At 39.7% G+C, this 72,089-nt stretch overlaps 2 protein-coding genes across 2 annotated transcripts; both read right to left on the minus strand.

Annotated features, from left to right (window-relative positions):
* Nucleotides 1-515: 515 nt before the first annotated feature.
* LOC134610799 (molybdopterin synthase catalytic subunit-like) lies at nt 516-7,169 on the minus strand. Its single transcript, XM_063454031.1, has 4 exons — nt 7,049-7,169; nt 5,880-6,033; nt 3,008-3,131; nt 516-914 (listed from the first exon to the last, which is right to left on the minus strand). The coding sequence occupies exons 1-4, from the start codon at nt 7,167-7,169 to the stop codon at nt 831-833; spliced, it is 483 nt and encodes a 160-aa protein (XP_063310101.1). The 3' UTR covers nt 516-830.
* A 1,778-nt stretch (nt 7,170-8,947) lies between these two features.
* Nucleotides 8,948-11,786, minus strand: LOC134610800 (molybdopterin synthase sulfur carrier subunit-like). The gene is made up of 3 exons (XM_063454032.1): nt 11,698-11,786; nt 9,539-9,660; nt 8,948-9,090 (listed from the first exon to the last, which is right to left on the minus strand). Exons 1-3 carry the CDS (start codon nt 11,707-11,709, stop codon nt 8,964-8,966), a joined length of 261 nt encoding a protein of 86 aa, XP_063310102.1. The 5' UTR covers nt 11,710-11,786; the 3' UTR covers nt 8,948-8,963.
* Between the last annotated feature and the right edge of the window lie 60,303 nt (nt 11,787-72,089).

Below are 72,089 nucleotides of genomic sequence, written 5' to 3' on the forward strand. Positions count from 1 at the left end.
GAGCCAAAAAAGTATTGATGGAAGCCCTGCAGATGTAATAGTATTGTACAAATAAATATATATTCAGGAATGTTTATTCAGAAGGAAAACACAACAAATAAGAGGTCATCCGTTGAGACTCGAAGAAAGACAATTTTGCCAATAACAGTATCAACCCTGCAAAGAATCAAATATGCAACCCTAAAGTTTGTCAAATTCTAGAAATAAAACATACAAAGGTGTATAAGTTACAACAAAGTTATCTACTTGTTAACCAGCCTGGAGTAGCAGGACACTATGACCTTGAGCATATTTTGTTGAAGTACACCAACAAGCCTGGAGTAGCAGGACACTATGACCTTGAGCATATTTTGTTGAAGTACACCAACAATTAAATGTTATCACTATTATAGCAGTTCCTGATCCAATGTGCAAATAAATGAATTCCAGAACCAGTGCTGAAATGCTGGGCCCTTCTAGAATAGATCCATTGAAGCAGAGTGTGATACTTACTGGATGGCAAATGTGCAACATAATTTTTTAATGCATACAGTTCTTTATTGTCTATGAGCAGTACAGATTTAATTTATTAACATGTACACAGACATTATTCAGTAATTGACTCACAGAAAACTTTACATTCTAAAAATATATTTATGCAATGCATGTGCATATTTCTGCAAATGTAAAAGTTCACCCTGACCTTTACAAAAGTTTAAAATAAAGACTGCTAAGTTTTCTGGGAAAAGAGGATGCAGGATGCGGGTAAAGATAGTCTCATGGCTATCTCCTGAGGAAAGCTTCCATGGTTCGGAAATGAGTGAAGGGGGAGAATGATTTGCTAACACACATCAATTAGATTGAAACCCATCTTGCTTTCGCCAAAAACATTCCTTATTTTCTTTCCATGTGTAGCTTTCTTCTTCATAAACCTCCTATACAAAGCAATTGCAAAAAACAAAACAAAAACATATAAAGTATATTGTGGTATGGTTACAAAAGTGGCGAATTATTCATTTTCCTTGAGCTTTTTTAATAAAAACACATTTTCAATATAATTTTTTGGCACACGCAAAAATATTTTAAAAAAGGATGATGATTAAATGTCTGATTAGTTTAACAAAAAAGTTTTACTCAGCCAGTGCAACAGAAGCCCTCTTGTGTGTAAATATTACAGCCACTAGTAGAGGATTTTACCCAGTAATGTATTGCAGTTTCTTTAAAAATTACAATGTTTTACATTGCACAGTTAAAATGACAGTGCTGGGTGACTTTAGTGTTCCTTTATAGTGATTCGAAGATCGTGGTATCAAGATATTAAGTTGTAAAATTGGCATAATAAAGAACATAAAAAAGACACACTTTTCAACTGTTTAATCTGTTAAATTGTAGCAATTAACTTCTTTTGAAGCCTTAGTGTGCAAATGGACTTTGACTGCTGCCAGAAAAAAATAAAAAAAAATATTATATATGTTTATTGCTCTTTTGATGTTGTTCCTGGCACAAAGAAGGGATGTTGAATTTAGTCCTATGATTTTTAAATGTTGACACAACCAACATGACCACTTTTGATTTTTTGACGTGGTCATTGTGGTAGGAGTCTGGATGTGCAGGGTTTGAATGTAAACACAGCACATCCAGAGATATTTGTAATTGTGTGCTGAGGGGCTAGTTACACCCCTGGTACATGTGACTTAGGAGTCCAGAGCTCTGTTCCAGACAGCCTAATGTCAATTCTGTGAATATTTTGCCTCTGTCATCAGAGTGGATTACACACGGTCAATGGACATTCTCTGCAGAGCCTGCAAGGGGAAACTTGCATCTCCCTCCTCTCCCTCCTTAATTGCAGCCCTCCCACTTACCTATACAATCTGGTAATTTTTTTGATTTGTCTCTTGCCCTCTCTCCTCTTCTTCCTTCCCACTTCCCCTCCCATCATTGGCTCAGAGTGCATGAATGCGCTCTGAGCCATTTAAATGGTCCAAATAAAGGCTTACCTATGATTGAAACTCCATGAGGCTGTTGTGACATCACAAGAGGGTGTGCCGAGCAGCGCTGGGAGCTTTGCCCGGTGCTGAATTAAGGCACGTAAAACCTATTTTATAAATTTGTTTAGCCCTTAGGGCAGACCTAAAGAATATGCAAAATCAGGCATTATAAAAAAGAAAAAGAAAAACAGAAGGGTGTAAGAACAATTTAATTTCAACTGTGAAAATGTTCATTACAACATTTTAAATCTAACCTGTAACAAATATGAAAATACTAATTGTATATCTATAAGAGGAGCAGAACATAGTCTACTGGTCGCGTTAACATATTAAGTCTTTGTTTCCAGGTGCCTAAAAGGGACACTAAGCAACAAAACAACGTTTGCTCAAGTGGTTTTGGTATTTAGAACAAGCCCCTGCACTCTTACTACTCAATTTGCTGCCATTTAGGAGTTAAATCACTTTAATAGGAAAGCCTAACAGACTTCCTGTAAAGTCTGAAAAAGTTTTACATTTCCTTTATTGCGCAGTGTGTTCATATTTAGTATGTCTTATCTCTTGCTCTGTTAATTGACTGGTAGAACCTACAGGAGCATTGTGTGTATTACAAAAGTTCTGGAGATAAAAACTTCTTAAGTAAACACACTGTACTGTATGATTGGAGTGAAACAAACTATTTTTTTTTCATGTTGACTGTGTGAGTCACAGCAAGCGAAGGTGTGGCTAGTACTGCATAAACAGAAACAAAAATTATTTAACTCCTAAATTGCAGATAATTGACCAGTGAAATTCCAAATGCATGACCTATACACCAAAACTGATTCAATAAGTTAAGTTGTTTTAGTGCATAAAATGCCCCTTTAAATCACTACAGGTTACTCAGCAAATATCTAACATGCCCATAATGTAATTGATGCCTTATTAGATGACTGAACTAAATATTCAGTGCTTTATTATAAAATAATGAATTGTTAGAACTTCACAGGAACCAAATTGAAAAATCTAGGCCATATTCGACTTTGGGGCAGAAAAAACATTACCTTTTTCCATATGGGTACAGTTGCTTTTAATGTGTTTATGCAGTATTTCACAGCATCCAGAGAGTCATTTCTGTGTGGTGAGGAAATAGCTATAATTACACTTGCCTCTGCGATTGGAACCAAGCTGCATACAAATGAAAATATGATATATTTGAGTAACAACCTTATAATTTTAATAATCTGGGTATTCTAATTGTTTGAAACATTTAAAAATATTTTATGTCTTTAGTACAAAATACAATACATTAAAAAGGATAAATAAATAAATAAATAACTATAACAACCCCAAAACATCAATAGTATCTCAATTTTATGTGCAGATGTTACAAAGTATTTTAAACTGATGGACCCTAGTTCAGTAAGTTTAGCAGGGCATATGTATGCTCTTATTCATATGGTAGGCAATGCGATCTTTTTATTTGAAGCATAAAGGATATATCACTTAAGATACATGTAAAGAGAATTAATGAAACACCAAGAGTTATGTGTGTTCACACTGGACTGTAGTGCATTAAAAGACAATTTGCAAAATCTAGATATTAAAATTGCAGATTTGTAAATATTATCCAAAATCACTATAGCAGCAACTTAAAAAATGTAGCCTAAACTGAAAATTATTACTACTTGTGTTGTTCATGTATGTGAAATACACACTTTTTACTACAGAGATGACAAACGTTTGGAGACGAACCACCAAAGGTAAGAAATTACGTAGCAACACAAACATGAACGTATTAAAGTAACATATAAAGTAGTTACTGTATATACTCGAGGATAAGCCGAGGCCCTAATTTTACCCCAAAAAACTGGGAAAACTTATTGACTTGAGTATAATACTAGGGTGGGAAATGCAGCAGCTACTGGTAAATTCCTAAAAAAAATTATATCAATTTAATATTTATTTACAGTGTGTGTATATAATGAATGCAGTGTGTGTATGAGTGCAGTGTGTGTGTATGAGTGCAGTGTCTGTGTGTATGAGTGCAGTGTGTGTGATGCAGTGTGAGTGTGTTTGATGCAGTGTGTGTTTGTGTATGTGTTGCAGAGCCTTGGTGGGGGTGGGCATTTTTATTATTATTACTTTTTAATTATTATTTTAATAATTTTTTTTGTTATATTATTTTTTAAATATTATTATTTTATTATTATTTATATTTTTTTTCGTCCCCCCTGCCTGCTTGATACATGGCAGGGAGGGGGGCTCTCATTCCCTGGTGGTCCAGTGGATGGGCTGTGTAGGAGGGGGGCTGACAGGAAGCGTTTACTTACCTTTCCTGCAGCTCCTGTCAGCTCACTTCTCCTCCTCCAAGTCCCAGTGTAAGTCTCACGGCCGCGCAGAGCAACGCTCTGACCCCCCAAAACATCAATAGTATCTCAATTTTATGCGCAGATGTTACAAAGTATTTTAAACTGATGGACCCTGGTTCAGTAAGTTTAGCAGGGCATATGTATGCTCTTATTCATATGGTAGGTAATGAGATCTTTTTATTTGAAGCATAAAGGATATATCACTTAAGATACATGTAAAGAGAATTAATGAAACACCAAGAGTTATGTGTGTTCACACTGTACTGTAGTGCATTAAAAGACAATTTGCAAAATCTAGATATTAAAATTGCAGATTTGTAAATATTATCCAAAATCACTATAGCAGCAACTTAAAAAATGTAGCCTAAGCTGAAAATTATTACTACTTGTGTTGTTCATGTATGTGAAATACACACTTTTTACTACAGAGATGACAAACGTTTGGAGACGAACCACCAAAGGTAAGAAATTACGTAGCAACACAAACATGAATGCATTAAAGTAACATATAAAGTAGTTACTGTATATACTCGAGTATAAGCCAACCCGAATATAAGCAGAGGCCCCTAATTTTACCCCCAAAAACTGGGAAAACTTATTGACTTGAGAATAATACTAGGGTGGGAAATTCAGCAGCTACTGGTAAATTCCTAAAAAAAATTATATTAATTGAATATTTATTTACAGTGTCTGTATATAATGAATGCAGTGTGTGTATGAGTGCAGTGTGAGTGTGTGAGTGCAGTGTGAGTGTGTGAGATGCAGTGTGAGTGTGTGTGATGCAGTGTGAGTGTGTGTGATGCAGTGTGTGTTTGTGTATGTGTTGCAGAGCCTTGGTGGGGGGTGGGCATTTTTATTATTATTACTTTTTAATTATTATTTTAATAATTTTTTTTGTTATATTATTTTTTATTTTATTATTTTTTAAATATTATTATTATTTCTATATTTTTTCGTCCCCCCTCCCTGCTTGATACATGGCAGGGAGGGGGGCTCTCTTTCCCTGGTGGTCCAGTGGATGGGCTGTGAAGGAGGGGGACTGACAGGAAGCGTTTACTTGCCTTTCTTGCAGCTCCTGTAGGCTCCCTTCTCCTCCTCCAAGTCCCAGTGTAAGTCTTGCGGCCGCGCGGAGCAACGCTCTGACCCCGCGGCTCTCGCAAGACTTACACTGGGAGCTGACAGGGGAGCTGACCGGACCAGCGCAGAGGAGAAGGGAGCTGACAGGAGCTGCAGGAGAGGTAAGTAAATGCATTCTGCCAGCCCCCAACAGACCCTTTTCTGTATTATGGCAATGTAAATTGCCATAATACCGACATTGACTCGAGTATAAGTCAAGTTGGGGTTTTTCAGCAGAAAAATGTGCCGAAAAACTCGACTTATACGGTAATAAAATAAAGCTTCAACTTCATCAAGTGTTTCTTCCCTCACTGCCATTATGGGTCATCACTTTTGAACCCAAGCCCATGGATAGTGGTGAACATTGGGGCCCACATATATAACCTTTTATTGCAACCAAAAACTGATAACGTGAAGTGAACAGCCTTGCATGAAGACTAACACCTACCCAAGTCTATGGTACACTGCTATGTGCTTTACAGATACCCATTTTTGTCTGATGTCAGCCAGTATCTTTTTAAGTTCCATTTCTGCCATTGGTGTGTAAGCTTCATATTCGAGACGTGCTACTTTCTTTCCTTCAAAGATATTTCTTGTAGTCCCTGATAAATATATAATTGGAAATAAATATTCAGGGCAATTTTTCATTCAAATTGGTCTGTTTCTATTATAGATATGTCTTTGTAACATACAATGAGTAGTGTTGTATTTGAGATTACTATTGTTCTATCCTGGACCTGGAGTGTCCCTCATTCTAATCCAACTACTTTGCACCCTTCAAATTTGCGATAATGTCCTAATCTCTACCAAAGAATCAATATATCAGCAAAAATGGAAAACCACCTACGTTCAATTTCCTGGAGACTTTTTTTGATTCCTGTCAACCAGAGAATGTTTGTGACCTCTGGTCAGATGATCACAAGGAAAATAGTTTAATAATGTAAGACATGTCTTGAAAATGTGCCATACATATTGACAGGGTGATCGAGAATCCCCAATTAAAATTAAAATACATTTGTACTTAATACAGATTTATATTGTGGTTTCTCCAAGCTCTAAATCTATTTCCATACTAGCATGGGGGGGGCGGGGGGGTGGGGGGAAGGGGTCGACACTATAAGGAGACTATAAGGAGCTATAGTACAAGGAAAGCAAATTTACTTTCTTGGTACTATAATTTCCTTTAAGCCCAGAGGTTTCTGTGCTCGATGTTTGTAAATCAATATGAAATACATGTGTTATCAAAAGACAGATTTTCTAATATGACATTACTTTTTTCTGTTCTAGTTTCCTCAGTCCGACATTATGTCAAATTATGAGATGGGAGATATAATTTGATTATTCAGATCTGAGCAATGCACAGGACTTTACATTACTTGGCACTTTTATTTTTTATTATTCATCCCCCTTAGTTTTGCATGTACAATACACAGTATAAATAAATGTGATACTCTAGAATGCGGCTACTCTTTAAGTAAGCTACAAAACCCCTAGTTGTATACATATATTGAATTTAAATTCCCATTAATCAATAATTGTACACACTGAAACGTATTCATGAAAACAAAGTTGTTTGTGCTGCAAAAAGTGTGGTACAAAACGAATACTTTAACATACCTATAAAAATGGACACAGCGCCACAGTCTGGAGAAACCACTAACTGAGAAACCTCATCGGTTGAAAGCTTATCAGGTGTTACTTTTATGAAATCACAAGGATCATTATCACTTTCATCCATTGCAAACTAAATATAAAAAGAGAAACATTTTTGCATAATCTCGTTTTACTTTAAAATAATTAAGACAATTATTAAAAAAAAAAAGTGTCCTATATTATATTATTGTTTTAATATAACACATAGGGGTTGGTCAGGGGTGCCCAAAAGGAAGATCTCTAAATGTTTTAAAACTACAACTTCCATGATGCTCTGTCATTCTAAAAATAATAATAGGAGTGAAGTTCTGCAACATCTGGGGAGCTTTTAGGCACCCCTGGGGTTGGTTCACACACACAAATTTAAACATAGAAACATCGAATGCGACGGCAGATAAGAACCATTCGGCCCACCTAGTCTGCCCAAAATTGTAAGTTCTGTTACTTTGCTGCACTGATTGTTTTTTATGTAACTCAGAAAGGAAATCGCAACATCGATAAGTTAGCCTTGTTACACCTCCCTGGCTGTCAGCCAGCCAGTCCTCTTACTCCCTGGTAGTTAAAGAGACATTCCACTGCCCAAATATAAATAAACAAAAATGACTATGTAGTAGATACATCAGCAATTAAAACATGCATGCATTAAATAAATAATTTTTTCATTGAAGTTATATCTAAAAACATCTTGCAAAAGCTGTAATTCTTTTGTCTGCAGCCTTTTCAAACTGTCCCATTTTACCCCAGCACATACCTTCTGTAACTGTCCAATCACAGACTTCACAATTCAGCTCAAAGAGAAGTCTTTGCAAGACACCTGTTATGGACACCTGTCTGCCTCTTGAGTTTAGTTCCACTGAGCTAGACAACCAGGACCAGGACTGGTTGTCAGTTTGATGGCCAGGGGGATTTAACAAGTTTAATTTCTAAAAGTGCCAATTTCTATTGAATCTGCACTTTTTTTTTTTTTTAAATGGAAGAAAAATAAAAAAAAATAAAAACATTCTTTATATACTGAAGAGTTTAAACCCAATAGTTTCCACCATACTACAAAAAATAATAAAAAAATAAAAAAAAAAACAGTTATATATCCTTAGAACAGCAATAATTTTTTTTTTTTTAGGATTTTTGGAAGTTAGAGCCAAATTAAAATATCTGAACAGTCTGGAGATAAATAGGACAGTCCCTAATCCATGGTCTTGTCCTACCATCTGGAGTTCACTCTCTGGTGTTCTGCATCTGAAGACACAAGAGAATGAGTCCCCATATGGCACAGTGTGAGCACATCATCAGGTTTGCTTGCTCCCATTACGACATGAATATATAACTTTTGCAAAATCAAGCATGAGTATCTCACAGTTTGTTTTTGGAACCATTTTTTCAATTACTTTCAAAGTTTGAGATATAGACTAGACTAAATAGACAGACTTATTGCTCAGTTGTCTAGCCCTGCTCCGCCATCTTTGAGATAGATAGATAGATAGATAGATAGATAGATAGATAGATAGATAGATAGATAGATAGATAGATAGATAGACAGACAGATATAGTTGGGGTTTATTTGGTTTGTTTGTTTTGTTTGAAAAAAAATCAAAAAAATTCTAATCTTGTTCTCAGCTAGATCTCAGGAGTAAAATTCTGATTATGACACTGGTAGATTGGTGGCAAAGAGGGTGAACTTAGAGTGTCAGGGAAACCTGCTCTGTACACATAACTTCCTTCCACCATAATCACTACAAAAATAATTCAAGAGGTCATTATTTCTCTTTGGGATTCCAATTTTGAATAACTTCCATTAGTGATGAAGATTTTGTTAATTGATCATGAAAATACAATACACTGTACAATATATAATATTAAACATACCTCAGGATTTTATGTTTTAACCACCACTGATCGGTGGAATAACAGCAATCTCGTCACCAGGGTGTAAAGTTAAATGTTCATCGCCAATAGCCACATACTCCTGCCGGACTGCAAATACCACTTGGTCCTTTATGGTACAAAGTCTAGGATGCAAAAAACTTTTAGCAATTACAAAAGGGGAACAAAAATCTACTAAACTGTACAGAAACATAAAAAAAAAAAAACCACACACACACACTTTACAATTGTATGCAAAAAAAAATATTGCAAATGATGAAGGGGAACTGACACATATACAGTTCATGGAGATCGGAGGCAGGCCGCTGGCTCATGGAGAAAAAGCTGTGTTTACATTGAAAAGTGTGCAGGGACAGTCTATAGACACCAGAACAATTACATTAAGCTGTAGTGGTTCTGGTGACCATAGAATCCCTTTAAGAATTGTATATTTGATGTTGAAAAACCTGGCCCATAACTTTTTTAGCTGGCTCCTAGATTCCAAGCAAGTTTCCAAAGGACCACCCCACCAAATTATACTTACAGGTTCACAGACTCATTTTTTTATTTATGCATATTAAAATACCAGCTTACCTTGGGTGAAAGTGTACAATTTCTTCCCACAGAAGCAGAGATGTAATTTCTGATGGAACGTGAATGGTTTCTGAACGGACACCTGTAAGTTCGGAACTCTTGGCAAAATACAACACAACCACCTTTGGTAAACAAGAAAAAAAAGATATAAATACATGCCATTTGTAAAGGACTGCAATACTGAAATTTATACTCAACTTAATCTGTGAATTCACGTAATACACTCTTTAATTAGTGAAACAAAAAAAAAAATTAGTGACTCAGTTCCAGAGTGCTCATAATTAAATGCAATATCTGGGCCAATAAGATGCTTAGTTGACTTTCAGTTGTGCTGAGACACAAAGGCTGCATTTGCTGTAAGTGTTGAAGGAAGTCTATAGAGTTCAAAATACAAAATGTGTATTTCTGACCCTCTAGTGTTAAAAACACAATTTAGCTGGCTGCCTCCCCCTCCTCCCTTACCCCCCCTTAAAAAAGGCTTTAGACTCACTTTTATTCCAGTGCAGTCCAGGTTTTAGGCACTGGCCCCGCCCCCCAATCTGCCTCCTTGGCTAAGATAATCAGAATTGACAATCTCAGCCAATTCAGTGCTTTCCCTTAGAAATTTTATAGTGTATCTATGCTAAGAGCTAAATGGACCGTCTGTTATAAATCATGCATTCCTTGTAAAAAAAAAAAAAAAAAATTCATCACGGTCATCAATGCAGTAGCAAGCAGAATCACTTTTTGATTTATATGACTATATGAATTAATGTAACCTGCATGAAATGCACTTTCATTTTTTACTTTTTATTATGATCTTTAATTGTAATTGTTTTGAAAGGAATGCAGATAACGTGTCAATGCAAAGGTTAATGGGATACTGTAGTGCCAGGAATACAAAGCTGTATTCCTGGCACTACCGATCCTTCTGCCTCCCCCCTCCCTCCTTCCCCTGCGCCCCCTCCTACCTAGTAAAAAAAGGGTTAAAAACCCTTTACTTACCTTATCTCAGCGCTGGGTCAAAGCTCCGCCCCCTCCTCCATCCTGCGACGAGCAGGGTTTAATGCGCATGCACGGCAAATGCAGAGCGTGAGTACGTCCAGCGTCAGGTAACGGACCAAAAGGATTCCGGAAGCACCCCCAGTGGCTGTCTAGTAGACAGCCACTGAGGGCAGACTTAGAGCTACAATTTAAACATTTCAGTTTCTCTGGTACTGCAATGTTTTACATTGCAGCACCCAGACCACTTCAATGAGCTGAAGTGGTCTGGGTGCCAACATTGTCCCTTTAAGGAATTGCACAAGGCTTCTCAATGTTTTTATTAACATGTGCTCAGTGTCTCTTAAATTATAAAATAATGATAACATCCATTGTGCTAATATGACATTTAGAGATCAAACAGAAGATATTGTAAAACTTCTCAAATTTCCTAACAGCCAGGGCTAAATCTAGGAACATGCAACTTTTCCATTAATATGCGACAAACAACTAGCTATATTCTCATGATTAGCTAGAATTGTACACAAATCCTTTCGATCTGCAAAGAACTAATCACATTCCTGATAATCTACGCATGAAAAAGAATCGATCTCCATCACGTAATTTCCCGACGCATTGTTTCAATCAGACGCAAGCAGGAATTTGAGTATTTATTTCTGCAAAGATCTGTGCACAAATCTACAATAAGCTAATAATTTACACCTCAGGTATAGAAATCCCCAGAAAGCGTGTTCCAGGAATTGCTGTGTCCAATGACACATATCACTCCTGCATGCTCTGGGGCAAGTAGAATTTATATGCTGCCGAAGAGAAAGCAGTTAATTGATCATGAATTCCAAAGAAACTACCACGATTAGACAAAGGAGTTCCATCCTGGTATACTAGAATGCTACATTATTATTATTACTAATAAAGCACCAATTATTATGGTTTAATTATATTATTTGCTATAATTCAGAGTTTCGTAAATAAATGTCAGTATTTTGTTATTAAACCTATAGAGATGTGCAGGGAACAATATGTAAGTATATATGTTGCAGAAGTATGTATCTGCATGGTTTGCAACATTGTCACATTAGAAAAGACATGGATTGCTACAGTTTGCTTAGCATGCATGCATTAACAGAAGGACAATGTAAACGTCCAGCAGTGAACGTGAATATATAGAAATGTCCTACCTCACAAGTCATGGAGACACAAAATAAGGGATTCTGTTGCAAATGCAGAAGCTGGTGACATAACTACCATCTGAGACATTCAGGAAGCAATTCAAAATCAGACTGTAAAATCCCTTCTGATTGGTGACTCACAAGTTTCTCCTGTGAAATGTTAACTTAGATCTGATTGCTCAGTAAGAATCCCTCCCTCTTAGCTTTATCTTTCTGTTGACTTCAAATAACAATGTTATGGCTAACTGGAGAAGATACTAAGCAGAAAAGTAAAAGAATTTGAATGCTTATCTTTAGTTTGTGCGAAATAAAAAAACTCTACTGAGTTATATATTTAAACTTATAGAAGTTGTATGCAATAGAAGCTGTCTCCTACACATTAACCGTTTAAGGACAGAGGCAATTTTACATGTTCTGACCAAAACAAAACCTCTTTGCTATATTTATTTACTACTGGTATTTATAAAGCGCCAACATATTCTGCAGCGCCGTACAATTAGGGTAGAACGTACAATATACACAGACAGATATAACAGGTAGAGAGGGCCCTGCCCGTAAGCTGAGATCTAGCCATTGAAGCTCTTTTATACAAAGTGATTAGTTGGCCTGTGAGCTTGCAATCTGTTCAACCATAGCTTACCTTTTTCATATTAGGTGCACTAACACTTATTATATATTGTTTTGTGCAGGAAAAACAGGGCTTTTATTTCACATCAAATATTTATATATACAAACACAATTTAATAAGAATATAATCGAAAAAAGTGTGATCAATTAAGAAATGTTCTTTTTCAAGTTCCGCATGGCATTTTAATTTGTGAATGTCATAATACTGATAGATTTTAATGCAATACGCATATTTGTATGATGTGATGTCCAATAAGTACAACAATGCTCTCCATGTACAGGTTTCATGTTTTTTTTTTCTTTTTTTAAGATACATAATCAATAAAAGAGCTTGCCCATTTCAGTTTTTTAAATTCTTTTATTAATTCTTTATTTATAGTTTATTTTCATTTAACGTAAGTGAAATAAAGTGATACACCAAGCCAGATACATTTGATGATTTAAGCACGATATATGTAGATAATATCACATGAGTATGCAACAGCTTTTTGACATCCTTGTTAATTCAACATGAGTTTTAACATAAATTAGAACAGTAAAATAAGAACAGAATAACCAATTTTACGTAATCACTAAACAGTACATAGTGTTGGTGTCATATAGCCAAGAATACATTTCAGTTTTTACACATTAAAATTTGCCAGATTGGTTATTTTGCCTTTGAGACCATATGGCAGCACGGGAATGAGAATTACCCCCATCGTGGCATAACATTTGTAAAAGTTGACCACACATGGTATTAAATACTCCCTCAATATATAATTTAAAAAAATCACATAATTATGTAAAACCCATACCAGCATTCCCAACCCAACACTGTCAGTCACTTATGAACTATTTAGTGTATTTCTGAAACTACAATATAACAGTAATGGGGCCCCCAGACTGCCCAGAGCCCCCTTTACAGGCAGAACTTCAGAACTCAGTCACAATAATGACCGTTGCGACCCTGGTAGTTCCGCCACTGATCGTTACAATTTAAGTAGTGACCCTTACAGTGGCTCTTTAAAAGAGAAATACAGTCCTTTTATTGTAGACTGAATATTTTAGGAGCATTGTAGTCCATTTAAATAGGTAGCTTCAAAAAAATATACATGCTGCAGTGCAAATGTTTCTACATTACAGAGGACATGTCTGTATAGTTTTCAAGTTCAAACAACCTCTAGCACTCAAGTTGCCTGAACTCCAACTCACCACATGATCAGACGGAATCTCATATCCTACGGTAACAAAAATGTTGAACTGTAGTCATATATTAGTCCAGTTTTAGGACAGGTTTGAAACATTTCAAAACACATACATAAATTAATAAGTGTATAAACTAAAGGGATAATGTAAGCATTATATTTACTTGAGATTATTATAGGGATTGTGGTTCAATAATCTAATTGTGAGTATATCTTTTATAATTCCATCACACTTTTTTTCATTAATATTAATCTTAATCTACACAGTTTTAGAAAATATGAGGGCATTTTTGGGGACAGATTCCTAACACCAAAAACAGTAAAATTACGTGGGGTGATGGTGCCTGGAGTGTCCCTTTAAAAGAAGCTGGACTCCCCACACCACCTCTGAACCAGGAGTGGCATAGCCACACTGCTCCAATTGTTTCTTAATGTCAATAAATCACTTATATCCTTTCCATCTCAGCTCCCAATGTATTAGGAAGAGTGATAGTTTTAAAATATATATTTTTTTTAAAGTTCAACCTAAACAATGATGTAATTTTGCTTCATGATTGTTTAAATATAATTTACCACATTCCTGTGCAGGTCCTCTGAAAAGGCAGTGTTTACATTAAAATGCCTGCATGGACAGGCTGTAGACACCGGAAAAACTACATTAAACTGTAGCTGTTCTGGTGAATATAGAGTCACTTTAAGGTACTGCTGTACCTAGCCACTGCCTGTGTCACTTACACCAGCTTTGATTCACGGATTTAGAATTAAGTTACAGGGGGCGTGGGCTGGAACTGGATGAAGATGGCCACTAGTGATAAACCGAACCTGCCTGCCAGCTTCTGTGTGAGGTTCACATTGGATACTGTGCCTACTTGCCCAGTGCCACCACTCATATCTGTTTTTACAATAGGTTAAGCTTTACATTTAAAATAAATAATTTTTTTTTCACTGTAATAGAAGAGCAGTTGCCTGCCTGCCAGCTTCTGTGTCAGGTTGGATGCCTTGCCCATTTGCACAGTCAGTGCCACCACTCATATCTGTTTTAACAATAGGTTAAGCTTTACATTTAAAATAAATATTTTTTTTTCACTGTAATAGAAGAGCAGTTGCCTGCCTGCCAGCTTCTGTGTCAGGTTGGATGCCTTGCCCATTTGCACAGTCAGTGCCACCACTCATATCTGTTTTTACAATAGGTTAAGCTTTACATTTAAAAGAAATAATGTTTTTTCACTGTAATAGAAGAGCAGTTAGTTGTCTGCAAGCGTCTGGGTGTCAGGCCTACTTCAGCGTGTGCTCTGTAGACCTGTTCCAGCGTGCTTTGACAGTTGCCAATCATATTTGGTGTCTCTATAGTGTGCATTTACAAAGAAAAAAGGTTTCTAGTGTAAGCTAATGGAAGCCAGTCAGTGTCCTTCAAGCGGCTCTGTCAGTCCTTCCTTCAGCGTGTGCTCTCCAGAACTGTTCCAGTGCACATTGCCAATCATATCTGGTGTCTCTATAGCGTGCTTTTAAAACCAAAATTTTTTTTTCACTGTTATAGATTGAATAGCAGTTACTTGTCTTCAAGCGGGTGTGTCAGGCCTACAGTGTGTGCTCTGCAGAACTGTTCAAGTGCACATTGCCAATCATATCTGGTGTCTCTATAGCGTGCTTTTACAAAGAAAAAAGGTTTCTAGTGTAAGCTAATAGCAGCCAGTCAGTGTCCTTCAAGCGGTTCTGTCAGTCCTTCCTTCAGCGTGTGCTCTGCAGAACTGTTCCAGTGCACATTGCCAATCATATCTGGTGTCTCTATAGCGTGCTTTTAAAACCAAATTTTTTTTTTCACTGTTATAGATTGAATAGCAGTTACTTGTCTTCAAGCGGGTGTCTCAGGCCTACAGTGTGTGCTCTGCAGAACTGTTCAAGTGCACATTGCCAATCATATCTGGTGTCTCTATAGCGTGCTTTTACAAAGAAAAAAGGTTTCTAGTGTAAGCTAATAGCAGCCAGTCAGTGTCCTTCAAGCGGCTCTGTCAGTGTGTATCATGGACTCTGTGGACAGGGAACAGTCCCTATTCTGCTCTGTGTCAGTGTGTATCAGGGGCTCTGAGGACAGGTGTCAATCCATATCTGCCAAGTGACCCTATGCAGGGGGAACAGTGTCTATTCTGCTCTGTGTCAGTGTGTATCATGGTCTCTGAGGACAGGTGTCAATCCATATCTGCCAAGTGACCCTATGTAGGGGGAACAGTCCCTATTCTGCTCTGTGTCAGTGTGTATCAGGGGTTTTGAGGACAGGTGTCAATCCATATCTGCCAAGTGACCCTATGTAGGGGCAACAGTCCCTATTCTGCTCTGTGTCAGTGTGTATCAGGGATTTTGAGGACAGGTGTCAATCCATATCTGCCAAGTGACTGTTAGGATCGGGACAGGGATCCAATACGCAGAGTACAAACAGTAGCCAGATACGTATACCGGACCTTAGAATGGCCGGACTAACGTAAGTAGTACAGTATAGAATGGTCAAAGACAAGCCGAGGTCGAGGGTAACAGAAGACAGGTAAGCGAGAGACAAGCCGAATCAAGGGTAACAGAGATAAGCAGAGTAAGGTAAACAAGCCGGGTCAAAACCAAAAGGGATAATAGAATACACAAGCACTGAGTGACTAGAACAAGCTAGAACCACGACAGGGCAATGAGCTAATGAAAGAAGCTCTGTTAAATACCCTGTTCAGAGCAGTAACCACGCCTCCGAGGCGTCCTGATTGGTCCTGCAGCAATTGAGTGACAGGTCGTTCCGGAGAAGTGTCCTGATGACAACTTCCTGCCTAGATGCTGTAAAAGGCAGTCACTCCCTCGCGGCCGGCCTTGCATGACCGGATAGACCGTGGAGAAGGGAGCCATCAGGCCGTCTGGATTGAGGAACAGCTAAGTCTCTACCTCTTTCAGAGGTAGAGACCACAGGTACCCTGACAGTACCCCCCCCTCTCAGATACGCCCACCGGGCGGAATACACCAGGGCGAGAAGGGAATCGAGAGTGAAACGCCCTGCGGAGACAGGGAGCATGCACCTCCTCCTGAGGTACCCAACTTCTCTCCTCAGGACCATAACCCTTCCAATCTACCAGATATTGCAGTTTCCCCCGGGAGATTCGAGAATCAACAATGGAATTGACCTCATACTCCTCCTGACCCTCCACCTGAACTGAGCGGGGAGGGGCGATCGTGGAGGAGAACCTGTTACATATTAATGGTTTTAGCAAAGAAACATGAAATGAATTAGGAATGCGTAAGGCATTAGGCAACGCTAAACGATACGCAACTGGGTTAATTTGAGACAGTACCCTGTACGGTCCAATATATCGAGGAGCAAATTTCATGGACGGCACTTTTAACCGAATGTTTCTAGTACTTAACCATACTCTATCGCCTGGAACAAACACCGGTGCTGCCCTTCTACGTTTGTCAGCGTGTTTTTTAACCAGCGTAGAATTGTGCAGAAGGATTTGTCGAGTTCGATCCCACAACTCTCTTAAATTGGCAACATGAACATCCACCGACGGTATCCCTTGAGAAGAAGACTCCGAAGGAAGGATGGAAGGATGAAAGCCATAATTCAAGAAAAAAGGGCTAGAATGCGTAGAATCACAAATGAGATTGTTATGTGCAAACTCCGCCCAAGGAATCAAACCGACCCAATCGTCCTGGTGTTCTGAAACGAAACAACGTAAATATTGTTCAACTTTTTGGTTAGTGCGTTCAGCCGCTCCATTGGACTGAGGATGATAGGCAGAGGAGAAATTCAATTTTATGCCTAGTTGGAAGCAGAATGATCTCCAAAAACGGGAAACAAATTGGGAGCCTCTGTCAGAGACAATTTGGGAAGGTATCCCATGCAAACGGAAAATCTCCCTGGCGAATATTTCCGCTAACTCGGGCGAAGATGGGAGTTTAGGTAAGGGAATGAAGTGAGCCATTTTAGTAAATCTGTCTACCACAGTGAGGATGACAGTCTGCTTTTTAGAGATAGGCAAATCAACAGTGAAGTCCATTGCCAGGCAGGACCAAGGCTTTTCAGGAACCTCTAAAGGGTGCAGAAATCCGCATGGAAGCGAATGGGGTAGCTTGGTCTTGGTACAAACTTCACATGCCCCGATGAATTCTTTAATATCCTTGCGTAAGTCAGGCCACCAAAAATCTTTAGAGACCAGCGCATAAGTCTTGCGGATGCCAGGATGCCCAGCCACCTTGCTGTTATGGAGACAGCGTAGCACCTCCAGTTGGAGAGCGGCAGGAACGAAGTGTCGATCCCCAGGGGTCTGTTTGGGTGCCAAATGCTGAAACTTCATGATCTCAGAAAGCAATGGAGAGTGAATCCTGAGATTCGTGTTCGCGATGATATTCCCCTTAGGAACTATGGAGGACAGAAGTGGTTCAGTTATAGTGGATGGTTCATATTGACGAGACAAAGCATCGGCTTTAGAGTTCTTAGAACCAGGTCTATACGTAAGTACATAATTAAAGTGAGTGAGGAACAAGGCCCAGCGAGCCTGCCTGGCGGACAAGCGCTTAGCCTCCCCAATATAAGACAAGTTCTTATGATCCGTTAGAATAGTAACAGGGTGTAGTGTCCCTTCCAGTAAATGTCTCCACTCCTTTAAAGCCTTAATGACCGCTAACAGTTCCCTCTCCCCGATGTCATATCTGCTCTCAGGCCCGGAAATTTTTTTAGAGAAGAAACCACAAGGGTGTAACGGTTTATCCACCCCTAACCTTTGAGACAGAACAGCCCCAGCTCCTGTCTCAGAAGCATCGACCTCGAGCAAGAAAGGCAGAGTCGTATCAGGATGAACTAGAATGGGAGCTGAGGCAAAAAGTTCCTTGAGAGTCTTAAAAGCACCAAGAGCTTCCTCAGACCAGAACTTAGTATCAGCCCCTTGTTTGGTCATATTGGTAATAGGCACAATGATAGAGGAGTAACCCTTAATGAAGCGCCTATAGTAGTTGGAAAAACCAATAAACCTTTGGATAGCCTTGAGTCCTTTGGGCAAAGGCCAGTCTAAAATAGATTGGAGTTTACCAGGATCCATTTTAAAACCATCCCCAGAAATCACGTACCCAAGAAAGTCTACCTGAGACTGATCAAAACTGCACTTCTCCAATTTGCAGTATAGACCATGTTGCAGAAGTTTGTGTAACACCTTTCTGACCTGTCTATGGTGAGTCTCAATCTCCTTAGAGTGTATTAGTATGTCGTCCAGGTAAACAATAACACAATCATGCTGAAACTCCCTAAGTACCTCATTAATCAAATTCTGAAATACTGCAGGAGCATTGCATAGCCCAAATGGCATAACAGTGTATTCGTAATGGCCATACCGGGTATTGAATGCCGTCATCCACTCGTGACCTTGCTGGATTCTCACCAAATTGTAAGCCCCTCTGAGATCTAACTTGGTGAAGATTTTGGAGCCCTTAAGACGATCAAATAACTCGGTAATCAGTGGGATAGGATAGGCATTTCTGACAGTTATTTTATTCAAGCCTCGGTAATCGATACAAGGTCTCAGCGTGCCATCCTTCTTCTTAATGAAAAAGAACCCCGCCCCGGCCGGAGAAGAAGACCTCCTGATGAATCCCTTTTCTAAATTCTCCTGAATATACTCTTCTAGAACCGAGTTTTCCTGAACAGACAAAGGATATACATGGCCCCTCGGAGGCATAGTCCCGGGTAGAAGCTTAATTTTACAGTCAAATGACCTGTGTGGCCGCAAAGAATCGGCATTCTTCTTGTCAAACACTGCCCTTAAGTTTAGGTAAAGGTCTGGTATTTGTCTTTCTGTGGACTGAGTAGGATTCTCCTGTATGTTAATATTAGCTAATGGAGAAACCTTGCACAAACACCGATCCTGGCAGCCCTGGCCCCACGAGAGTATCTCCCCTAACTCCCAATCGATAATAGGGTTATGTTCTTTCAACCATGGATACCCCAGAACTATGGGAACGGAAGGAGACGAAATGAGCAGAAGAGATAACTTCTCCACGTGTAGGATACCAACATTTAAATCAATGGGTATGGTCTCACGGAAGATAACAGGGTCTAGTAGTGGTCTACCATCTATGGCCTCAACGGCCAAGGGTGTCTCCCTTAGCTGGGATGGGAAATTGTTTTTACTAGCAAAGGCTTGGTCGATAAAATTCTCAGCAGCACCGGAATCTATCAAAGCCATAGCCCTTACTACTTCCCTCCCGCAAGTTAAGGAAACTGGTAGCAGAAGCCTGTGATCTTTATAATTAGGAGTAGAGGACAATATAGAAACACCCAAGGCCTGTCCTCTAGAGAGACTTAGGTGCAAGCGTTTCCCGGGCGGTTAGAACAGTTCGAGAGTAAATGACCCTTAGCTCCACAATACATACACAAACCCTCTCTTCTCCTGTACTGTCTTTCCTCCTCAGAGAGGCGGGTATACCCTATCTGCATAGGTTCAGGAAGCAAATATACCGTGGAGTCAGGACTTGGAAAAGCGGGGGCTAACCTAAAAGAAGGTCTCCGGTTCCTCTCTCGAGTGTTCTGTCTCTCTCTTAAACGTTCATCTATACGAGAGATGAACGAAATGAAATCCTCTAAATTCTCGGGGAGTTCTCTGGTAGCAACCTCATCAAGGATTACTTCAGATAAGCCATTCAAAAATACATCCATATACGCCTGCTCATTCCACTTGACCTCTGACGCCAGAGACCTGAACTCTAGTGCATAATCCACCAGTGTTCGGTTTTCCTGTTTCAGACGCAACAGTAATCTGGCTGCATTAACCTTTCTACCTGGAGGGTCAAATGTTCTTCTAAAAGCAGCTACAAAGGCGTTATAGTTATAAACTAATGGGTTATCGTTCTCCCATAATGGGTTGGCCCATCTCAGAGCTTTCTCAATAAGTAGGGTGATAATAAATCCTACCTTTGCCCTATCTGTAGGATACGAGCGAGGTTGCAATTCAAAGTGGATACTAATTTGGTTTAAGAAACCACGACACTTCTCAGGAGCCCCACCATAGCGTACTGGGGGAGTAATGCGAGAAGAAGCACCCACTGTGGCTACCTCTAGACCTGAACCGACAGGAGAAACAGGGGTATTACGTATCTCCTCTGGTGGGTTATTGGCACGAGATAATAGAGCCTGTAGCGCAAGCGCCATCTGATCCATTCTGTGATCCATGGCTTCAAACCTAGGATCAAGAGAAGCCAGCTGACTGTTTGTACTTGCAGGATCCATTGGCCCTGTCGTAATGTCAGGATCGGGACAGGGATCCAACACGCAGAGTACAAACAGTAGCCAGATACGTATACCGGACCTTAGAATGGCCGGACTAACGTAAGTAGTACAGTATAGAATGGTCAAAGACAAGCCGAGGTCGAGGGTAACAGAAGACAGGTAAGCGAGAGACAAGCCGAATCAAGGGTAACAGAGATAAGCAGAGTAAGGTAAACAAGCCGGGTCAAAACCAAAAGGGATAATAGAATACACAAGCACTGAGTGACTAGAACAAGCTAGAACCACGACAGGGCAATGAGCTAATGAAAGAAGCTCTGTTAAATACCCTGTTCAAAGCAGTAACCACGCCTCCGAGGCGTCCTGATTGGTCCTGCAGCAATTGAGTGACAGGTCGTTCCGGAGGAGTGTCCTGATGACAACTTCCTGCCTAGATGCTGTAAAAGGCAGTCACTCCCTCGCGGCCGGCCTTGCATGACCGGATAGACCGTGGAGAAGGGAGCCATCAGGCCGTCTGGATGGAGGAACAGCTAAGTCTCTACCTCTTTCAGAGGTAGAGACCACAGGTACCCTGACAGTGACCCTATGTAGGAGGAACAGTCCCTATTCTGCTCTGTGTCAGTGTGTATCAGGGGTTTTGAGGACAGGTGTCAATCCATATCTGCCAAGTGACCCTATGTAGGGGGAACAGTCCCTATTCTGCTCTGTGTCAGTGTGTATCAGGGGTTTTGAGGACAGGTGTCAATCCATATCTGCCAAGTGACCCTATGTAGGGGGAACAGTCTCTATTCTGCTCTGTGTCAGTGTGTATCAGGGATCATTAGGATAGGTGTCAATCCATATCTGCCAAGTGACCCTATGTAGGGGGAACAGTCCCTATTCTGCTCTGTGTCAGTGTGTATCAGGGATTTGACTATCTTTATTCAGATTCAAAAATTACAATTCCAGGAAAAATTTAACAAACATTTACAAGAACATGTTATGCACATCATAGAAACAACGTAAACCTCTTTAAAGCCACACACAAAAAATACGTACACACAATGTGTAAGCGTTTGAAAGAATATTCTGAATCCTTACATGTTTACTTTATCGTTTGTTTGATTTTTGTGAACCATATATAAACTACAAGCAGCGTGAAAACTATAAAAACTCAAGTGGCCATGCTGATCAAATTAAATAGTATGCTTTACACAGCGTATAAGGGTGATGTCACAGCACAACGGGAATGTAACAGGGGAAGAGGTGAAAGTCATCCTCCCCCTCACACGACCCCGCCATATCTGCCAAGTGACCCTATGTAGGGGTAACAGTCTCTATTCTGCTCTGTGTCAGTGTGTATCATGGTCTCTGAGGACGGGGAACAGTCTCTATTCTGCTCTGTGTCAGTGTGTATCAGGGCAGGGCTTTGAGGACAGGTGTCAATGTTAGGTTATTTCCGCCCTTTATGGATTAAAAGCAGACTCTGCATCAACTGTGCAATTTTCCATGGGAGTTTTGCCATGGATCCCCCTCCGGCATGCCACAGTCCAGGTGTTAGTCCCCTTGAAACAACTTTTCCATCACTTTTGTGGCCAGAAAGAGTCCCTGTTTGTTTTAAAATTCGCCTGCCCATTGAAGTCAATGGCGGTTCGCCGGTTCGCGAACATTCGCGGAAGTTCGCGTTCGCCGTTCGCGAACCGAAAATTTCGGGTTCGCGACAACACTAATGGCCACATAAAAAGCTAGATCCTGCCACCTGCCAAGAACACAAGGGGAGTCTCACTTTTCGTCCATCCAGAGCTATCTGTGGACTCTGGAGATCCTTGCTTCACAGCAGAACTCACTGCAAATGGCATCTTCCTCTCCCATTTCCTCCCTCTCTGGAAATGGCTGGTTGACAGAGACATGCACTGGAAACCACCCTGCACCGGAATCCCTATTCACTTTGCTTCCCAAGAAAGAAGACTTTCAATCCCAGTTGGAGGATGTGAAACTCTGCATGAAGATTGCTTCACTCTGCAACTCACTCTCTGCCCTGAAAAGCAGAGACATGGCTGAATGCCCAGCCCTGCACACCACAAAGGCACATGCCAGACAGCTCACAGATCTGCATCTCCATGTCAAGGATTTAGACAATAGGAGCCGTAGACATCACATTAGAGTGAGGCTTGTACTCACAACTCTTGACACAGCGCTAGACTGCACATAGATAGAGCACACTGTGCCCTTAATCCTACACCACCACCCACAGCACCATCGAGAGGCGTCATATGCTACATCCAAGATTTTCAACTCAAAGATGATATTATGAAATGGGCTAGGAATGAGAGAGCATGGAGATGTGAGGGTCAGCCGGTAGAGCTCACATCTCACACTACAAGCACAAAGTGTACTGAAACCAGTGTCCTCGGCCCTCCAGTCCCATCAGCTCCGCTACTGCTGGCAGTTACTATGGCGGAACCACCGCTTGTTCGGGTGCTTTATACTTACACTGTGTGTTTTTCCTCTTGCCCTTTGTGTATTGTACCCTCTCCATGTTCAGAAGCACCCCTATAAAAGGAAATCCTTCGACTCCTGAACGGGGACCAGCCTGAAATGCCTTTTAGAACGTTCAAATAGAACAGTCTAGAAACCACAAGTAGAAACCACAAGGGAGGCAATTAATTAGTGCTTCCCTAGGTGGCCACCATTTCCTACAGACGTACACCAGCCAGGGGGAGCATTCGTGGATTGCTTCCCGACTCATTCATCTCCTAAACGAGGACCACCCCGGTGCCCATTAGAACGCTCCCACCAATTAATTAGAACGTTTGCACTCGCTACAAGTGTGAAACCACAACGTTCGTATTGGCAACATAAATGTGAAACTGCAAGGGAAGTAATTAATGAGTGCTCCCCTGGGTGGCCGCCATTTTGTATAGAAGAATGCCAACCAGAGGGAGCATTTATACCCTGAAAGGAGACGCTTTGCTTGCCGGTTTCAACACAGGAATCTCGCAAACGGAGATTGCCCGGAGAATGTGCTAGTGTCAGGTCGCCTGGGGTTGGTGGGGACACTTTTGGGGCACTGGCTAGTTTGGTGGGATTTCCTGTGCCTGGGAGACAAAGGGATGGTCTCTTTTCCCACACTTTGGCTTCCAGGCACATAGGTTCCTGGGATGAAGACACTCCTGTCGTCCTGGGTGGGAAACCCCTCACCTGAGTGGTGGGCTTTCCATATTTGGGAGACAAAGGGACAGCGACCCACAATTCACATGCTTAGGCTCCCTGGTGTAGAGGATCCTGGGATTCAACTCCTGTTGGTGTGAGTGGAAGATCCCTTGCATGAGGCTATGCTTACAAGCCATGTATGGATCAATACAATTGTGTTATACCTCCAGAGCTGTGTCTCGTCCAGTAACTGGGGCGAAATGGGTCTTTGTACAGACATTCTTCACTTACGGACCGGGTTCCGTCCCTACGACCCGGTCGTAGAACGAATTGGTCGGTAAGTGAGGAGTTAAGGGATTCCCTGCTCTGGTGTATTTGTCTACGTTCGGGGAAACTTCCCCGAACATAGACAAATGCACCAGAGCAGGGACTCCCCACGATGGCTCGCACTTACGCCTGGTAAATGAGGACCACCTGTATATTCTAAAGAGGTAACCAGTCGGGTTACCCATGGTCCGCTACAATTACCATTCGCACTGACTGCACAGAGGGGGAATGTGGAAGCCATTATTCCGATACCCGCTGACGTCTCTACCTTTAGGAGAACATGTGCCTACCTACAATACATGTGGAGGACTGGTCTGCCTGACCTCTTAAAGATTTGTAGGCAGACCTGTGAACTGTCAGCTTTGCACAGAAGAAGAACCTGACCATGGCTCAGACCCTCCATGCCAGGTAATACCGGAGCAATAACGGAATGGTTTTAACTGATCTGCGCCATCCACCCTCCTGAGGACTCCTCCATTCTTAACAACCTGGGACAACCTTTCACTCTCTCTTTTTTGACATCTTTGACATTTTTTCTGCTCCAACAAACTAGGACTATTTGTTTTTCTCTCTCTCAAGCATCCTCATTGAGTACACTCAGACAACATTGGCTAGACTTAACACACAGTAGGATGAACTGCCTTGGGACCATACTGCAGTTGTGCTGCACTGTGGACCTCTCCTGCATACACAGTTTGCCCTCCCTGTTTTGATGACTAATCATAACTGTTTACTTGCTACTCCAGAGACAACGCATGGGAGTTTGTACGGTGATGTGTGCATAAATATTTTCTCTGTCTCATGAGTACAGAATATCCCACATGGATGACAAGTGGGGGCCTGGGGTGACCTGAAAGGGGTGCTAGTGCCTCAAAGGGCCAGATCGCTCTCCCCTTTCATTCTCCTCTGACTTGTCGGAACAGGATCTAGGGCCTTGCGAGTGGGGCCATGTATGACCTGCGACCGGTCCACAATGATGGGAATGAGAAATTTACTAGCCTAAGTGCACCACACCGTAGCCACAAGTATACGACTGAGGGAGATAGCGAACAAGAGTCGCACTGTGCCATGGCAATGTGATCATTTAAACTGAGTTACCACTAAGGCGCACTGGTAGGCCGCAGTCACGGTAGTGGACTGGGAAGGTGTTATCCACGGAGTGTCCCTTGGACTCTGAGTAAATAGCATGGTAAATTTAAAGAAGGGTAGAAATGTGCTGCCTTACATCTTTGTTCCCAAGTTAAAATATAACTTAATAATTATCTACGTACTACGTGCTGCAAGTACACAAGTACACTCCATACACTTTATGGCACATTACCCCATTACTTTATGGCACATAACTTTTGTAGTTGTCACAGTGATGCTTTTCTCTTTGCTTCTTCCCTCGCTTCCCTCTTTTCGACCTCAGGTCCTCTCCTACGGTGAGTGCAGCCCTCTTGGTTTCATTTATATATTTGGGAGTCCGGCCCAACTTCTATGTTTTGCACCCCTCCCTGTCACAGGTGCCTCATTCCAGGACCATATTTAGCCTTGACTTGCAGAGAACCCCAGTAAGGAAGTATTTCCCAAGTAAGTGGATTAATCTCTTAAGAGCAAGCATTAGGCTGCTAGAGCAGGACCTGCTAAGAATAGGGTACATTGACATTGTGGCAGGCTTATGCAATATATGATCATATAATGTAACTAAACCCCATTATTTTTGCCTAGGTGAGGTGTTTTTAAATAAAACTATTACAATCTCGAGGATTTGAAATCCAGTGCGTTGGATTGTGTATATATATATATATATATTCTATGAGTGAATTTTAAGTGTATACTAGTTGGTCAACCAATCAAGGAGCTAAAACAAATAAATACCCCATATCTTCCATCAATCTTATGGTTGTCCTAAGGTCTTTTTTGTCTGATTTATTGCTCAATGTAGTTTGTAAAAATGGATTGATAAAGACCCATGCATTGGGTCAAACCGTAGTCAATCTGAAAGGTTACATTAAAGAGTTTGTTTTCACTAATACAAGTGCTGGACTGTTTTGTTAATTTTAATTTAAGTCTGGAGGATGATTAAACCATGCATGTATATCCCAGATCTTCAAATAAAGAGCAGATTCACATCCGTACATTTACATCTAAACTCTAGTTAATAGTTTATAATAAAAAGAAAAAAGTTGCTCATGGTGAATTAGCACTATACAAATTTGTTTAGTACGGTACAAGGCCTATGAGAAGGATATGGCCTTTAGTAAGAGAAAGCACAATACAGAACTGGACACAGAATTTTTAATTACAGAAATTATTTTCAATAACAGTCAACTTTCACACATGATTCAAAGTGAAAGACTCCAACCAAAACCCTGACAACGTTTAGTGCTATTTTTGATGAGAATGATGGTTAGAATAAGGGTGATATTTGAATTATCAATTGGATAAGGAAAGTTGACAATGAAAACAATGTGGTAATTGTTCCATCACTCAGTCACACAGCAAACAGAGGAGGCACATGCCATTTGGGAACTGATGCACAAATTATTTATGGCCAACATCTATTCAGCCCTTTCAAAGAGAATCAGGGTAACAGATATGGTGAGGGTGCACAGAAAGGACACTTGCTTTTTTTTCCTTTCCAAATCAGAATCCATCTCTTGCTGGGTGTCCAAATTAATATAATGCTTTGTACATAAAAACGCCACTTATAGATTGTATTCACAATGTTATGTCCAGTGTGTAATTAAAAAAAGTACTCAACATCAATTAAGCAACAGATGATAAAACCATACTACAAACAGAAATGTACCCCGAAATTTTAATGATATTTCTTCTTATTCATACCCAAACCAAAGACAATGGGAATTTGCACTAAACAGTAAGTTGTGGCAAGCTGACAAACAATTTATCTAGTTTTGGTTGAAACTAATCTAATCATCCAAAAAAGTGTACAGTATAGTAACTAGGTTGCTACTACACTTCACTAGACTTACAGAAACACTGATTATGACAATCATTTATACATTATTCATTCAGTTTGACAAAGGCCCTAAGGGGGTCGAAACATTGTGTGGTTCTTGGGTCCAATAAAAATTGCCTATTGATTGGAACAATTTGGAGTGCCTGGATTTCTACTTTCTACAATTATACTTTACACATGGTCTCTTTGGTACTGGGACTGATCCAGTAGCACCCTGAGATTCCGTAGCGAAGGAATGAGTGCAGTTCCACCACCTACCTATCAACAATTTATACATTTTCAGTCATACTTGAACATACATAAATGGATAATTGTTTGGTGGTGAACTGGCATTTAGTAAACCATTCTGTCATGACTTGCTGACGTAATTTATTTACTGAACTCACTAATTAAACTGCCATTCACTGAACTATTAAGTAGACTATTTTGTAGACATATATAAACACACACACACACACACATACTCAGAATTTTGGCCCACCGTGTATGTATACTTTTATATATAACCAAAATTATAAATAAAAGTATACGAGTAAAGAGGTAGCTGCCCTAACGGTCATCTGTAAAAACTAGTCTTTATTTAAATCATATTAAAATAGGATCAAAGTTTCAGTCCTTTTCCAGGACGTTCATCAGTATCAACAGATATGAAAAAGTATTTATACAGGGTGGGCCAAAATTCCAAGTATGATTTGACAGGTAAATATTACCTTATTTGTTAGTAGTTATTTTTTGTTGTTGCAGGTACCTATAAGTGATGTCGCGAACATGAACCGCCATTCACTTCAATGGGCAGGCAAATTTTAAGACCCACAGGGCCTCTTTCTGGCCACAAAAGTGATGGAAAGTTGTTTCAAGGGGACTAACACCTGGACTGTGGCATGCCGGAGGGTGATCCATGGCAAAACTCCCATGGAAAATTACACAGTTGATGCAGAGTTTGGTTTTAATCCATAAAGGGCAGAAATCACCTAACATTCCTAAATCACAATGGATATGGATTGACACCTGACATATGACATATTGACACCATGACATATGGATTGACACCTGTCCTCAGAGACCCTGATACACACTGACACAGAGCAGAATAGGGACTATTCCCCCTACATAGGGTCACTTGGCAAATATGGATTGACACCTATCCTAAGGATCCCTGATACACACTGACACAGAGCAGAATAGGGACTGTTCCCCCTACATAGGGTCACTTGGCAGATATGGATTGACACCTATCCTAAGGATCCCTGATACACACTGACACACAACAGAATAGGGACTGTTCCTCCTACATAGGGTCACTTGGCAGATGTGGATTGACACCTATCCTAAGGATCCCTGATACACACTGACACAGAGCAGAATAGAGACTGTTCCCCCTACATAGGGTCACTTGGCAGATATGGATTGACACCTGTCCTCAGAGACCATGATACACACTGACACAGAGCAGAATAGAGACTGTTCCCCCTACATAGGGTCACTTGGCAGATATGGATTGACACCTGTCCTCAGAGACCATGATACACACTGACACAGAACAGAATAGAGACTGTTCCCCCTACATAGGGTCACTTGGCAGATATGGATTGACACCTATCCTAAGGATCCCTGATACACACTGACACAGAGCAGAATAGAGACTGTTCCCCCTACATAGGGTCACTTGGCAGATATGGATTGACACCTGTCCTTGGAGACCATGATACACACTGACACAGAGCAGAATAGAGACTGTTCCCCCTACATAGGGTCACTTGGCAGATATGGATTGACACCTGTCCTCAGAGACCATGATACACACTGACACAGAGCAGAATAGAGACTGTTCCGCCTACATAGGGTCACTTGGCAGATATGGATTGACGCCTATCCTAAGGATCCCTGATACACACTGACAGCAAGCGAGCTGATAAGGCTGTTTCTGGTGGTGATGGTGACCACAACTCTTCCTCTTTCTCTTCACGCTCATCTACGGCCTGATCCAGCGCTCTTCGCAGGGCACGCTCCAGGAAGAAAACAAATGGTATGATGTCGCTGATGGTGCCTTCGGTGCGACTGACTAGGTTTTTCACATCCTCAAAAGGACGCATGAGCCTACAGACATTGAAGTAACGTGGCAAAAAAATTCCCAGCTCCCCAGAGGCTGTCCTAGCACCCCGGTCATACAAATATTCATTAACGGCTTTTTCTTGTTGGAGCAGGCGGTCGAACATTAGGAGTGTTGAATTCCAACGTGTCGGCTGTCGCAAATCATGCGCCTCACTGGCATGTTGTTTCGCCGCTGGATATCTGCAAAGTGCGCCATGGCCGTGTAGGAATGCCTGAAAGGGCCACACACCTTCCTGGCCTGCTTCAGGACGTCCTGTAAGCCTGTGTACTTATGCACAAAGCGTTGTACGATCAGATTACACACATGTGCCATGCACGTCACATGTGTCAACTTGCCCAACTTCAATGCCGCCAACAAATTTGTTCCGTTGTCACAAACCACTTTGCCGATATCCAGTTGCTGCGGAATCAGCCACTTATCCACCTGTGCATTCAGGGCGGACAGGAGTGCTTGTCCGGTGTGACTCTCTGCTTTCAAGCAAGTCAAACCCAAGACGGCGTGACACTGCCGTATCCGGGATGTGGAATAGTACCTGGGGAGCTGGGGGGTGCCATTGATGTGGAGCTAGACTCAGCAGCAGAAGAGGACTCAGCCGAGGAGGTTATGGAAGAGGATGGAGTAGGAGGAGTAGAGGAGGTGGCAGCAGGCCTGCCTGCAAGTCGTGGCGGTGTCACCAACTCCTCTGCAGAGCCACGCATTCCATGCTTGGCAGCCGTCAGCAGGTTTACCCAATGCGCAGTGTAGGTGATATACCTGCCTTGACCATGCTTTGCAGACCAGGTATCAGTGGTCAGATGGACCCTTGCCCCAACACTGTGTGCCAGACATGCCATTACTTCCTTTTGCACAATCGAGTACAGGTTGGGGATTGCATTTTGTGAAAAGAAATTTCGTCCGGGTACATTCCACTGCGGTGTCCCAATAGCTACAAATTTTTTGAACGCCTCAGACTCCACCAGCTTGTATGGTAAAAGCTGGCGGGCTAATAGTTCAGACAAGCCAGCTGTCAGACGCTGGGCAAGGGGGTGACTTTCTGACATTGGCTTCTTACGCTCAAACATGTCCTTGACAGACACCTGACCTGTGGGCAGATGAGCGGGAACTGCTCAATGCAAGAGACGGAGTGGCGGATGGTTGAGAGGGGGCAAGGAGGACAGCAGTGGTTGACGTGGCTGAAGATGCTGGACCAGGAGGAGGATGGCGGCTTTGAGTTTGCGTGCTGCTTGTACTCATGTGTTGCGTTTGTGATGTGCGATCATGTGCCTACGCAAAGCAGTTGTACCTAGGTGGGTGTTGGACTTCCCACGACTCAGTTTCTTTTGGCACAGGTTGCAAATGGCATCGCTGTTGTCAGAGGCAGACATACAAAAAAAATGCCACACTGCTGAGCTCTGCAATGACGGCATTCTGGTGGTGGACACAGCATGCGTTGATTGGCGTGCTGTCGGGCTGACGCCGGGTGCCGATGCATGCTGTCTGTGCCACTAGCTCCTTGCGACGACCTCCCCCTGCTTCCAACTCGTCTCCTCCTCCTCGTCTCTGTCTCCCCATCTGAACTTTCGTCCTGTTCTTCTTCTTGCCGAGCGGGCACCCACGTGACATCCATGGACGCATCGTTATCATCAACCGCTTCACTTGTATCGGACAACTCAGCAAAGGAAGCAGCAGCGGGTACAACATCTTCATCATCACACCGTACTTCCATGTGTGTCATGCTGCCTGCCTGAGACATATCCCTGTTATCTACATCCTCTGGCAAAAATGGTTGCGCATCACTCATTTCTTCAATTGGATGTGTGAATAACTCCTCTGACATACCAAGTGAAACGGCTGTGGTGCTAGTGTTGGTGTTGGCGGCAGGCGGGTGAGTGGTATCTTGAGAGATGCCCGAAGCTAAGCTGGAGGAGGATGGTGCGTCAAGGTTCCGAGCGGAAGCTGTAGAAGATGGGGTGTCCTGTGTTAGCCAGTCAACTATGTCCTCAGAACTTTTCAAGTTCAGGGTATGTGGCCTCTGAAAACTGGGCATTATTCTAGGGCAAAAGGGAATCACAGCACCACGACCACGATGGCCCCTGCGGGGTGGCCTGCCTCTGCCTGTCATTTTTTTTTGGATTAGTGGTACTATGCGTGCAAGCTACTGTGAGACCAGATATGAGTGGCACTGTGCAGTGGCAGAGGTTGGAAGAGTACACGCTGTAGGCCTGACACCCGCTTTAAGCACACTGACTGCTATTAGCTTACAGTGAAAAACTTTTTTTCTTTTTTAAGGCACGCTATAGTCACACCAGATATGAGTGGCAAAGTGCACTTGCAGAGGTTGGCAGAGTACACGCTGAAGGCCTGACACCCGCTTGTAGACAACTAACTGCTATTCAATCTATAACAGTGAAAAAAGTTTTATGTTTTTAAATGCACGCTATTGTGACACCAGATAGTGGCAAAGTGGACTGGCAGAGGTTGGCAGAGTACACGCTGAAGGTCTGACACCCACTTTAAGGATACTGACTGCTATTAGCTTACAGTGAAAAAGTTTTTTCTTTTTAACGGCACGCTATAGTCACACCAGATATGAGTGGCAAAGTGCACTTGCAGAGGTTGGCAGAGTACACGCTGAAGGCCTGACACCCGCTTGAAGACAACTAACTGCTATTCAATCTATAACAGTGAAAAACGTTTTTTGTTTTTAAATGCACGCTATAGTCACACCAGATATGAGTGGCAAAGTGCACTTGCAGAGGTTGGTAGAGTACACGCTGAAGGCCTGACACACCAGCTTGAAGGACACTGACTGCTATTAGCTTACAGTGAAAAACTTTTTTTCTTTTTAAAGGCACACTATAGTCACACCAGATATGAGTGGCAACGTGCACTTGTAGAGGTTGGCAGAGTACACGCTGAAGGCCTGACACCAATACGCTTGCAGACAACTAACTGCTATTCAATCTATTACAGTGAAAAATATTTTTTGTTTTTAAATGCAAGCTTAAGCTATTGTGACACCAGATATGAGTGGTGGCACTGGGCAAGTGGGCACAGTATCCACTGTGAGCCTGACACAGAAGCTGGCAGGCAACTAACTGCTATTCAATCTATTACAGTAAAAAAAACTTTTTTCTTTTTAAAAGCACACTATAGTCACACCAGATATGAGTGGCAAAGTGCACTTGTAGAGGTTGGCAGAGTATACGCTGAAGGCCTGACACCAAGACGCTTGCAGACAACTAACTGCTATTCAATCTATTACAGTGAAAAATATTTTTTTGTTTTTAAATGCAAGATTAAGCTATTGTGACACCAGATATGAGTGGTGGCACTTGGCAAGTGGGCACAGTATCCACTGTGAGCCTGACACAGAAGCTGGCAGGCAACTAACTGCCATTCAATCTATTACAGTGAAAAAAAAATGTTTTTAAATGTCAAGCTTAAGCTATTGTGACACCAGATATGAGTGGTGGAACTGGGCAAGTGGGCACAGTATCCACTGTGAGCCTGACACAGAAGCTGGCAGACAACTAACTGTTATTCAATCTATTACAGTAAAAAAATTTTTTTCTTTTTAAAAGCATGCTATTGTCACACCTGATATGAGTGGCAAAGTGGACTGGCAGAGGTTGGCAGAGTACACGTTGAAGGCCTGACACACCAGCTTGAAGGACACTGACTGCTATTAGCTTACAGTGAAAAACTTTTTTATTTTTAAAGGCACGCTATTGTCACACCTGATATGAGTGGCAAAGTGGACTGGCAGAGGTTGGCAGAGTACACGCTGAAGGCCTGACACCCGCTTGAAGACAACTAACTGCTATTCAATCTATAACAGTGAAAAAAGTTTTGGGGTTTTAAATGCACGCTATTGTGACACCAGATATGAGTGGCAAAGTGGACTGGCAGAGGTTGGCAGAGTACACGCTGAAGGTGTGACACCCGCTTTAAGCACACTGACTGCTATTAGCTTACAGTGAAAAACTTTTTTTTCTTTTTTAAGGCACGCTATAGTCACACCAGATATGAGTGGCAAAGTGCACTTGCAGAGGTTGGCAGAGTACACGCTGAAGGCCTGACACCCGCTTGTAGACAACTAACTGCTATTCAATCTATAACAGTTAAAAAAGGTTTATGTTTTTAAATGCACGCTACTGTGACACCAGATAGTGGCAAAGTGGACTGGCAGAGGTTGGCAGAGTACACGCTGAAGGTCTGACACCCACTTTAAGGATACTGACTGCTATTAGCTTACAGTGAAAAAGTTTTTTCTTTTTAACGGCACGCTATAGTCACACCAGATATGAGTGGCAAAGTGCACTTGCAGAGGTTGGCAGAGTACACGCTGAAGGCTTGACACCCGCTTGATGACAACTAACTGCTATTCAATCTATAACAGTGAAAAAAGTTTTTTGTTTTTAAATGCACGCTATAGTCACACCAGATATGAGTGGCAAAGTGCACTTGCAGAGGTTGGTAGAGTACACGCTGAAGGCCTGACACACCAGCTTGAAGACAACTAACTGCTATTCAATCTATAACAGTGAAAAAAGTTTTTTGTTTTTAAATGCACGCTATAGTCACACCAGATATGAGTGGCAAAGTGCACTTACAGAGGTTGGCAGAGTACACGCTGAAGGCCTGACACCCGCTTGAAGACAACTAACTGCTTTTCAATCTATAACAGTGAAAAAAGTTTTTTGTTTTTAAATGCACCCTATTGTGACACCAGATATGAGTGGCAATGTAGACTGGCAGAGGTGTGCAGAGTACACGCTGGATGTCTGACACCCACTTTAAGGACACTGACTGCTATTAGCTTACAGTGAATTTTTTTTTCTTTTTAAAGGCACACTATAGTCACACCAGATATGAGTGGCAACGTGCACTTGTAGAGGTTGGCAGAGTACACGCTGAAGGCCTGACACCAAGACGCTTGCAGACAACTAACTGCTATTCAATGTATTACAGTGAAAAATATTTTTTTGTTTTTAAATGCAAGATTAAGCTATTGTGACACCATATATGAGTGGTGGCACTGGGCAAGTGGGCACAGTATCCACTGTGAGCCTGACACAGAAGCTGGCAGGCAACTAACTGCCATTCAATCTATTACAGTGAAAAAAAATGTTTTTAAATGTCAAGCTTAAGCTATTGTGACACCAGATATGAGTGGTGGCACTGGGCAAGTGGGCACAGTATCCACTGTGAGCCTGACACAGAAGCTGGCAGACAACTAACTGTTATTCAATCTACTACAGTAAAAAAACGTTTTTCTTTTTAAAAGCATGCTATTGTCACACCTGATACAAGTGGCAAAGTGGACTGGCAGAGATTGGCAGAGTACACGTTGAAGGCCTGACACACCAGCTTGAAGGACACTCACTGCTATTAGCTTACAGTGAAAAACTTTTTTCGTTTTAAAGGCACGCTGTTGTCACACCTGATATGAGTGGCAAAGTGGACTGGCAGAGGTTGGCAGAGTACACGCTGAAGGCCTGACACCAAGACGCTTGCAGACAACTAACTGCTATTCAATCTATTACAGTGAAAAATATTTTTTTGTTTTTAAATGCAAGATTAAGCTATTGTGACACCAGATATGAGTGGTGGCACTGGGCAAGTGGGCTAAGTATCCACTGTGAGCCTGACACAGAAGCTGGCAGGCAACTAACTGCCATTCAATCTATTACAGTGAAAAAAAAATGTTTTTAAATGTCAAGCTTAAGCTATTGTGACACCAGATATGAGTGGTGGCACTGGGCAAGTGGGCACAGTGTCCACTGTGAGCCTGACACAGAAGCTGGCAGACAACTAACTGCTATTCAATCTATTACAGTGAAAAAAAATGTTTTTAAATGTCAAGCTTAAGCTATTGTGACACCAGATATGAGTGGTGGCACTGGGCAAGTGGGCACAGTGTCCACTGTGAGCCTGACACAGAAGCTGTCAGACAACTAGCTGCTATTCAATCTATTACAGTGGAAACACATTTTTTCTTTTTAAAAGCACGCTATTGTCACACCTGATATGGTTGGCAGAGTACATGCTGAAGGCCTAACACACCAGCTTGAAGGACACTGACTGCTATTAGCTTACAGTGAAAAAGTTTTTTTCTTTTTAAAGGCACGCTATAGTCACACCAGATATGAGTGGCAAAGCGCACTTGCAGAGGTTGGCAGAGTACACGCTGAAGGCCTGACACCAAGACGCTTGCAGACAACTAACTGCTATTCAATCTATTACAGTGAAAAATATTTTTTTGTTTTTAAATGCAAGATTAAGCTACTGTGACACCAGATATGAGTGGTGGCACTGGGCAAGTGGGCACAGTATCCACTGTGAGCCTGACACAGAAGCTGGCAGGCAACTAACTGCCATTCAATCTATTACAGTGAAAAAAAATGTTTTTAAATGTCAAGCTTAAGCTATTGTGACACCAGATATGAGTGGTGGAACTGGGCAAGTGGGCACAGTATCCACTGTGAGCCTGACACAGAAGCTGGCAGACAACTAACTGTTATTCAATCTATTACAGTAAAAAAATGTTTTTTCTTTTTAAAAGCATGCTATTGTCACACCTGATATGAGTGGCAAAGTGGACTGGCAGAGGTTGGCAGAGTACACGTTGAAGGCCTGACACACCAGCTTGAAGGACACTGACTGCTATTAGCTTACAGTGAAAAACATTTTTCTTTTTAAAGGCACGTTATTGTCACACCTGATATGAGTGGCAAAGTGGACTGGCAGAGGTTGGCAGAGTACACGCTGAAGGCCTGACACCCGCTTGAAGACAACTAACTGCTATTCAATCTATAACAGTGAAAAAAGTTTTTTGTTTTTAAATGCACGCTATTGTGACACCAGATATGAGTGGCAATGTGGACTGGCAGAGGTTGGCAGAGTACACACTGAAGGTATGACACCCGCTTTAAGGACACTGACTGCTATTAGCCTACAGTGAAAATTTTTTTTTTTTAAAGGCACGCTATTGTCACACCTGATATGAGTGGCAAAGTGGACTGGCAGAGGTTGGCAGAGTACACGCTGAAGGCCTGACACCTGCTTGAAGACAACTAACTGCTATTCAATCTATAACAGTGAAAAAAGTTTTTTGTTTTTAAATGCACGCTATTGTGACACCAGATATGAGTGGCAATGTGGACTGGCAGAGGTTGGCAGAGTACACACTGAAGGTATGACACCCGCTTTAAGGACACTGACTGCTATTAGCCTACAGTGAAAAACGTTTTTCTTTTTAAAGGCACGCTATTGTCACACCTGATATGAGTGGCAAAGTGGACTGGCAGAGGTTGGCAGAGTACACGCTGAAGGCCTGACACCCGCTTGAAGACAACTAACTGCTATTCAATCTATAACAGTGAAAAAACTTTTTTGTTTTTAAATGCAAGCTTAAGCTATTGTGACACCAGATATGAGTGGGGGCACTGGGCAAGTGGGCACAGTATCCACTGTGAGCTTGACACAGACGCTGGCAGACAACTAACTGCTATTCAATCTATTACAGTGAAAAAAAAATGTTTTTAAATGTCAAGCTTAAGCTATTGTGACACCAGATATGAGTGGTGGCACTGGGCAAGTGGGCACAGTGTCCACTGTGAGCCTGACACAGAAGCTGGCAGACAACTAACTGCTATTCAATCTATTACAGTGAAAAAAAATGTTTTTAAATGTCAAGCTTAAGCTATTGTGACACCAGATATGAGTGGTGGCACTGGGCAAGTGGGCACAGTATCCACTGTGAGCCTGACACAGAAGCTGGCAGACAACTAACTGCAATTCAGTCTATTACAGTGGAAACACTTTTTTTGTCTTTAAATGCACGCTATTGTGACACCAGATATGAGTGGCAAAGTGGACTGGCAGAGGTTGGCAGAGTACACGCTGAAGGTGTGACACCCGCTTTAAGGACACTGACTGCTATTAGCCTACAGTGAAAAACTTTTTTCTTTTTAAAAGCACGCTATAGTCACACCAGATATGAGTGGCAAAGTACACTTGCAGAGGTTGGCAGAGTAACCGCTGAAGGCCTGACACCCACTTGAAGACAACTAACCCACTTGAAGACAACTTGTGACACCAGATATGAGTGGTGGCACTGGGCAAGTGGGCACAGTATCCACTGTGAGCCTGACACAGAAGCTGGCAGACAACTAACTGCTATTCAATCTATTACAGTAAAAAAAAATGTTTTTAAATGTCAAGCTTAAGCTATTGTGACACCAGATATGAGTGGTGGCACTGGGCAAGTGGGCACAGTATCCACTGTGAGCCTGACACAGAAGCTGTCAGACAACTAGCTGCTATTCAATCTATTACAGTGAAAAACATGTTTTTAAATGTCAAGCTAAAGCTATTGTGACACCAGATATGAGTGGTGGCACTGGGCAAGTGGGCACAGTGTCCACTGTGAGCCTGACACAGAAGCTGCCAGACAACTAGCTGCTATTCAATCTATTACAGTGGAAACACATTTTTTCTTTTTAAAAGCACGCTATTGTCAAACCTGATATGGTTGGCAGAGTACATGCTGAAGGCCTAACACACCAGCTTGAAGGACACTGACTGCTATTAGCTTACAGTGAAAAACGTTTTTTTCTTTTTAAAGGCACGCTGTAGTCACACCAGATATGAGTGGCAAAGCGCACTTGCAGAGGTTGGTAGAGTACACGCTGAAGGCCTGACACACCAGCTTGAAGGACACTGACTGCTATTAGCTTACAGTGAAACACTTTTTTTCTTTTCAAAGGCACGCTATAGTCACACCAGATATGAGCGGCAAAGTGCATTTGCAGATGTTGGCAGAGCCTGACACCCGCTTGAAGACAACTAACTGCTATTCAATCTATAACAGTGAAAAAAGTTTTTGTTTTTAAATGCACGCTATTGTGACACCAGATATGAGTGGCAAAGTGGACTGGCAGAGGTTGGCAAAGTACACGCTGAAGGTGTGACACCCGCTTTAAGGACACTGACTGCTATTAGCCTTACAGTGAAAAACTCTCTTTTTAAAGGCACGCTATAGTCACACCAGATATGAGTGGCAAATTGCACTTGCAGAGGTTGGCAGCATACACACTGAAGGCCTGACACCCGCTTTAAGGACACTGACTGCTATTAGCTTACAGTTAAAAACGTTTTTTCTTTTTAAAGGCATGCTATTGTCACACCTGATATGAGTGGCAAAGTGGACTGGCAGAGTTTGGCAGAGTACACGCTGAAGGCCTGACACCCGCTTGAAGACAACTAACTGCTATTCAATCTATAACAGTGAAAAATGTTTTTTTGTTTTTAAATGCACGCTATTGTGACACCAGATATGAGTGGCAAAGTGCACTTGTAGAGGTTGGCAGAGTGCACGCTGAAGGCCTGACACCAGCTTGAAGACAACTAACTGCTATTCAATCTATAACAGTGAAAAAGGTTTTTTGTTTTTAAATGCATGCTATTGTGACACCAGATATGAGTGGCAAAGTGGACTGGCAGAGGTTGGCAGAGTACACGCTGAAGGCCTGACACCCAGACGCTTGCAGACAACTAACTGCTATTCAATCTATTACAGTGAAAAAACTTTTTTTGTTTTTAAATGTCAAGCTTAAGCTATTGTGACACCAGATATGAGTGGTGGCACTGGGCAAGTGGGCACAGTATCCACTGTGAGCCTGACACAGAAGCTGGCAGACAACTAACTGCTATTCAATCTATTACAGTGCAAAACATTTTTTTTTTTAAATGTCAAGCTTAAGCTATTGTGACACCAGATATGAGTGGTGGCACTGGGCAAGTGGGCACAGTATCCACTGTGAGCCTGACACAGAAGCTGGCAGGCAGGCAACTGCAATTACATTACACAGAAAAAAAAAAGCAGACTGATGTTCTAGCCCAAAAATGGCTTTTTGGGGTGCTGTTCTTACAACAGAGATCAGATGAGTCCTTCAGGACTGTAGTGGACACTGAATACCCTAGCCTAGCTATCAATTTCCCTATCAAATGAGCCGCAGCTACACTTTCCCTCCTCTATCTAAGAATGCAGCTTCAGAATGAATCTAAAATGGATGCTGTACAGGAGGTGGGAGGGTCTGGAAGGGAGGGTCTGCTGCTAATTTGCTGGAATGTGTCTGCTGACCCTGAGGCACAGGGTCAAAGTTTGCTCAATGATGACGAATAGGGGGCGGATCGAACCGCGCATGTGTTCGCCCACCGTGGTGAACGCGAACGCGATATGTTCCCCGGGAACTATTCGCTGGCGAACAGTTTGGTACATCACTAGTACCTATTTTAACTGAATATTGGGAGCTTCATCATGGGTAATTTCACAACGGAACAACAAGTAAAATAGTGGAATTTCATTTTCAAAACGGCCTGTCCATTATTATGACGCATAGAGCTGATTGAAATAGTTTTATGTCCCGTAGTGAAAACTCGTCCTGAAATGTAGTTTCAACAGAATGGGGCTACTGCACATGCAGCCAGGGCCACAATGGATGTCCTGAGAATACTGTTTAGCGAGAGGATAATTTCAAAACCTTTCCAGATTTATTTACCACCACGTTCGCCAGACCTTTCAGCTTCCGATTATTTTCCATGGGTATACCTGAAGAAGCGGTTGTACATGAACAAACCAGATACACTCGAGCAGCTCAAGGAGAATATCCGAGCAGAAACTTGAACACTAGAGCCTCAAACATTAATTAATGTTATGAATAATGTAATTAAAAGAGCATGACTTTTCAAGGCAGCAAATGGAGCTCATTTAAAATATGTCACCTTCCGTACCTAGTCATTGTAAGTTATTTGCATGTAATATCATTGTAAGTAATTTTTTTTATTGAAATTGGTTAATTAAATGGACACTATAGGTACCCGGACCACTTCAGCTCATTGTAGTGGTCTGTGTGCAATGTCTCTTTTTGAAATGTTTACATTGCAGCTCTAAGTCTGCCTCCAGTGGCTGTCTGACCTTTGGTCCGGAATCTGATGCTGGACGTCCTCATGACATCCAGCGTCAGATGTTTCCCCAGAGGAAAGCATTGATTCTAATGCGCTCCACTCGTTGTGGCACGTTGTAGGGGGTGATGCATCTACCCAGCACCTAAGAACATTGTGCTGGAGTAAGGTAAGCAAATAAAGGGTTTTTAGCCCTTCACTCTCCCGGCAGGGTGGAGGGCGCGAGGGAGGGTGGAGGCATGAGGAGCGATAGTGCCAGGAATACAGCTTTGTTTTCCTGGCACTATAGTATCCCTTTAATGAAAAAGTAATTGACTCCTCAAACCCTACTCTGAATTTTGGCCTGCCCTTTGTATTTGTTTTTGTTTGTTTTTTTGTATATTGGATATTTTGGTGCCGATTTGGTCCTCTAATAGATAAGAGGGTAACTCTAATGTACTACAATGTGCAGTCAGCAAGGTTAGATTCCTCAGGCGCAGGCAGATTTTTTTACAATACTGTCAAAATCATAGAGCATTCTCTCCAGCTTATAGTGGATTAAAGCAACCATAAACTGTATTAATTTTTTTTATGGGGTGGGGGGGAAGGGTTGTGTGTGTGATTTGTTTTTTTTTCAGTTTTTTTTTGTTGTTTTTTTTACAGATTTTTGTTTATCTGCAGGATTAAGCCTGGACATATTTTGGATGTATGCTTTTACGTTTTAATATGCTCTAACATTTTATATTGCCTAATGAATCATATTGGCTTTGATATCTTTAGTGAAAAACTGCTTGCCAAAACTGTAGTTTAGAACTAAAAGCTATATGCTTTTTTTACCCCCAGATGGCACTGTTGTACTATTTTATGTCAATGACCCATGTAATCTGGTGGAATAAATCATTATAATTAAAAGTATTTTAAAACAATTTAATTGATCAATATAGTTTGCATTTGTATTTAGATTGTTAAAAAAAATCTGATAATTTTACAGATTTGACTTTTTTTTTTTCTTTTTTAAGTATAATTTGTAAAAGAGATAAATTTATCACTGGTATAGGTTTATAGAGTTTGTGATACAAACATATTTTCTCTGGATTCCTCCACAATCATCTATAAAAAAAACGTGTTTGTTTGAGACTTTAACACTGTGACAAACTCCCCTTCCTGCGTGAGTTTGCCATGAGCTCCTGGAGGAGCCTGCTTACCAACCTCCTGCCCACAGACTATGGGCCATGCAGGGAAACCTGTAAAAGACTATTTAACCGGCTTGGTTCATGTGATTCTCCTCTTCTGTTCGGAAAGCTTGTTAAGCCTTATGGATACATTAGAAAACAAATAAACTAATGAAACTTGCAAAAAGAAACAAAAGCTAAAAAAATGGGATAGCACACAATATAGACGATACAAAGTCATAAAATACAACCTGTTTGATGGAACGTAATCTCAGGTAGATCTAAATGACAGTAAAAATATATAGTGAAGTACGAATAGCAAGCAAAATCTACATCCAGGTGGTAGAGAACTTACAAGAGGTATTTGATGGTCTGCGTATATCACCCCTTAGGTGTATCTGTATGTAGAAGGGAAATTCTCCTCAGATTGGAATCCTCAAAAGGATAGAAAGAATATACATAGAGTAGTATTGTTAAAAAAATATACAAATTTATTGCACAGATTGTACATTCAAGTCACAATCAGCAGGCATATCTCCACTACCAAGTGGAACAAGATGGTAATTGCGTATATGCTGTAGATGGAAGGTCTGGCTGATAGCAACTAAATGTAAAAAATAATAATAACAATATAATACAATTATAAAATAAAATGAAGATAAAAGTCCATCCAGGTACTTAATCCAACGCGTTTCGTCGATAACCGACTTCCTCAGGGATATAAGTGAAGGTCCAGAGTGATTTCTTTATATATCCTTTGCCACAGCTGTTCTTCATTCGTCAAATTTTCCAGTGGGATGAAAATACTTCCGGGTTCGGACATACGCTACTCCTCATTGGACGGATCGAAAACGTGATGTAGCACATGACCATTAATGTTCTAATAAATATATTCAAAGTCTGATTGACTTTCAAAAAAGATCCCTTAAACATATAGAGGACGAGATCCACAATTTGGAGAGCAAAATAATTATCCAGAAAGATACAAAAAATGTGGAAGTAAAATATAAGATTTTGAAAGATAAAATAAAATTAGTGGACGATAGAATATCAACTACTAAATCGATGAAATTTAGGAGAGACCAAATAGATTATAAAGAAGGCAATGTTAGAAATTGGTAAAAAAAAATAAACCTCATAGAGATAATAAGGAATCTTCGAATAGACAATCTTTCTCAACAGCAAATAGACCAAAACACTTAAACACAAGATATCCTCACCATTCATGGAATCAACCAAAGCCATTCCAAGATAGAGATTCAGAGACATCTTATAAAACCCATACATCCCCTGCTTTTTTAGGCAGGGGGCAAAGCCAAAGAAAACAAAATATAATTGCCACGACCAACAGGTCTCTAAGGAATAAGTCCAACAGACAGGTCTTGATAAAATACAAAAAAAAAGAAGTAACCAAATACAATCTAACCAATAAAGAAAGACAAGCTTTAAATAAATTAAAAAAGGACTCTCAATTAGTGATTAAGGAGGCGGATAAAGGAGGTGGCACAGTTATTATGAGTAGACAATACTATATGCAGGAAGCTCACCGTATTCTGGGGGATGATACCACATATAAAGTATTGGAACAGAATCCTACGAAGTTTTATCTGGAAGACCTTCGTTCCCTACTTCAAAGGGGACTTGATAGTAATATCATCTCTACTGAGGAATTCAAGTATATCTTTACCCCTTCATGCAAGATAGCGATTTTGTATTTTCTCCCTAAAATCCACAAGTGTTTATCTTCCCCTCCGGGTCGCCCGATTATTAGTGGTATAAATTCACTGTCTTGCAGCCTCTCAGAATACGTTGACTCCTTCTTAAAACTTTTTTGTACCTCTGTGTCCCTCCTTTGTCAGGGACACGAAACATATTTTACAAACTTTGGAGTCGTTTGTTTGGAAATCCTCTTATATTTTGGCCACTGTGGATGTCACCTCCCTGTACTCCAATATCCCTCATGATAAGGGTTTGGAGGTTATCAGGGATGTGCTCATCCAAAAACAGTCTATGTGCCTTACCCAGCTTGATTTTTTGTTGGCATGTATTCAGTTTGTGTTGACTAAGAATTTTTTTTGGTTTGATTCTTCATTCTTTTTACAGCTATGTAGTGTCGCCATGGGGATGAGGTTCGCCCCTAGTTTTGCCAATCTATATGTGTCTCACTGGGAGGCCTTGAGCATCCAGTTGGGACCCCAGCTGGGGGGGAGCCTTGTCCTCTGGCGACGCTACATAGATGATGTACTTATTATTTGGGAGGGAGACAATACTAGTTTGGAGGCTTTTATTGAATATATCAATCTCAATCAATACAACTTGAAATTTACTTCCAATATTCATAAAGAAACAATTGACTTTCTAGATTTAACTTTGTATATTAAAGGAGGATCCCTTAATACTAAAACCTTTTTTAAAAAAAACGATTGCAATACGGCGATTAAAAAAAACAGTTTACATCATCCAACTTGGTTAAAGAATGTCCCTAAGGGACAACTAACCCGTATGCAAAGAAATTACTCTAATATCCATACATTTGAAGAACAATCCAAAATAATAAAAAATAGATATTTTCAAAAAGGTTACAATATTGAACAGATGGAAAGGGAAATAACACAAATAAAGAAAAGGGAACGTTCAGAATTTTTAATTGATAATGGACCAAAGAAAAAAAATAAAAGATAACACATGTAGATTTTGCATTTATCACTAAATATAATACACATGCCAAGAAAATAGAAAAAAATCTTAAAAAACATTGGGCCATCTTAAGAAAGGACGAAATTTTAGGAAATGTCTTACCGGAGAGACCGACAGTTATTTACAGAAAAGCGGATAACCTAAAAAAACAACTAGCACCTAGTCTTTTGCCGACACAGATAAAAAATTCTAATAACTTTTTACTTTCTCAAAAAACTCCAGGATTTCACAAATGTGGTACCTGTTCCACATGTATCCATCAAAAGAAAAAGACCGAAACTTTCATAGGTACTTATACCAATAAGACGTATACTATTAAAAAATTCATACATTGTACATCCACATATGTAATCTATCTATTACAATGTGGATGCGGAGCACAATATATAGGTAGAACAACTAGGACCTTACATACTAGATTTCAGGAACATTTCAATAATATTAGAACTAACAAGGTAGAACACAGTGTTCCGAAACATTGTAACACTTGCACACTGTTTAATTGGTCAACTTTTATTGTGATTGGGATAGATTCCGTTGAAAGACATTGGAGAGGGGGAAATAAAATCCACGAGTTAGCAAAGAAAGAAGCACAGTGCATATATAATTTAAAAACTCTTAAAACGGGTCTAAACCAAGATATTGATCTAACAGGACTCCTTTAACTCCACATTTTTTCCAATAACTTTTCTAATAACTTTCATCCATATATATTATAATTGGATGTTGTTTTTTATTTTTTATTTTTCTATTTTTTCTAATCTTCACGTGGTGAGCCCATTAGACCACTTTTTGAGGAATTTATATGTATAGATATATTTATAGATTATACTAATCTGTGTTTCTTTTCTCTTATAGAAATCTGAGAGATCTATGTATAAACATAAATATGGTGCCTGATGAAATCTGTACATATGAACAAATTCACAGGATACCTATTTAATATAGTATTTTTTATGCAGTATTTTTTACAGTATTTTTCTTGTAATCTATTTTTTATAACATCTTTATAGGTTATTATTTCCATATTTTATTATTTTATTATTTTTTTGGTATAATACATTAAGGTCTCCTGTGGATAGGCTTATATACTTTTTTCTTTTGTATGTGGAGATATACATGTCCAGGATGACGGGGTTTTTTTACCCACTGTCACCCTGGTTACAGTTCATTGGCTTTTGTGTTGTTATGCGTTCCACCATGGAACGCATCTAAATGAATGCTGCATGACATTTTCCGCTTTGCGTTCCACGCTGGAACGCGGAAGCTGATATTAATGGTCATGTGCTACATCACGTTTTCGATCCGTCCAATGAGGAGTAGCGTATGTCCGAACCCGGAAGTATTTTCATCCTACGGGAAAATTTGACGAATGAAGAACAGCTGTGGCAAAGGATATATAAAGAAATTACTCTGGACCTTCACTTATATCCCTGAGGAAGTCGGTTATCGACAAAACGCGTTGGATTAAGTACCTGGATGGACTTTTATCTTCATTTTATTTTATAATTGTATTATATTGTTATTATTATTTTTTACATTTAATTGCTATCAGTCAGACCTTCCATCTACAGCATAGACGCAATTACCATCTTGTTCCACTTGGTAGTGGAGATATGCCTGCTGATTGCGACTTGAATGTAAGTGCAATCTGTGCAATAAATTTGTATATTTTTTAACAATACTACTCTATGTATATTCTTTCTATCCTTTTGAGGATTCCAATCTGAGGAGAATTTCCCTTCTACATACAGATAACCCTAAAGGGGTGAAATACGCAGACCATCAAATACCTCTTGTAAGTTCTCTACCTCCAGGGTGTAGATTTTGCTTGCTATTCGTACTTCACTATATATTTTTACTGTCATTTAGATCTACCTGAGATTACGTTCCATCAAACAGGTTGTATCTTATGACTTTGTATCCTCTATATTGTGTGCTATCCCATTTTTTAGCTTTTGTTTATTTTTGCAAGTTTCATTAGTTGATTTGTTTTCTATTGTTATTGAGTGAGTGAGGCACACTCTTGGTGATAGCACTTCTTTACTTCTAGATTTACGCTATAGTACTCCCTTTATATATTATGGATACATTGTAACGATCCTAACCGTAGTGTTCTAAGTGTTCATCTGGGTGGCCATATTTCCTATAGACGACCACGAGGTCTTGTTCATATGAAAGCAGGCAGCGGTGTTTGGTTGTCAAGTTCATGGAACTAAAATCGGATACTGAAACTCTGGAACACCGCTGGACTTCCATGATCGCCTGCTTTCGCTTTTTATATAACTTAGAAGAACACTGTTCGGTGGGATCGTTCCTCTGGATAAAGGGAACAAACTCCACGTTATGTCAATGGATTCTGTTTGGTAGTTTGTTCGGATTTAAACTACCAAACTAGACCGACCGCTAGCCCTGATTTTAGGGAACTGTTTTGGGCAGGAGCCTCGTGTGTGGTCAGTCAAATTAAGACTTCCAGGAAATTCCTGAACCCCTGAACTGATCTGGGTGATTTTTGGATATGTTGATCACCCAGATTGGGGCTATCAGGGGATGTAACTTTTGTAGTTTTAAGGTACTTTTGGGGTGTTTGTGAAATGTGTGTTTTTTGTGCCTGGAGATAATTGAGGTTTGTACAGTTCCTGACTCAATCATCTCCCAGGCATTGGGGAGAGATTATCCTGTTTTCTGCGGGTGTGTCATGGGCATGCTCAACTGTATTTGAAGCTGTATAAAAGCAGGCCATTGTCAGGGCTTACCTGAGTTGGAGTCTGTAGCGCTGATATATGTGCTCACCCTTGCAAGTAAACACAGGCCAAGGTGGTCAGGTAAGAATTCACCTGGCCTGTGAGTCGTAGCACGGGGGCTGTGCCGGATGATGCTCCAAGTTGCAGTGCAGATACGGACATAAACAGGAGAATCGTCGTTGGTAAGCCAAAGGTCAGTGGGTGCCAGAAATCAGGATAAAACAGTAGAGAGCCGAGGTCAGAGGATGCCAGAAGTCAGGGTACATGAAATAACAAGCCAAGGTCAGGAATCAACAGGAGAACACTGGAACACGAAACAGCAATACTTGAACCAGAGTCAATGAACTAACACTGCCCTCAGGGAGAGGCAGTGTCTTATACCTGGCTAATCAGTGATCAGCCACAGGTGAACCATGAGTGACAGGAGCAGTCTAAGATAACGTCCAGTTCCAGTGCTGGATACAAGGCAAGAATAGGATCTTTACTGAGCTGTATGGTGGCTCAGAGGCAAAACATCAGCCACAGCACTGCAGAGTACCCAGGTTCAAATCCCTCACTGGGCACTTCTGGGGGCGACCTCGTCTGGATGTCGTGGTGAGAACCGTGACAGCCATCTGGCCAGATTAAATATATTCCAGCTTGTACTCCCAGAACTATGTGTCATCTGATTACTGGGAGGGGAAAGTGCTATTCTTTAATCACTGTTCCAGTGTGGAGGATTCAATGGGGAAAGTGCCTGGGGGTGTCTAGAGCGAATTCCCCATTTGGTTCAGGAGTGAGTGGTTCCAGGACAGCAGTCAAGCCAAGGAGACTGTGGGCAGAAGTATTGTGGTTTGTACCCTGTTCTAGCGAGGAAGTGGTCCTTGGCGGAGGTACCCAGCCAAGGGTACAGGGAGCTCTGTTATAAACACTATAAATCCTAAGACACAATTTACTATGGATTGTTATTAGCGGATTCGTCTATTCCTGGAAGTAAAGGAAGTTAAGGCTCACTATTGTGGTTCTGTTTATTTATCTCCACATATACACGGAGGGAAGAATTTGTATTTACACCTGTATCCTTGAGTGGGGATCATACCACTTCAAGCGGAGCCAGGTTTTATGGCTCCATTACACGTGAGTGCTCATTTTATAGTTTTTACCTACCCTTGCTTCATAGCTCTACATACTTCACCATATACGATTTTTATTTGTTTGTTTTTTAGGAGGATAACCCCTACCACACCTATAACTTGAAGAATTGCCTCTGCACTTGATCCATAGGCGGGGATTATTCCACCCAGGCGCATACACTGGAGCTGTATTGAAGCTCCAGGAAAGTGTGAGTGCACATTTTTTAATTTACTTATCACCACTACAGTTTTAAATACTATACTAGTATTCCTTCTCTGGTTCTCTTCACATATACCTTGTCAAGGATTACTGAAGTGCTGCACCTACCCCCTTGTTTTTATACAACACAAAGATACCTATAAAATACACAGAGCTAGGCATACTACACAGATACCCATACAACAGACAAGGCTAAGTAAAATACAGAGAAATAAACAAAGCTGGTCACATTAAGGATATAATTCATAACTACCCCACCAAGCCAGGATCCCTGTGCTGGATTACACAGAGCTGCCATTCAGATATCCCCACACCGTACATATCTATGTAAAATGCTTCAATTCTCACTCTCTCTATCTGTCTCTGTAGTGCTCCTGCTATGATAATGTTAAGGAAGTGGGAGCGGAAGAGGGTGGGTTTGAGAAGGAAAGTGAGGACAAATATCATGGTTGAGTAGTTGAACTAAGTGTCCTATAGGAAAAGCAGTATGGGAAGCAGACATGGAGTGTTTCGAGTGCTTGGAAGCTCAGACAGATGCCTAGTTTACAGGTATTTTCACTTTTAAACTCAGTATGGGATCAATTTCAGTACTGTAATTTATTGTAATTGCCTTATTTTTTACTTTTGTTTCTTGCATTTGTAACCTTTTAAACTGCAGTCTGGTTGGTAATTAACAGTCATGATTTCCAAGGGACTTCATATGTGCAGTTTTCTCCCAGGTGGACTTTTGATGACCAGGAGGGATTTTGGTGACCACTTAGGAGGTTACGGGTTATGTGGGTCAGTATGCTCATCCAGAATGACAAAAAAAAATGATAGAATACCATTGCATAAAACAGTGGCACATACCCACGCACTGAAAACACTTACAAAATAAAATAGTGCTAAATAAGTGCAACTCACATATATTTGCCATTACAGGCCCCCTCTGTATATTTTACAGTCTCCTTGGATTGCCACTAGGGCTCCAGAGTGTTCACTAGATAGTGTATTGAGTTTCCAAAGTTGCGCATCCTCTGAGTTCCTGAATATTAAATTGCATAGTGCAGAGTGCAGAGAGTAGAGTGCTTGTAGAGGTGTATGTGAAATTGTCTGCAAAAGATTCCAAAGTTTCTGGTTTTGTCATTTTCACCACTTTCTCAGCACAATATGATGATCCATTCAGCTTTGCTTTAATTGACCCAAGTAGTCAACCATTGGCTGTCTTATTAACACACCAACAATTAACAAACACATTAAATTAATACTGCAAACATATATACGACTGTTGGTTCTGAAATAACCACAATTTTATTTAAAACATATATAAAATACACAATGAAATGAAGAGTGCTATCTTTATAACCACTTGCAAAGTGCCTCTCAAAAAATGGTGAATGACCCACACAGAGGGTTTGCATGGGGCCTCCCTTCGGGAGGTTCTTTCCCTCCCTGATAAATCTCTTGCACAATACTATTCGTATGTACTTTTCTATATACACTTTACTGTTTTGTTCTCTCACAACAGTTTATTAAGCCCTTTGACACACAACAGTGCTGATTATTGTCCTGTTTTCAGGGCCGTCTTTAATATGGATTGGACCCTGGGCAAACATTTGCTTGGGCCCCCTGAACCCTGTCGTCCCCTCCCTGGCATGCAATCATGCCCCCCACCCCAACGCAGACATAAAATAGAGAGGGCTCTGGTGCATGAATTATTTTGGGCAAGAGGGGGCAAAAGGTAGATTCCCATCTGTCATGCAACTCCAACAATGCTTTGACAGCTGGGGCGCTGCCATTTTCCCATGCATGCAGGGTTGTATTTAGCACTGAGCAGTATTTGTGTGTTTGAGTGTAAGCATGTTTTTGTATGGAGTATGTTTGTGTGAATGTAGGGGTGTGTTTGTATGTGGAGATGGCATTTAAATGCAAGTATGCATTTATGTGTATTGTTGGTTTATGAATACACTGGTGTGTTTATATATAATGTTGTTGTTTAAAAAAGAGGTGTGTTTATATGTAGTGTTGAAGTTTGAATGCAGGTGTGTATTTGAGTGTAGTGTTGAATGCTGAGATGTATGCACAAATACACATGCACTGTCACAAACACACACACACTGTGATACACATACACACAGAGAAACACTTGCAGATACACAGATATACACAATCATACAGATGCAGCTATACAGACACATTTACACACACTGACACACACATATACAGACACACAACCTGGCACACATGCAGACACACAGATGCACACACTTACACACACACAGATACACTGACAACATACAGATACACAGACACACACAATGACAACATACAGACACACAGATACATAACATGACAAATGCCGATACAAACACTGACACACATGTAGATACACACATTGGCTACATACAGATACATGCACAGGTATAGACACTGGCACACACACAGATACATACATACTGACAAAATACAGACATACATACTGACACACACACAGACATACAAACTGACACACAGACATATACTGACTGACACATACATACTGACACACACACAGACATACATACATACTGACACACACACAGACATACTGACACACACAAAGGCATACATACTGACACACTCAATTATGTAACTGAGATATAGAATTTTTACGCGGTCTGGGTATTTCAGCCTAAACTTTGCAATTTATTCTCAGTTTCCCCAGTTTCCTGGTTTGATAAATCCGTGTTTCTCATCTGATTGTCAGAAAAACAAACAATTTATAACATAGCAAAGAATGCATTAATATGGAAAGCCTCCAACTCCCCTTATATTTTACTTTATGTGAAACTGTGGCGGTGTGGGGTGACAGTGACATTGTGGGGTGACAGTGGCGGTGAGTTGTGACAGTGGCGGTGTTGCATTCAACACACACAGACATACTGACACACACAGACATACTGACACACAGACATACATACTGACACACACATACAGACATACTGACACAGACATACATACAGACACAGACATACTGACACACACAGACATACTGACACACACACAGACATACTGGCACACACAGACATACTGACACACACACAGACATATATACTGACACACACAGACAGATATACTGACACACACACAGATAAACATACTGGCACACACAGACAGACATACTGACACACACAGACAGACATACTGGCACACATAGACAGACAAACATACTGGCATAAACACACACAGACAGACACTCTTCAGTTTCCTACCTTTGCAAGAGGCTTCCTTCCCTGGGGTCCAGGGTGCTGGCTGGGGTAGTTGGGAGTTGGGGGTCTGGCTCTGCTTGCTCCCCCTGCTCTCTGGATCCTGGCTCAGCAACCTCCCGTGCGGCCCGATGTCTGTGAGGTGGGAGGAAGTGATTCGCGGACGTCACTTCCTCCCATGCAGCCGTTAAGCAAGGGCCCGGTCGTGCTGTTAAAGGGCCACAGCGCCGACCGGACCCCTGCTGGAACATGCTCACTGGGTGGCCCTAAGTGTATGGGCCACCCGGTGGGCCCCTTAGTGTGCGGGCCCCGGTGCAGCCGCGATACTAGCACCGCGGGCCCATTAGGTAGGGAAATATTTTTTTAATGCAGGCGGCGGGGCCCACGGGGCAGCTGCTTTGGGCCCCCCATGAGTAACTGGGCCCAGGGCAGCTGCCCCGTTTGCCCCTCCTTAAAGACGGCCCTGCCTGTTTTTCTCCCCCCCCCAAAAAGAGATATGTTTATCATCCCGACATGTATGACTCACATTGTATATCAATATGTGTCCCGCACTGACATATCCTGTATTTTGCTAACATCTCAATAAAACAAAGAATGACAAAAAAAAATAAAAAAGGACCCCAAGTTTATCAAGATATCCCACAAAAATGAATAAGATCTCCAAGAAGATGGTGTTAGATCATTGACAAAGGAGAAAACATTCCTCCCAAAGTCTAAACTACAAATCACTGTTTACATCAAAAGGCCTTGAAAAACAAATTCGTAAATGGAGAGCTGTAAAATATATTAATGGAGATCAACTAACAAAGATAATTAATACCACAAAAGAAATAGATGAAATAAAATAAGATTACAATTGCAATAAAATAGTACTACACAGACAGCCATCTTGAGGGGTGAGATCCACATTTTTTCCTTTACATGTGACTCTAGAATGCACAGCAAAACAGTATATACATAATAATCCTTTTTTTCATTCAATGAAAGTATGTCTAAGGAATCTCTTTTTTTTTCAATTTAATATTGTTCGATAAACTTTTCAAATGGTTTAATATTTTTGGATATACTTTTTAAATAATTTAATATTATGAAAAATATTTACATTTTGTAGTATCTTGATATTTTTTGATATATCGATATATTTTCATATATGGTATATTCTTGATGTTTTAATATTTTGAAAAAAATACTTTAAAGTTTACCCAAATTATAAAATCATTTGAAAAGCTTATCTAACAATATTACATCGAGGCCATAGTGAAAACAGAATAATGTTATAGCCTGTAACAGCTGTATGCACACAATAATTTAGCATGGCGTATGTAATAAAGTAATCAAAGTGATACTGATCTGCTACCTTGAACAGGAGCAAACTATACCTCAACATTTTGGTTACAGGTAGCCTTTATCAAGGGATTTTATCCCTAAAATAAAGGATTATTTATGTATATTTGTGTGTGCAATGGGCTCTATTGTCATGTATTTACCAATAGCGAATGTGGTCTTACCTATACCCACTATTAAGCTACTATGATGGTCTGGTTTATGTTGGTTTTTGTACTCCTATATACTAATATTTTTTTTTATTTTTTTTTAAGATTAAAAAAAAGACTAATATTTCTTTTAAATATGGATCACAGTGAATATTCACTGAGGCTACTATATATGCTGTAAACTCTGTAAATAATTATGAATGGGCATTACGAGTGTGGACATTATAAGAGAAAAAAAAAAACTTTATTTTTCTTTTGTGTTTTTTATCCCCTGAACTTATTATATCAGAAATGAAATCATGAAATGGATTTTGGTAACAAATTGCCTTGGATGCTAAACAAGTAGTTGATTTCCAATAGATTGAGTTCTTTGTTTGATATATTTTACTTATTTTCATTTTTAACTCCTTTTTATTTATGCAGTTTATATACTGTTTGTTTCAATTCATATCATTTTTTTTTACTATTCTGTTTCACAAGTAGTCCATGAAGGAAAACTTATCTTGTTTGGTGGCCTTGGGTAAGCAGTAAGTCTCCTTTACAAAATACATTTGGTATGATTTATGTTACTGATTCTAGAGAAGAGAAATAGATGATTGACTGGTAGTTTATAGTAAAGTTATGTTACATTACCATTCCACATTAGTAGCATGTTGAGGGCCTCATCTCATGAGATGAGGCACATCTGTGTTATGTCAAACACCACATCATCACATCATCTTCATGTATGAAATAAGTTGCATTATTACTTCATGTTTTGCTTAATCAATGCTGTTTGATATAGGATGGTGATTGTTTGGACCAATGTGAGAGTTTGGCATTGTTGAGTGCTAACATCAACCTGGATCAGGCAACAGGCATTGAATGACATTGTCTATGGTCTGTTTCTAGATATTCTTAGGAACTTAGAACCTGTCATATTCTATTAAATCCTCAAGGAACGAGTAATGACACAATTCAAACTTTTCTGTAAACTTCATTCCCACACACAAAATAACTGTTACACCAAATGTTAACAATCTCCAGATTTTATAACCATTTAATTGCTGGAGATTTGCAATATACCAGTCTACAGAGTATTGCAAACTAGTCTAAAATCTCATAGCGTTAAGGAAAGGAGAAATGCTGATAGGGAAAGATACTGATTAGTATTTCAATGGAAGCAGGGGGACTTGCAATAGGTTCTGTTCACATTTCTTCAAATGAATATGTTTTAATTCAATTATGTATATTAAAGATTTCTCTGGATGTGATGTGAGTTTTTTGGTTATGACTTAAGAAACAAAACATGACATTTTGAAGAACTCAACAGGTAAGTTTTTTTTAATAGCTTTTACCTCAACCGTCATATATTCATTAGAACAAAGGTTTAGTTATTGGGGAATTGACGACTGTAACCACTGTGTGGGGTGTTATAATTTACCCAAGTCAACTGAAATATAAGGGCCAGAGGAATTTAGTAAACTCTGACACTATGTATTAGGATATTCTCTGAATGCATACACAGTTAATATATTTGTAACAATTAATGGTTTGCAATTTCTAAATTCATTCTGGAAGCATAGTAAAGAGCTCTGGCTCATATGGATCAATTCAGAGGCAGGTTTGCAAATATCAAAGCATATCATATTCTAAAAATATTCTCCAAACTTGTGCTTACAAGTTCCGCAATGTTTTGTCTCACATTGAAACTAAAATTAGAACACAAAGTATGACACCATTAATTTTATAAAGAAATTAAGTTTTTATTTTCATAACATACATTTAAAAAATATATATATTTTTTAAAGTAAGGAACAACTTGTATTTGAGCATACATAATGTCAATGTATATGATTTTAATGTTTAAAGTTTATTTAATGTATCAATGTAAAACAAATTAGAGATGGACAATTTATGAAAAAATTAATGCATTTCTTTATATTTTCTTCAAAGCCTGCACCAAAAACACCAACCAACCTCGTAATCTCCAACATCTCAAATTCATTTTAAATTTCAGCTCAATAAACAACTTCCACTAGACTTCACCCATTGTACACAATATACTACTGTCTCCATATACAAAATCTGTAGAGTGAATGTAGGTCTACATAGCCCAGTGACAACAACTGAAGCGACAGTCTAATTTTCAACTTTGAAAACAAGTTCAACATTCCCGGGTTAAAAATATTGTAAATTCAAACTTCAAATGGAAGAGCATTATAACATTGACTAGAGCAGTATAGATGGGAGATCAAGGCATGTAATAAAAATGGGGGCAATGAGAGGGAACACTTACAATGGAGCGATATAGTGCATAACAGAGAAGAAGAGAAGGTCCTTTAAAGGGCGCATTTTAATAACAAGGAGGCAAAGGACAAAATGGAACAAACTCAATGGGCAACAAATAAGCACATCGATGAACATAGGAAATATTAGGATAAAAGGAAGGGCATAATGAAGGGGCAGATGAAGGGACACAGAGATGAAGATAGGACACATAAGCAATTTTGAAGGGTAAATGAGGTCTAAAAACCTAATCCTTCTTGGGAATAAAATACATTACTGACAGCTGCTTATTTAATGGATTAAATCTGTTATTTATGAAAAGTGTCAACACTTATAAGTGTCGGTAAATTAGTTTTTAGAGCTTATTTGTCAAACATGGTTAAGTTGAAGTTGAAAAGTCCATGTAACCCTTTGACTGTTGGAGGGCCGAGCCATACATACAGGGTTCAAGAATGTTACACCAGTCAATCAATGAGTATTTGCACATGAAATGTTCCCCTTTGTCATGTCTTGCTTTTATTGTCTGTCTGCTGAGAACTAGATGTAGAGAACAAATCTAGAAAACACATTTTACAAATCTTTCAAAAGCCAAACATTCACAAAAAATATTTGGTTTTAGCTTATTTTAAATTTTTTAGAAAGCCATTGGCTTTTAGGTGTTTTTCTCCTTGTAGATTCTACATGCTTGAATTGAGGAAGAAAAAAAGAAAGTAAGTGTGTTTTTTATATTGAAACCAGAAAATTAAAACAGCGGGATGTGCAATGGAATAAGTCAGATAGGGAGACAAATTTATAGACTATAGATGGGAGAGGGGAGGCTATGGATGCTGAGGCACTGGGTAATTAGAATGCAGTTTAATAAGACACAATAGATGAACAGGAGTTCATAGGTCAAGGGCAGTCAACTGACAGATCCCCAACTGCTATTGAACTACAACTTTCGTAGTCTTTGGTCTACCAATGTATTTTCCAGCATCATTGTAGTTTTCTGATGGCTACCCTTGGCAATTCCTTGTGAACTAACTTTCAGTCTTCTGGCTTCAGCTATTTTGCGGTATGTCTATAAGTTTCTTATTTATTTATTACATTTTTTACATAATTTAAAAGGTATTTGGTGTGACATAGGAAGAATGCCAATGAGAAAATTTGGGAAAGCCTAAACGGTTTCTTGAATCTCATGATGAAGATGAAGATCACAGGAAATGTAATTGTAAATCCACTCGAATTAAAAGACCAAATGAAGACTATATAACATTGTAATAAAAAAAAACTTCTGAAAGGACAATAAGAACCTAAGAAGCAAAGATGTATCTAAATTCAGATATATTAAAAAATAAATCTGGAAATTGGTTACACCAACGGTTTCTAAATCGTGTGCTGCGGCGCCCTGGGGACACATTTCTGCTGAACAGGGGCCTGGTCGGGTGCTGTGGCCCTTTAAGACCATGACCAGTCCCCTGTAGTGTCGGTCGGCTGGGAGGAAGTGACAGCCTGTCACTTCCTCCCAGCTTCTTGCAGAGAGACAGTGCTGGAGGGAGGTGGCAGATGCACAGGCATGAGTGGAGGGGAGAGGAGCCCGAAGAGATGCTCCAGACCCCTCACTCCCATCACCCAGAAGCAGGACCAGGGATCCAAGCCACCTTCCTGGACACAAAGTAAGCTAACAGGAGAGTGGCTGTAGATTTAAAAAATATAACTTGTATGTGTTTATGTGCATGTCAGATTGTGTGTGTGTGTGAGTGTGTCAGTGTGTATGTCTGTGTCAGGATGTGCATCTGTGTGTGCATCTCTTTGTCAGGGTGTGTACCTGTGTTTATGTGTATATATGTCAGTTTGCTTCTGTGTTTGTATATGTCAGTGTGTGTATCTGTGTGTCAGTGAGTGTGTGTGTGTGTGTGTGTGCACATCTGTGTGTCAGGATGTACATCTGTGTATGTGTATGTATATCTTTGTGTCAGGGTGTGCATCAGTGTGTGTGTGTGTGTGTTTATGTCAGTGTGTGTATCTGTGTCATGTTGTGTGCATGTGTCAGTGTTTAAGTGTGTCAGGGTGTGTGTATCTGTGTGTCAAAGTGTGCATTTGTGTGTGTGTTTATACATCGGTGTATGTGTCAGTGTATGTGTATGTGTATGTGTCGATGTGTGTATACAGGGAGTGCAGAATTATTAGGCAAATGAGTATTTTGACCAGATCATCCTCTTTATGCATGTTGTCTTACTCCAAGCTGTATAGGCTCGAAAGCCTACTACCAATTAAGCATGGTGATGTGCATCTCTGTAATGAGAAGGGGTGTGGTCTAATGACATCAACACCCTATATCAGGTGTGCATAATTATTAGGCAACTTCCTTTCCTTTGGCAAAATGGGTCAAAAGAAGGACTTGACAGGCTCAGAAAAGTCAAAAATAGTGAGATATCTTGCAGAGGGATGCAACACTCTTAAAATTGCAAAGCTTCTGAAGCGTGATCATCGAACAATCAAGCGTTTCATTCAAAATAGTCAACAGGGTCGCAAGAAGCGTGTGGAAAAACCAAGGCGCAAAATAACTGCCCATGAACTGAGAAAAGTCAAGCGTGCAGCGGCCAAGATGCCACTTGCCACCAGTTTGGCCATATTTCAGAGCTGCAACATCACTGGAGTGCCCAAAAGCACAAGGTGTGCAATACTCAGAGACGTGGCCAAGGTAAGAAAGGCTGAAAGACGACCACCACTGAACAAGACACACAAGCTGAAACGTCAAGACTGGGCCAAGAAATATCTCAGGACTGATTTTTCTAAGGTTTTATGGACTGATGAAATGAGAGTGAGTCTTGATGGGCCAGATGGATGGGCCCGTGGCTGGATTGGTAAAGGGCAGAGAGCTCCAGTCCGACTCAGACGCCAGCAAGGTGGAGGTGGAGTACTGGTTTGGGCTGGTATCATCAAAGATGAGCTTGTGGGGCCTTTTCGGGTTGAGGATGGAGTCAAGCTCAACTCCCAGTCCTACTGCCAGTTTCTGGAAGACACCTTCTTCAAGCAGTGGTACAGGAAGAAGTCTGCATCCTTCAAGAAAAACATGATTTCCATGCAGGACAATGCTCCATCACACGCGTGCAAGTACTCCACAGCGTGGCTGGCAAGAAAGTATAGGGTATAAAAGAAGAAAATCTAATGACATGGCCTCCTTGTTCACCTGATCTGAACCCCATTGAGAACCTGTGGTCCATCATCAAATGTGAGATTTACAAGGAGGGAAAACAGTACACCTCTCTGAACAGTGTCTGGGAGGCTGTGGTTGCTTCTGCATGCAATGCTGATGGTGAACAGATCAAAACACTGACAGAATCCATGGATGGCAGGCTTTTGAGTGTCCTTGCAAAGAAAGGTGGCTATATTGGTCACTGATTTGTTTTTGTTTTGTTTTTGAATGTCAGAAGTGTATATTTGTGAATGTTGAGATGTTATATTGGTTTCACTGGTACAAATAAATAATTAAAATGGGTATATATTTGTTTTTTGTTAAGTTGCCTAATAATTATGCACAGTAATAGTCACCTGCACACACAGATATCCCCCTAAAATAGCTAAAACTAAAAACAAACTAAAAACTACTTCCAAAAATATTCAGCTTTGATATTAATGAGTTTTTTGGGTTCATTGAGAACATGGTTGTTGTTCAATAATAAAATTAATCCTCAAAAATACAACTTGCCTAATAATTCTGCACTCCCTGTATAAGTGTGTGTATGGGTCAGTGTCTATGATTTTTTTGTATATGTGTCAGTGTATGTATATGAATCTGTGCGTTAATGTGTATGTATATCTGTATGTATGTATGTGGTGATGATTGTGCATAAATCCAAGCAGTCAAACACCAGCACAACATACAAACACACTCCTGCAATTTAACATAAATATTACACACAAATACACCCCTGCATTCAAACTCCAAAATTATATACAAACCCACCGCTTCACTCAAACAGCAACACTACACACAAATGTACATCTGCATTTAAAAGTGAACAATACATTCAAACACACCACTGTATTAAAACACCAAAATGATATTCAAGCACCCCTTCACTCAAACACCAACACTGTACATTATATATACTAAAGTGCCCCCAAGCTGGGACCCCAACAGAGCTACTCTGTAAGGTGTAAGAAGTCACACATAAGTGGCCTGGAAGTCTGGTTTAAATATAAACTAACTCTCTAATTTGCCATATGTCCCTCATAGATAGGGGGTACTGTGATATGTTAATGGCCAGTAGCTTTGTGTTCCAGTATCATATCCAAAATAAACATTAATGCTTACCCACAGATTAATAATTAGGCCTTACTTGTTTCATGTTTAGAATGGGACAAGCACAGTCTTTTAATCAAGCCTAAACATGAGTTGTGTAATTTACGCCGTTGGGCGGGATTGTGATGTTCGCTATATTGGGTCACAAGTAAGAAGTGTGACGTTTCTATGGAATGGAAAAATGGTAAAACATTCATAGATGCAATTATTATTTCTGTGACAAGTACATAAGAGGAGATAGAACCAAATGTTTCCATTTGGATTGATGTTGGTCTGGAACACAAGGGGGTGGTCACTTATTGTCTCTATAGTTACGCCTTATCTCCACCTTTGGACCAGGCTTGGTAATCCACAGGGTTACTGATATGTGTATTGTACTTGCTTGTGGCCAAAATCTAATTTTGAGTGAGTCACCATCTTCCTTGCCAGAAAACCACTGGGCAGAAGCTTTACTTTGAAAACCTAAGGAGTATGTGACTAGGACTTCTGTTATTTTTTCCCTTTTGTTTTTATCTGTTGTTGGTGTAAATAATTTGATTGTCATGTATATTTTTGTATGCACTGTGACTATTTCTTGCTCATAATAAATATTCCTTTATTAAGTTACCTGAAGAGACTAATTAGTATTTTGCAATTCCTTAAATATTGTGCCAAGTTGTATTTGGGTGGGTTTTTATTATTGATTCACCTGGGAGACCAAGGCACCCCATTTATAAATTGTCTTGGTAACTCCATTATGCCCAAATTGCATAGATGACTCTCTAGTTCTGGATAGTTCTGATCTCTATAGACAGTCCCCAGGTGAGTGAACGGTAGCTGATTTGGTGTCCCTCATGTGTAGGATATGTCTTTAGCATGGAGATGTTGCAGGAGGGGCTGTAATGATTTGCACCAGGTGAGTAACTTTCTGGTTAGGTGTGGAGTTATGAGTAATGGAGTTATACCACGAATTGCTGCTAGAAGCATGGCATTATTTTGGAGTGATTGAAATAGCACTATTACATCGGTGGTTGGAGCAGCTAATGCATTCTCCAGTTTCGGCAATCTGAAGATTCCGTCTAGTTTCACCTGCTTTGCCTGTTTAGGAATTAGTAAGTTCGCACTGCCTCCGGGATGCCTCAAACATACAGGTTATATCTGTGCCTCATGTCCTCCACAGTGTCTACCCTCTCTTAGGTCATATGCTGTTGCCTCCGGAGCTCAGCTACTTTCTGCTCCACCGCAGTGAGCCATGAGTCATGGGTGCTCGTGGAGGCCTCCATTAGTGTGACCCTTGATGTGGCACCTTCTATGGAATGCTTATAATATGCCATGTATGGCTTTTAGTTTTTCGGTCATGACCAGATCCCCAGCTGTAAGTGGCTGAGACTTGTGCCCAGGCATCAGATTCAACAAAGCTCCCTCTCCGTGGTCGAAAGGCAAGTCATCCAAGGTATACAAGGAGCCTTCATCTCCCAGCGCCATTTTATCCCAAGCAGACTTATGCAAGACCTTCAGGATGTCTCCAATATCCCTGCTGGTAAGGACCTTGTCGAGCTTTGCTTTCTAAGTTTTCAGGCCCATGATACCGTTAGGTACCGGTAGCACTATTGGCAAGTGAGTGAGTGCCCATATTTCACCAAATAGACAGTTTAGTTGCTGAGTCAGCTCTAACAAGTGCATACACTCCAGTCTTCAGTTAGCTCTGCCCCCTTGTATTAGCCAAAATGTTGGTATAGGGATACTTGGCATCTCGATACTTGGCACCTTAACTCTTGTATTGTAAGTTTGCACTCTAGAATTTTGTAAATGCTTTTTGAGTCCGTTGCAATTGTGTGGCTCGATTGGCATCAGTGTCATTTTTATTTTAGAATAAATGTTATATTTTACTTTATCATGTTGTGTGCAGCATTCTTGTTTTGTTGTATTGTATACTTTGCATTGTAGGGAGTGCAGACTACGCTAGTTCTCTATATTGATAGTCAACCATTCACATGGTGTGCATCCTTGTGAATTGTCTCTCTATTAGTTACTATGTGCACACCATGTGTAAATATATTTTACATTTTTTTAATTTTTATAGCACCATCGTAACTAGAGTGACACATGGCATGGGGCATATGATATTTTTTATGACAATTAGCCTGCTCTAACTATCATCTCCACTGTTAATATTCCATTGAGGTATCCATCTAAACTACTTACAGCATCCATATAAATTGTAGTCAAGCCAAGTGCAGTGTGGATATATTATAATTTAAACTTCTGTAAATACACATATTAATAGGCTACAGGTGTATATTTAACCCATTGTGTTCCATGGGGAACTTGCAGCATTCTCTGTATCAAAGCAAGGAGTGTCACTACACATGATTAGTAAATTAGGGATCTACATTCAGAAATGGCAGGGGTTTGACATATAACATATTACTTATATTTTATTGGTATATATGAAGACTCTGGTTTTGTTTGATGTTATAAAAAATAAACTTTTCAATAATATTGTGTGTTTTATTATCTGTATTGGTGGACCTGTCAAGCGATTATGGTATACCACAGGTTGATTTTAGATTAACTTTTAATAAATATGACTGTTTCATAAATTCATTCAGGACCACAAGTTAGAAGGCTTATCATTGGATGGCCTGAATACTACATAACCCCTTACTCAACCATAATCTTCCTCGTTAGAGTTACGGGTTTGGCCACTCGACTGATTACCATCCACTGACTTTGCATATATTTATAGTTAAAGCTTGGATATTTTCATTTTTGTGAAAAATATTTAGTCTATCACAATGTCAACATTCTCAGCATAATAATCCACAGGTTTCAATTTGGATAATGTTTCTCAATCCTGTATATTGCACAATATATTCCTTGTTATTTGCCTGCATTAGTAAACTCAAACAATCCATGAAGATAACTGAAGATAAGACAATGATTTGTTTTCCATCTAAAGTGTGAAAAATTAAATATGTTTTGATCTGTTTTCCAATAATTCATACTTCTGTTTATTTTCATTCAAAATGCTTGTCAAATCAGTTTACTGATCTGTGGCACATTCTGGCACCTTATTCTGGCTACGTACATATACCATCTGTATTAAAGTAAACTTAGACGTAGTTGTGTATATGTATATAAAAGATCATCATTGCAAAAACAGAAACTGTGTTGAACTTGGCTATATAATTGCAATCCAGGAATTGCAAAACAGAACAAATATGCAAATTTTTAAAAGAATTTTGGAATGGACAACTTTAATTTGATTAAAACCATTAAAAACAATGGATTTAGAAATTTAGTGAAATGTTTACCATTCTTGGAAATTTCATCTGGAGTAACAGATCAGTATCAGTGTTAATCCAGGACAGGAAGATTGAGATCCAAAATTTGATGGATGCAGCAAGCCTTAAAATATGGATAATTGTCTCTTCTAGTTGTGTGCATTGCTCTTACTGTATTTACTCGATTTACTGCTACCACACCAATTGTAGTGGTAGGATTTCTATGAAAAACATAAAGGGACACTATAGGCACCCAGTCCACTTCATCTCATTGAAGTGGTCTGGATACACTGTCCCTGTCCCCCATAGTCCGGCAATGTAAATCATTGCAGTTTTATAGAAACTACAATGTTTACATTGCAGGACTAAGACTGCCTCTAGTGGCCTAGCTGACACTGGACATCCAGGAAGGAGAGGACTGGACTCTGACAGTCTGAAATGACAGGTACACACACTGCTTAGCTCCTCACACTGTACACACTTCTCTCATACCTCTCCTCGCATTGTACACACCCACACACACACACAAACAATACTACACACACATACACTGCTACACACACAGTTCACACTTCTACACATATTGCTACTACACACACACACTACTACACAAACTACTTCACCTGTTGCTGCCCATACTGCAACACACACCCAGACGCACACATATTACCACCCAAACTATACACACACTGCTACACATAGTACTGCACATGTTGCTACTCACACTGTTACAAATGCACACTGCTGTGCACAATCAACACAAACACACACACAGAAAAACACAAACTCAAACATTTACACACTGCTACAGATGTGCACAGAATACACACATATATACAAACACACACACTTACTCTATATGTACATATTTACAACAATTTGTATCATAATTAAAATGCTCAAGTGTTTGATAAAATTTGTTTGGAAGAGTTTTCATCTTTGTGATAGTTGCTTAGGAGAAATCTAATAATTAGGGGGCACTTGAGAATTCTGCTGGACTGAACCTGGCAACCAGTCTTGACAAAGGTACTGCCGGACTGAACCTGGCAACCAGTTTTGACAAAGGTACTGTGGTACCGAAACATTACCAGCTCCACTTCTTGGCTTAGTCTAATCAAATTCACCACTGAACCTTGCACAAAAACTTATTTTTTTAAATGTATACTGGGTCTCAGGGGTAGAAGCCCACATCTTCAGGACCAAAACAAATAAGTATTTTTAATGGCAAAATGCTTGATTTGAGGAAACTGTTGTTTGTCTGTTTTTTTTTTTTTTGTGTACAACATGGAGAGTAAATTATACAACCTAAGTTACCTTTTTGTTTTGTTATATGTTATATGTGATATGTTATTTTGTTTTTGTTATCTGATATGTATCATGTGTTTCTCTAAGTATAGCGTTCTATGACTAGTAGTTACTGCCTTAAAAAGAACACAATTTGAAATAAAAAATAAATCTGGATAACTCTGCTTTGACACTGATGGATGAAAGACAATGAATGTAGCTGCCTAAATTGCCCACGTTTAAGTAGGGCTATTAAGAATGCTAAGAACGTTTGCAACTCTCTGGGTTTAAAATAGTTACCCTGTAAAATATATTAGTGATATTTTTCACACTGTAATTTAGAGACATAAAATAGCCATCTAGCATGAGTGACAGGGGGTAATACTGTACACACATTAAAAAAAGTTTTGGAAAGGTAAACTGTCTTTAATTGGAAACATAAAAAATAGCAACATTAAAGTCTGTATTACTATGAAGGGAATTACAAACTTAGGACTTGTTTACAGCCTCGATGGTAAATAGCTGCTCTTAATGATGTTGTTTTTAACAACAGCCGTAGCTTACCGAGCTTGCAAATTAACACCAGGTTTCCAAACTTTAATTACATTACTGTTACTACATTTTGTTAGCCTATCACTAATAACGGCTGATATTTCACATACCAACCACACACATATTAGCATCTTGCTAGTAAAGGAGATAATCACATTGCCCTTCAACTGCGTGGCCAATAACAACAGGCAAGTATATTGAAGACAGTAAAATATATCAAGAAAGTTAGAACAAAATGTTTTTGTTTCAATAGGATGTATAAGGATTTAGTCGTTATTAACGTTTTTACACAAGGCTAGAGGATTGAGTTTTTGGAGTTAGTGGCAAAGAGTAATGAGCAGTGGATAGGGTTGGAAACAAATCTAGATCCAGAACGTTATATATACAAATACTTTATAAAACAAATATAATAACACATAATTGAATAGAGACAGTTTCAGAACATGTCTCAATAACTGTACTTAGTTGTATGTTATGAAATTAAACATCTCTGCCTGAAAAAGTGGTTTTATCCAAGTCTGTGCAGAAGTTTAAGCAGCAACTAGATGCATACTTGCAAAAACATAATATTCAATTATATAATTTTTCAACTGTAGGGTAATAGCTTCTTGATCGAATGATAAATCTGACTGCCATTCTGGGGTCAAGAGGGCATTTTTGTTTCCTAGTTTGTTGCAAAATTGGAAGTGCTTGAAACTGTTTTTATTTTTTGCCCACTTTTTGATCAACAGCAAAAAACAAATGTGAGGAAGGCTGAACTTGATAGACAGATGTCTCTTTTCAGCCTACGTAACTATGTATCGTAAGGATATATTGAGATTTCTCTTGTTTTCAAGAATTTCCTGGGCCAACAAACACTGCATTGTTACAATAGGGTGCACTATGTTATTACAAAAAATAATATATATATATATATATATATATATATATATATATATATATATATATATTATATACATTTAACACATAACAGGTAATAAATATAGTCAACCATGACAGGTGCATTCTGTATTGAGGTATGTTGCCATATATCTCTTAAAGGATTTTAGATTGAATGAAGATTTTAACGTGTCCATGAGTTTATTCCATAATTGCAGTGGTCTGTGGTCAAAATGGTATTATATACTGATGTGTATGTCACTTTAATCAATACATTACTATTTAATATATGACATATATTGCATATACTAAACCACAGCTGATTTGGATTTTTATGGTTTGTACAGTATACTTACAAAAATATCTTCCCATCTTAACAATTCTGTGAACATAACCTAAATAATGTATTTACATGTTCTATCAAATTATATATTTTAAAATAATCATAATTATAAATCTGGGTACTTAGTTGTCCTAACAAGGCTTTACAGTGTTTCTTTAGAATGACAATCAACAAATATTTACATTTACACTATTTGTGTTAAAATTGTGTGCTGTATATTTTTGGTTTTATATAAATCATGGTCGTTGCTATTGAATCATACCACGTGTGGTGAAAATAAGGTATATGTACATTGTACTTTTTATTTATTGCTGGCTTTTGAGTTTAGAATGAAATGCCAGTTCGAAGCAGCTTTGGTTCATCAACGCCAATTCCATTATTTCTATGAAAGAAATATACTGCTACAATGTGTCTGGTGTGAGTTTTAGACATGTGCGTTTTAAAATATGTTATCCTAACATTTGTTATTTAGTCTGATAAAGGACTCTGAATGCTTTTAATAAAATAAAAACCCATTTATCACACGTAACTTTCCTTTTGGCATTTTTACTGGATTTCCAATTATGTTTCAGAATACAGTACCATATTCTTTTCTATGCTTTTGTTATGATTTAGGTGAATGAGGTAACCAATTTCTCATCCAAACTTTTTTTTTATATATATCTGTGTGTGATATTAACGTATAATTAATCCCGTAAAAATATGTGCTGTATGATAAGTGATCACAGAAAAAAATATCTAGATATTTTACCTCTACGTTTTCTATATATAATCCAAGCAAATAGACAGATAGATAGATAGATAGATAGATTCATTTTTCCCAAGATATGTTAGTCATTCATTCACATCACCAAGGCAAATCACCAAGGCACCTCCAGTTATGTCAGGCGGTAGGTGGGCTTACATCTAATGGCCATTGGAGTTACTAAATAACCTAAATTTATTTAATTATGTGTAGGGATTTGGGCTAGTATGCAGGTAACTTTTTTCTTTGGTTTTTCTTTTGTTAATAGTCTGTTAGAGCCAATGGTTCATTCCTGTGTGTAATTAATCATTAATTTTCAGAGCATGAGATAAAAAAACATCTAAAGTAAACACCCTGTGCTGTCAGGTCTGATTGAAAATGAAGCCATTTTTTTCATATGGACTGTTTGAGTCACAGCCAGGGGAGGTGTGGCTAAGGCTTCATAAAGACAAATGCACGTGATTTAACTCCTAAATGGTAGATAGCTGAGCTGTGAGTCTGTAGAGGCATGAACTATACACAAAACTACTCCATTAAAGTGGCACTATCATACCCCTCTATAAAATGTGAAATGGATGGGCATTTTCCACACAGATATGTTGTAGACAGACAAACAGGTACTAAATTATTTTTTTCAAAGTAATATTAGTACTATAAACAGAAAAACCCTCTTTACAGAGGAGATGGGTGAAACTATTCAGTGCCTAAAATACAAAGCAGCTCAAACACATAAAGTGGAATACCCTTATTTCCATGATAAATTAAAAATATATATAGAAATGTAGTGTAAAATACACCATCTAGTGGAGCGCTAATACAAATATAAGTGATAGAGGGGTTCACTTACCCCAACAATTTTGTGTTGTCTTAAATTCAGGAATATGCTTTTAAACATACAATGAAGGGAAAAAGAGATAAAAAAAACATATAGTGTAGATGGTTTTGGTGAAAATTAGTGATGAAAGTAAAAAACTGAAACCACTCACATGGTCTGGAGCCTATATAATATTGGCTCCATACATAAGCCTATGTGCTCTTTTGGCAGCAACACACCCCTTCCTCTGAGATGCGTTTCACTCGTCTGTGAGCTTCCTCATCACAGCTGACTGAGGAAACTCACAGACGAATGAAACGCGTTTTGGCATAACATTTACCACCTATATATTATCTGCCTGTTTGCACATATACCACCCATTGGGTCTCTTTATCCTTTTGTTTCCTTGTCGTTGTGGAGGTACATCTCAGAGGAAGGGGTATGTTGCTGCCCAAAGAGCACATAGTCTTACTCATTTTCATCAAAACCATCTACACTATATGTTTTTTATCTCTTTTTTCCCTTCATTGTATGTTTAAAAGCAAAAATAAGTAAGAAGGTTCCACTTGTGAAGATGGGTCCAAAGGATTGGAGCCACTACGCTGGTGGAACAACACCTTAGTGGACACTCCAGGGGTGTCCTGGGGCTTAACCCCTAGTGGTAAAGATAGAAAAAGATACTCAAAAAGCTGGAGTGATCCAGACTGGCTGAGTATAGTACTGGAAAAGATAATAATTGAGTGGATAGATAGATAACCATACAATATGGGTACTGAGTAATCCAAATTAAGTAAATAAATAGGTATTTAACTAAACCTAGTGTAATCCTGCCTTAATGGCTCACCTCCAGATATATCCAGTGATACCTTGGTACCTATTCGCTCCAGAGATCCCCACCGGGTACTGACTTTATTAGACAATTAGGTATGGTCAAGTCCAGTGGCTAGAGCGTGTGGAATAGGTGTCTGTTAAACGGCTGACATAGGTATCTGGAATGGGTCACTGAAAAAAGTCTGGATAATAGTTAGTGCCGAATGGTTGCTGATTAACTCTACTATACAACATACCTATTGTAGTAAGGTTGTAAGTGACTGGTTAAATCAGAAGCCTGTACCGGCGTCAGGGGTGGCATGCAGCTGCACCACTGTAGATTAAATATTAGCATCTAGGTATACGTATAACACTAGAAATAACTGCTAAATAACTGTGACTTTACTCTTATGGTAGTCACCAGATCTACTAAGATGTGTACTGCCTGCTTGTCAAGATAACCCCATGGTACTCTGAGGAAAAATCCTCTCCAGACTATAATAAGTAACAAACAGTGACCCAACAAAAAGAGGTGAAAAAAATAGTTAGAGTGACTATATGTGCAGAACCATACTTAGAATGTTGGTTGCCTGCACATATGGATAGATAGCCCTAGTGAGAAGAAATAGTGAGTGAAATTGAGCCCATAGAGCCCGACGCGCGTTTCGGTGCTTGCTTAGATGCACCTTCGTCAGGGGTTATCTTGACAAGCAGGCAGTACACATCTTAGTAGATCTGGTGACTACCATAAGAGTAAAGTCACAGTTATTTAGCAGTTATTTCTAGTGTTATACGTATACCTAGATGCTAATAGTTAATCTACAGTGGTGCAGCTGCATGCCACCCCTGACGCCGGTACAGGCTTCTGATTTAACCAGTCACTTACAACCTTACTACAATAGGTATGTTGTATAGTAGAGTTAATCAGCAACCATTCGGCACTAACTATTATCCAGACTTTTTTCAGTGACCCATTCCAGATACCTATGTCAGCCGTTTAACAGACACCTATTCCACACGCTCTAGCCACTGGACTTGACCATACCTAATTGTCTAATAAAGTCAGTACCCGGTGGGGATCTCTGGAGCGAATAGGTACCAAGGTATCACTGGATATATTTGGAGGTGAGCCATTAAGGCAGGATTACACTAGGTTTAGTTAAATACCTATTTATTTACTTAATTTGGATTACTCAGTACCCATATTGTATGGTTATCTATCTATCCACTCAATTATTATCTTTTCCAGTACTATACTCAGCCAGTCTGGATCACTCCAGCTTTTTGAGTATCTTTTTCTATGTTTAAAAGCATATTCCTGAATTTAAGACAACAAAAAATTGTTGAGGTAAGTGAACCCCTTTATCACTTATATTTGTATTAGCGCTCCACTAGGTGGTGTATTTTACACTACATTTCTATATAATATTAGTACTATGTATACAAGCAAAATACATAGCTGTTCCACTTGTAAGACTATAAAATATAACATAATTTCCAAATTATCATTACATATGAAGGGATCATGTTTGACAAGTTCTTCTGTTCCTCCTATTTTTATTTTTACATATGTTGTGCTATATCATTATAGGAAGGGGATATTTAGAGATGAGTAGGCCCTGCTCAAACATGCTTACAATGTATGAAAATTTGAGATAGGCTACTATTAAATGTTTGATCTGATCCCAATCCTAGCTTCAGAATTAAGATCCATGTCCTAGATTAGTGATGAGTATATGCCATGTCGGTGCTTCATTGTATTAGTTCAGGGCTGACCAACAGGTAGATCCCCAGTTGTTGCAGAACTGCAACTCCCATGATGCTTTGTCATTTTCTTGTCATTTGCCATTCTAAATGCATTCTTAAGGCATCATGGCAGTTGTAGTTCTACAACATCTGGGGATCTACCTGTTGGGCAGCCCTGTATTAGTTCATCCTTCCAGCAATGGGCACTTATAGACTATGAAGTAGGTGACTCCCAACACCCAAAACAAGTCTAAACAGAACACTATGAAACAGGGGTGCCCAAAAGGTAGATCCCCAGATGTTTTAAAACTACAGCTTTCAAGATGTTTTGTCACTCTTAAGACATGTGAAGCATCATGGGAGTTGTAGTTCTACAACATCTGGGGATTTACCTGCTATGGAACATGTAGTTCAGCGATAGGCATCAGTTCCATTCATCAGAAAGTAGAATTGCTTTAAATAGGCATTCATGTTTTAAAACGTAGTTTATCTCTGCTAAATCTTTTTTTTTTTTTGCTTCATCTCACTCCAGTGGTGAAAAGGTTTTAGAATGTAGTGTATACTACAAAGCACATTGTTTTCACTAATCCAAATGAATTATGTAAGATTTTATTAAATATAAAAAAAATAAATAATTCAAGGACAGACAATATTATTATTGCAAGTATGTGACCATATTAACAATATGGTTACAATTATAACAGTAACTTTGTTAAACAAGTTAACCAATCTATGATGCTAAATGTTATGGAACATGTACTCCTTAATTGTATAAACTATATTTAGGATATGATAAATTATTACCAATAAGTCTTCTGCAGAGACTCCCAATTGGAAACTTATTTTGTTTATTTGTAATAGTAAATAGACATATGAGATAGACAGAATAGATAGATAGATAGATAGATAGATAGATAGATATTTTAGCCAACAGTCTCCACTAGGTGGCAATAGAAGTTTCTTTTCAAGTGCAGCATGCATATCGAATGTTATAAAATGGAGTTATTATATAAGAAGAAGAAGCATTTTGGACTGCATTAAGTGGTCCTGATAATTGAATAAGTAAAATGATTTAAATTAACTCCAGTTTGTTTGTTTGATTTTAAGTAATCAAATGTAACATACATGTAAGGCAGCAAGAACGTGTAATTGCCAGTTTGTTTATCAGTACAGAAGGAGAAATATTGGCACTTTTTTTCTTTAAATCAAAAATCTACCCATTTTGTATTCAGAAACTTTGATTTGTGTTTATTTTTTAAGTAGTTTTCATCTTTGTGATAGTTGCTTAAGAGAAATCTAATAATTACAGTTAAATAGATATTATTTGCAGAAACAAAATGTAGCAAAATAAGTAAATACACAATCGGAATCACAAACCCATAGTAAAACTCGCCACATGATAGCAATTGTGACTGCCAAAATCGTCCTGCAACAAGCTTAACATCACACAGCAGGACTGACATCAAATGCAAATCTAATTGGAATAAATATGGTCACCTGTGGTCCAATGCCTACCACAAATGCAAATCTAATTGGAATAAATATGGGCTATCTGTGGTCCAATGCCTACCACAAACAAAATAAATATATAAATTAGGGATCCTTTAGATCTCCATATAATCTAAGGGATCTACAATGTACCCCATTGTAAGAAGAAAACTAAGCAGGGATCCAAAGGCAAGACTAAAAGAAAGGGAAGTTATAGAGTACTCCTTAACAGGTAGACAAGACACGGTGGAACCAGTGGATTGTTGCTTTTCTCTCTAAGTGAAACAACCCATCAGTTCCTCCCTTATCACAGCTGCCAAGTCCCTTACCATTTAATCAATGCACCCAATGAAAACCTTTGAATTCCCTTGGCATTGAAACTGTGCTTTCTGTGTATTTGTTTGTGGTTTTCTGCTTCGTTTTGCACTGCAGCACGTTAGTGCAAATAATAATGATTGCACACATATATAGTAAGGTTTTGGGAGTTACAAAAAAAGCAAGAACAGAAAAAGATTACTTGTGCTCACATGCAAGGCTAATCACATGGATATACAACTCTGAGTTCCACCAAACAGCACCACAACTTGTGCCGAGTAAAATACTCCAACTTAAAAAATGCAGATAATCATAAACTATTTCTTTATTGAGCACAATAAAATCCCAACCATTGCATAGAAAAAACCCTGATCCAACTCCTCACTTTTCATGCAAAATAAGCTCCTCTTTAGTGATG

This window comes from Pelobates fuscus, chromosome 5, assembly GCF_036172605.1.
Source record: "Pelobates fuscus isolate aPelFus1 chromosome 5, aPelFus1.pri, whole genome shotgun sequence".
In the NCBI taxonomy this organism is placed as follows: Eukaryota; Metazoa; Chordata; class Amphibia; order Anura; family Pelobatidae; genus Pelobates; species Pelobates fuscus.

What these genes read in the sequence shown, in the direction of transcription:
- LOC134610799 (XM_063454031.1), bottom strand. Translation starts at nt 7,169, where the DNA reads ATGGATGAAAGTGATAATGATCCTTGTGATTTCATAAAAGTAACACCT. An exon ending in CGCTGTGTCCATTTTTATAG is followed by an intron (nt 6,034 to 7,048) that starts GTATGTTAAAGT and finishes TATATTTATCAG; the next exon opens with GGACTACAAGAAATATCTTT. An exon ending in GCAGTGTACCATAGACTTGG is followed by an intron (nt 3,132 to 5,879) that starts GTAGGTGTTAGT and finishes ATTTGTATGCAG; the next exon opens with CTTGGTTCCAATCGCAGAGG.
- LOC134610800 (XM_063454032.1), bottom strand. An exon ending in ATTGTACACTTTCACCCAAG is followed by an intron (nt 9,091 to 9,538) that starts GTAAGCTGGTAT and finishes TTTGCATCCTAG; the next exon opens with ACTTTGTACCATAAAGGACC.